Consider the following 72,089-nt stretch of genomic DNA (forward strand, 5'->3'; position numbering starts at 1 on the left):
TGCAGAAACTCTTGTTTCTATATTGATAAAATAATGCTAGTTATATTCAATTTTCATCTTAATATTGGTTTACAGCTGAGAAGTGTCTATGGATATTAAGATGCAAACAGAATATCTCTCTGGGAAGATATAGGTTGATAGATAACAAATACCATCTGCCTCATTCATTAAATGAGGTAATTTCTATGAATTGAAAGTAATGAAAGAGATCATGGAGATTTAATACATGAAAATAAAGAAAAATTAATAAAACACTAGTCTTGTAACAATTTTGACAAATTTTCTCATCAGAAATTTAGGGTTATATATATTATTTCTCAGTCCAAATAATATTCATATATTCCAAAAAATCATAGTTGAAATTTCAATAAGAATGTTAAAAGAATCTCAATATTACCACATTCAATAGAGCCTAGATACTCAGTATCAATAGGTTAAACCTTTTGTTCATTAGTACTTGCCAGGTGTACCATCAGTTCATATATTACTATTGCCATTCCTCAGAAAATGCATCTCAGACTTTGCAAGGGAAAATGTGGTATATCTGCTCACTTTAACTGCAAAGAAAGATGGAACAGTGAACTTTGAAGTGGAAGTTTCTGGATATGTCAAGTGATGCAGACTCACCTGGTGTTTTGCCAAGATGAGACCCATAGGAAGACAGGTGAAATTTGGAGAAAGTATAAATAGGACTCAAGGGACAATGAAGATGCTTCCATAGGTAAGTTTGAAACTCTTCTTTGGTCCCATGTCTTTGTCTTCTCTGATCTTTACTTTGTTGAGAGAAGCATGGCAGAGAACTTCTGGTATCCTGGTTGGTTCTGGCTGCTCCTATTGACTTGTGCTGATTCGTCAGGGGCCTGCTGTTTCCTTGGATTGTTCCATTACAGCTGATTTATGTTTTGTATCCTCACACTACTGAACTAGACTGATAGTATCCTGACAAATGAAGATTGGAGTCACCCCAGTCAATTACTTACAGATTTGTCATGCTATTTACCATTATTTCTTCTCTGCCTTTAGATGGTGGGCTAGAAGGGGGTCAAAGTATTTGAGAGCCCCTATTAAAAGTAGATTTTGAAAAATCTAAGCCTACAGAACTTTTCACATAAATATGTGCAATTAGAAGAGATGATACTGAGTGAGGTAAGCCAGACCCAGAAAAACAAGTTTCCCATGTGATTCCTTTCATCCAGGGCATCTAGATCTATATTTTCAGATGCAAATACATATCTTGGAATAACTGCAGAGACCAGGAAAGTAATAAGGGACTGTTCTATGGTGGCGATAAGAGCAATGGAGCAGTAGAGAGGAAAATAGCAAGGTATAGGCGATCTGGTGAAGAAATGGGAAAACTTGGTATGAATTTAATGAAGAAACATGACAGAAAATAAAGCCAGAAAAAGATGAAAGAAGGAAAGAATGATGGTTAAGGATGTTTGTGGTTGTCATAAGTTATTATACTACTATCTACCCCACGACAATCTACATGTTTGTTTCAATATGTAAATATAATTAATCTAAATTAAATTATTTCCTTTGTGCTGACAACTTTACCTAAAAACCCAAAATGCAAAACATATATATATGTATATATACATATATATACATACATACATATACATACATAGGTACGTATGTGCATATATATATATATATATATAAAACAACCGCAACAAAAACAACAGCAACTACAACAACAAAACCAGGCATAAGAACTCCTTTTTTGAGTTTTCTGCAAGGGCTGTCCAAGAGACTGCCAAAACATAAGAAGTTTTTGTTATAGTTCTTTGTATCCCAAAGGCTGAAGGCAAATCTCTATCCTGTGCACATACTAGCCAGGGTTCAAAGGCAACTGAGCTAGAGCAGAATTCCTGACAGCAGAAGGTGCCAGGTAAGCTTCCAAAGGAGAGAAGCAACAAATAATCTTACCTAGCTAAAAAGATTATGAACAATGGCAATGCCTAACATGGTACAATAGCCCCGAGAGTACAGAAGTGGCACATATGCCCTGGTACTAAAAGTGCTCTCTTATCAACAAGGTCTTCAAGGAGAACAAACTGAGTAAGCCACCTAACGAAACAAGCATAATCACTAACTACACTCTAAATAGCTAAGTGTAGTCCTGATCTTCCTCAAGGAAACTTCTCTTTCTGCTAAATGGAAATTATCACAGATAATCATAACCAACCAAATTTCAGAATTACAGGTATCCATCCAAATGAATACATGTATGAAATAATTGTATCACTCAGTGCTCAGGGATCATTCAAAAAGACGAGTTAGAAAGAGTGTAAGAGCCAGAGAATCAAAGTTTATTATGAAATTGTTCCCCCAGGGATGTCAGAAGAAATACCAATAAAATCATACCCCCATGAATCTAAACAAGGACAACAATGATAGGCATGCTAATGTGAACAAGGGAAGACCCAAGCATTCATACCTTATACAAAGATCCACAGGCAGCTAAGGAAATTATTGTTATTAATATTATTATTTTATATCGAACACTCCCCTGAGTTCCCTCCTCACAGAGACACCCTCCCCCCCTTTGCCTTATCTACTGAGGTGTCCCCCAAACCTTGTACATTAAGTCTCTAACAGGCTAAGAGCATCCTTTCTCACTAAAGCCAAACTAAGTAGGCCTTAGGGGAATGCATACCACAGTCAGACTACAGAATTAGCAAGAGCCTCCACTCCAAATTTCTTAGAGTGGGAGAGTTTTACCCAGTGAAAAGAGCATCAACTGGATATACAATCCCAAATAATTATTTTTGAAGATATACATACCAGGATCATTAGGCAGAAGGATAAGGTTGTTGTCTTAGGATTTCTATTCTGGCATAAACAGCATGACCAAGAAGCAAGATGGGGAGGAAATGATTTATTCAACTTAAGCTTCTACATTGTTGTTCATTACCAAAGAAGTCAAGACTGGAAGTCAAGCAGGTCAGGAAACATGAGCTGATACAGAGGCCATTGAGGGATGTTACTTACTAACTTGCTTTCTCTGGCTTTATCAGCTTGGTTTCTTACAGAACTCAAGATTACCAGCCCAGGGATGGCCCCACCCATAATGGGCCCTCCCACTCTTGATCACTAATTGAGAAAATGACTTACAGCTGGATCTCATGGAGGCATTTCCTCAAGGGAGGCTCCTTTCTCTGTAATAACTTCAGCTTGGATCAATTTGACACACAAAACCAGCCAGTCCAATTGACCCCTTGTCAACTTCACATATAAACACATCACTATTAAGCCTCAACCCTTACTTTCTTATTCATCCCCAAGATCTAAATAACTTTAAAAGTCCCACAGTCTTTACAAATACTTACATATTAAAATTTCAATCTGTTTAAAGTATCCAATATCTTTTAAAATTTAAAGTCTTTTGACAATTCATAGTCATTTAATTGTGGGCTCCACTAAAATATTTTCTTACTTCAAGAGGGGAAAATTTCAAGGCATAGTCACAATCAAAAGCAAAATCAAACTTTATCCATCCAATGTCTAGGATTTACTCATGAGTTTCCAGGCTCCTCCAAGAGCTTGGGACACTTCTCTAACTCTGACCTTTGTAGCACACATCTTGTCTTCCAAGTTCCAGCTGCCTGTACTCTACAGCTACTGCTTTTCTTGGTGATCATTTCACGGTACTGGCATCTCCAAAACACTGTTGTTTTCCACTTCAAGCAGGCTTCACCAATAGCATCTCATAATCTCCCTTCATGGTATCAAGCCTCAATTCCTTTGCCTGACCCTTTCAGTCCTGGGCCATCAATTGCAACTGAGGCTGCACCTTCACCAATGGCCTTCCATGGCCTCTCATAGTGCTGAGCCTCAGCTGATCTTCATTACCCATTCATGCCTTCAAAATCAAAACCACCTGAGTGAATCTTACACATTACCATGTCCAGCTGCAGCACAAGGTACAACATCGGCTATCTCTGGAACACAGTCTCTTTGTGCACTCAGATAACACTTCCCAGATGATATCACTTTAGTGATGTTGATCTCTTCTTAATCACTACTAATTTCTTGGTTTCAACTAACCAGCATCAATAGGCCCTGTAATGCAATGATTTAGCTTTAGTAGTTCTGGTATCTTGCTAATCACAGTTGATTCTTCAGCCCCAGTTAACTAAAACCACAGAATCTTTACAATCAAAACAGCAATAGCTTTGTAAGAGCCTTTTTTTGGTTTGTTTTTAAGGCTCAAACAGCTTTATTTTTTTCTCCCATAGTTTGTATCTCCTAGCAAAATCTAATAAGGAGTACAAAAATCACAAATTTAGCTATATTCTATTTTTCATTAAATGTTGTATCACAATGAGAATATGTAGAAAACCATGTTTCTGAATACCCTTCTGTGAATAAACATGTATTACAGTTAAAGAAAACAAATGCAAAAGCAACAACAAAATATTCCTAAGCACCCACATACATTCACAACTAACAAACTTGTTATAGAGTAACAAAAAGTAAAGCAAAGTAATTTTCTTAACCAGTTCTTCCTTACTGGCAGGTGACAACTTGTGGTTATGAAGAAAGCATAAATTATTTTAGCATTTATCTTAAAAAGTATTCTTATAAAAATCTTAAAAAATCAGAAATGTAAACATTTATATAAAAACCAATCAGTCATTTCTACTTTAAATCCTCAGAAGGCACACTACTCATCAGTAATTTTTTTTCACAATGAAATTTACTAGAATATTTTTCTAATGAGATTGTGGGCATTATTAATAGAAAGATTTTTTTCTGGTAATTTGCTATAAATCGTTTTTCTTAGACATTGTATTTAGTTAAATTTCAAATGTTATTCCCTTTGCCAGTTTCCCCTCTAGAGACCCTCTATCCCATCCTCCCTTTCTCTGTTTCTATGATTGTGCTCCTCCTACCCACCTAATATGAGCCTTTAATTTTCTCAGATATTTCACAACTCAAGTTTCCATCATTTTCACTGTTCTCAATGTTATCTTCCAAGCTCCTGTAGAACACCCCACAGATCTATTAACACCAATGGCTCTTGCAGCCCAAATTTCCAAGGTCTTTCCACAGTCCTCTTCAAAACATGGTCAGGTTATCACAGGAATACCCCACTATGTTGGTACCAATTTGTCTTAGTCAGTGTTTCTATTCTTGTACGAAACATCATAACCAAGAAACAAGTTGGGAAGAAAAGAGTTTATTCAGCTTACACTTCCATATTGCTGATCATCACCAAAGGAAGTCAAAACTGGAACTCAAGCAGGTCAGGAAGCAGGAGCTGAAGCAGAGGCCATGGAGGGATGTTACTTACTAAGGTGCCTCTTCTGGCTTTCTCAGCCTGGTTTCTTATAGAACTGAAGACTACCAGCCCAGGGATGGAACCACCCACAACAGGCCCTCCCACTCTTGATCACTAATTGAGAAAATGCCTTATAGCTGGATCTCATGGAGGCATTTCAAAAGAGGCTCTTTTCTCTGTGATAACTCCTTGTGTCAAGTTGACACTCAAGACCATCGAGTACAGTTATATTTATTTATGTAGGAATATTTATGTACATGTTATTTATTTTGGTGTGTGTTTAAGTGTGGTGTGTGTATATGTGTGTGTGTGTATGTGTGTGCATACATGCTCACAGAATTGTGTATAAAAAAGTAGTGGAAAAATGGCCACTTATTTATATATAACTCAGTAAGCAGGGATAGACACATGTTGTTCCAAAATATAGATCCTATCACTTTGTCCCTCAATATATGTTTTATGTTCCACTTTGTTATAAGGCTAGTTATCCTTAATAAGCCATTATAAAATAGAGTTATCATTTACAATTATTTTACCTCATCAACCCCATAACTCAACCTTTAAGATTCTTGCTAATTTGAGACACTAGACAGAAAGAAAATTCCCAAGCCAGCTTGAGAATATTGCCATGTCCCAAGTTGTCTATTATCAACTTTTAATGATCAGGATACCCACTGACATTAGGTCATAGGAATACCTCAGGTCAAAGCTGCTACAGTTATTACTCAATTTCAGACATAATATAATGTTCATATTTTATAACTTTTTACAATTTGCATATCTAATCTTGCTATTCTTTTGTTCCTTGGATATACTATAACACAGTGGCCCTGCAGGAACTAAATTCTCTATGAAAAGGGGGTCTTAGTACTTCATTCTTTATCATTTTTGCACACTATTTTTGCCCAACAGTATAAGCCCCTATGTAGGACAGAGATAACTCTATCCATTCTAATATTATTGCTGTATCTTTTCCATGAAGGGCATCCTATGGGCTACCTCTCATCCAATCTTATATGCCAAATAATCACCTGAGTATGTTATAGAAAGAATTTATCTGCCAATTCCTCTACTACATTGAATCATGTTTAGCATTTTAAGTTAATTTTATTCTGATTATCTTGTTCCTAAGTTCATGTGTGGATGTTTCAAGAGTTTATTGGAGCCAGAGCCTATAAGGAGACCTCTAGCATCTTTGTGTGTCACAAAGGGGCCTCCAGGAGGCAAGGAAGACATTCCCTTAAATCTTTAATGTAAGATGATACCTATTCTCTTTCAAGTTCATGCCCTCTTTTCCTTTAATTACTGCCATATAATATATATGTATGATTATAAATACAAACACACACACATGTCATTCCATATAATATTACTTGCAGGTGTATGTTTCAGGTTAAATAACTTTTGATACAGTAAAATGGGCTTCCTCCTTGGAATATAGCATTTTAAAATGACATAAAGAAAAGAAATGTTAAGTTAAAATATTTCAATATTTTTAATGTTGGCTCAGGACCACGACACAACTGGGATACAAAATCCTTTAAGTATTAGATACAGTTACTCTCAGATGATAAAGCTTCATCACAATAACAGAATGCCTCTGTTATTAGGGCTTAAGAACATCCCCAATGCTATATATTTTCCAGTCAATTGTATTGTTCTGAATATTAATTTATTCTCTGGATTTGTCTCTTCCCTGTCTATTCTCACTAAAATAAATGTCAGTTAGGACAGGCATCTTTTTCTTGATTTCTTACTATTATTCACTATTTAGAAGGCATTCTATTTGTTAAATTAGTAGCTTAGAATGCCCCTATAATTAATATTTGTTCATGAGTATGGCTATTTCCTGAATCATTATTTTATCTACTGTACTAAACTCACCTGTTTCTATATGGCCATTTTCTTTAGGGAAATTAACAAAAATGTGCTTTCAGAAATCAAACCATTTATACGCAGCTTGATATCTCTACAGTTATTTTTAATACAGATCATTCTTTCGTCAGTTTTTTTAATCTAACAGGCAATCATATCTTGTCAATCCATCCTCAAACATCTCCAAATGTGTCATTTTATTTCTTCCACCACCTTAGAACTGTAGCTCATCATCTTACACCTGGATTACGGAAATAGCCTCTCCTCTGGCAACTGTACACAAGTCATTTTATGCATCATTCCTTTCTAAATGAGGTTTTAATTTGTCTAGATCACAGCTTTCGAAATGTGACTTAGAAATGAACAAATTATCAATGGTTCTATAGCCATTTACGACATATCCTTAGTTTAGTTTTGAAAGTTCTAAAGATTCTTTTAATAGACACAGACTTGTATGCACCCACAGGTATATGATCAAGCCTACATACATACATGCAAACACACACACACACACACACACACACACACACACACACACACACACACACACTTGTTAATTGAATGCCTCTAGGGTTTTCCTTATTTCTTTTATTTTGTTTTATAGTCCACATAGTTTTGAAGATACAAGGGAGACATTCAACCAATTTACCTTATATTGTCAAACACAAATAACTGTTATGAAAACTTGAAATTACTTTTTAAGTGTGGGAAATATCTAAACTCTTAAAGTTCTTTCAACACACATGAAATACTTTGGTTTTTTTATGGAAAGCTTGTGTGTTATTAAGAAATGTAATTCTTACATATGAGAGCATATGTCTAAGCATATGGGGGATAGAGAGAAGTGGGGAGAAACAGCATAATGAGAGATTGCTGCTGTGGAGTTCAGAGTCCATCCCCTACTACCACTTGAGAGTGTACCACTTGAAAGAATATATTATTTGTGTTCTTAAATCACTTGTCTAATGAGAAGGCATGGAAAATTTCCCAGACATTAATTTTCATATTCTTCAAACTTCCACTTGTGAATAAAGAAACATTTTGTACTTCATTATTGCATGGTTCTTTGAGTACAGTCTGTTGTACTACCCACAACTGTCTTTGACTTATACAGAGCTATAGATGCTTCCCTATGGGTAGGAAATACAAGGCAGTGACAGCAAATGTCAGAGTATTCCACAAGGCATATCAGAAATAATTCATATTTAGACTTCTCAGATGCACTTTTTCTAATTGAATCTAACTTATAGATGATCCATTCTCAACATTTAGCTATAAAGTAGAACAAAAGAATTAGCATGTTGCTGCTACAGCTTATGACTAATATGTAAGAGAGTATTTACTTGACTTTGTTCTTCCCAGTGTTTTATATATCTTTTACATTCCAGAGGTACTTTACCTATATTGTTTGCTGTTTTTCATAACCTAGAACATATTCAGTAATTATCTGAGGATATAGTTGTAGTTTTCTTTAAGGACAACATTGCTGTAATTTCATATACTTAATTATTTGTAAGCATGCATCTAAAAATGTCAAAATAATTCAGGAGCTTCAAATTACCTCTAGTCTCATAAATATTTCTAGATCCTATGGGGACCGCAGTTTTCCTCCATGAGAATATAGATAAGACTTCCCTTTTCTACCTCAGATGGTACATTAGGAATTAGAACCCCAAGTGGACAATGTTAACTATGTATTTCACTCTAGACATTATTCAAATTTTATAGAACCATAATTCTTAAAGACTTTCATGACTCAATTTCAAACAATTTAAATATTTTAACTTTTCACTAGGTATACTAGAGATACTTAGTTCCTGAAAGCTGTTTAGTAGCTATTGGAGTGCCAGGACTAATGATTCACAGGCAGGCAGGCAACAGGCTCAGGGACAGCTTCTGCTCCAGTTGTTGGTGAACCAGCATGAAGACCAATCGACTAATCTGCCAATAGGTACAGGGAGCCTAGATTCAACTTGTGCCCACTCTTTGGTTGAGGATTTAGTCTCTGGGAGCCCACAAGGGTTAAGGTTAGTTGACTCTCCTGGTGTTCTTATAGAGTGTCTGTCCTCTTCAGGTCCTTTGATCCTTCTCCCAATTCTTCCACAAATTCCATCTACTGTTTGGGTGTGAGTCTCTGCATCTCTTTCCATTGGCTGCTGAGTAGAGCCTCTAGGAGGATAATGATGCTAGGTTTCTGTCTGCAAGCATAAATGACATCCGTCAATATTGTCAGAGATTGGTTCTAACCCATGGAGTGGATTTCAATTTGTGGCGTCTTTATTTGTCCATGCTCTATCTTTGTCCCTGTACATTTTGTAAGCAGGACATATTTTGAGTCAAAGGTTTTATGAATGGGTTGCTGTCTTATCTCTCCACCAAAATTTCTGCCTGGATAAAGGAAGTAGCCACTTCAGGATACTTATCCCCCACTGCTAGGAGTCTCTCAGCTAGAGTCACCCTATAGAAACTCTTGCACCCTTCCCCCAATGCCAATCTCCCAACTCTCTCCCTTGCTCTCCTTATATATGATCTCTCACTCTGTCTCCTTCCCTCCTCATCACTTCTTACACCCAGTTGCCTCCTTCCATTGACCTATGATAACTATTTTGTTTCCCCTTGTAAGAAAGAATTCAACTATCCTCTTTTGGGCCCTCCTTGTTATTTGGGTTTTTGGGGTTTATTGATAATATCATGGTCATCATGTACTTAATACCTGATATCCTCTTATAAGTGAGTACATACCATGCATACACATATATTTTTATATTGCTGTTGTCTTAGCTAGCTATAACTCTATACACATGAATTATAATACCTAACTGCACAATCACTCAGAGGTTGTCATTTGTTTCACTAATTATTTAGTCAAAACTTCTCTATGGAATGATCAAGATGCCACAGGTCTTACGTTTTAATAGAATGTACTCATAAGACTTGATGCAGTCAAGTTAGATATTTGCCCAAATCTGGTGGAATGACCAGTAACATTTGCTTGTTTGCTGTCACACAAAGCTTACTCCATTGTAGAGGCATCTCATATTTTCACCATTTTCCTCTTGACATGCTATAGCAACTGTGATGTTTTGAATCATTCTTTATCTACTAGTATCTTCAATCCTCTGTACATACCTCTAACCAAGTCTCCAATCTTCTGCTTTACATTTTTAAGCAGTACCAAAATTACTTATGTTCATTTTCTCTCTCCTTGAAACAAACAAACAAACCTAGAAAGGCACAGATACAAAATCATATGAACTTTTTATTAATAATAAAATTACTGAATAGTAGTAATAAGCTTTCATAAATGAGCTTATATATGACCATTGTGTCTTCATATACAGTATAGAAATTGTCTTATTTTGTCTTGACAGTGTATCTTAGTGGAAAAGATTTTGTATGAATTTTTAGATTACCCCAGTTTTATGAATAGTACCTACATGTGGTGTAAAACCTATTCCTATGTAACAATTCCTATGTAGAACAACTCCTACGTTATCCTAGCTCTAACAGTATCTGACACTGTCTCCATTAGCACCTGCCTTACATAAGTATAACAATAAACAGATACACACACATACACATAGTTAAAACTAAACCTTAAAAACTTTCATATGAAAATAATTCCTGCATATTGTTAAAAAAAGCATTCCTTTGAAAATGAATTAAAGGATTCAAATTGTAATCACTACATATGCATTACCAGAGGTATTGAATAAAAATACAATTTATCTATCCAGATGTTTTGTATAGTTTCAACATTTCACATGTGTTACCTTTGACTTTGTACACACTGTATATGGGCTTTTATGTATGCATTCACAGCATAGTTAAATTTATGTGTCAACTTAACTGGACCAGGTGGTGGACAAATATTTGGTTAAATATTTTTCTGGACAAAGTCTTTAGCTGAAATCACCTTGATACTGGAAGATTCATTAGAATAGTTTGCTCTTCCCAGTGATACCATTCTTTATCAAGTCATTTTGAAATAGCAGTGCTGCTTTTCCATGAGAAAAGTAAATTTATCTTCCTTATTGCCACCAAGCTGAGACATTATTTATTTCAAAAAAGCTAGAAGGAAGAATTTTAAATGTACTTCTGGCCATCTTCATCCATAGCTTTCCCTTTAAAGGAAATAAGAAATAGTTTATTTATTCATAGTTTATTTATGAACCAATGAGATTGACTATGGCCCAGGAACAAGGACTTTGGTTTTCTTAACTAAAAAGTTTAAACATGGTAACAGTTCCACCAGACTTTGTAAACTATAGGGCACAGAAATTTATGCCTCAATGCATTCAGAAAAAAAAAAAAACTAAAGGTGGTGAGAACCACAGGGAATAGGGCTACACTAAAGTAGAGACATCTGTTAGAAGACTCATAAACTGATGACACTCTTTGCTTTTAGATTAGAGCATTCTAATTGTCAGAATATACACATAAGCCATGGCTTAGATTTTAGTTTCATTCAATTATACACATGAGAAATACTTCCATTTTCTTTTTTCTCATTTTTTAATATTTTATTTTTTTATTAATCATTCCATTTGTTTACATCTCAAATGATATCCCACTTACCAGTTACACCTTCACAAGCCCCCCATCCCACAACCTCCTTCACATCCCTCCCCTTTGTCTTTATGAGAGAGCCCAACCTCCCTCTTCTGTCTCACTCCTCCAGCATTCCCCTATGCTGGAGCATCAAACCTCCACAGGACCAAGGACGTTCCCTACCATTGATGTCAGGCACTGCCATCCTCTGTTCCCTATGTATTTGGAGCCATAGATCCTTCCCCGTTCACTCTTTGGTTGGTTGTCTAGAGTCCCTGGGAGCACTGGGTGGTCTGGCCAGCTGATGTTGTTTTTCCTATTGGGTTGCAAACCTACTCAGCTTTCCCAGCCCTTCAGCCAGCTACCCCACCAGAGTCTCAGAGCCCAGACTGATGGTTGACTCCCAGCATCCACATCTGCAGCTGTCAGTTGCTGGCTGAGCCTCTTCAAGGAGGAGTCACACCAGGTTCCTATCAGCAAGTGCTTCTTGGCAACCACTCCCTATCAAGCATAATAGTTGAATTGAATATCTGGGACTCTTGCATAACTTACCCTAATTACACTCAATTTTCAGTAATCCCAGGCCCGCTCCCGAGACTTGTGACCTTCTCTCCCTGACAATAAGAGAAGTAGCATGGGGAACAAAAGGCATAACTATATTTTAGGTTGGAAAGCTCTCAAATACATCAGAAAAATTTAGAGATTTACAGAGAAAATAGAGAATATTTTTATTCTTCTCTTATATATTATATTCAGGCTGCAGTTTTATTTCCCTCTGAAATTTTCCCCCCCATCTCCTTTCTACATTTTCCACCCATATCTGCCATTCTTTAGAAAAGCCCAATCATTCTAGGGATATCAAAGTAACATGGCATAACAAGCTACATTACAACTATTTATACCCTATCACATCAAGGCTGCAAGAGGCAACCCAGTAGGGAGAAGAGGGTCATAAAAGTAGAAGGAAAAGTTAGGGACATCCCATGATATCACTGTTAGTCTTAAAAGAAAACCGAGCTACTCAGCTATAACTCACTCAAGAGCTCACTATGAGCTCCATGATGTCTTTGAGAAAACATGTGTAGAAATAAAGGGCAGCAGTGGGAGTGAAGGGGCAGTGGTGCAGGTCCTGCATAGAAGAACTCTGACAGGCAGAGCCCAGGGGGAAAGGGGAACACTGGTAGGACCTCATACTGCCCAGAGTAGGGAGGGCCTGAGCAGGAGACTGCCTGGCAAGCAAGTAGGGAGGTTCTGGCATGGACCTCCCAGGTACTTGTGGAAGAAACTGCTTGGCCAAAAAGAGGTTCATATCCTTCCCTGGCAGCTGGAAACACTGAGGCCTGCTCTATGCTCTTACACAGTAGGTTTTGTTAAGAAGAGATAGCTCATAGTTTTAATGGTTTATTATTAAAAGAATAGAAAGAGAAAATCCATGACCACGTGGAAAGAGGCAAAAGAATATATAGAGAAAAGGAACAGAGAAAGGGGCAGAGAGAGATGAGGCCATAGAGAGAGTGAGGAGGAGTGAAGAAGCCTTCTTTTATAGTAAGCAGCATCCAGGTAACCAAGGGGCAGGGAAAGCCTGACTGTAGCCAGGTGACTATAGGGGTGGAATCTAGCCAGAAAGCTTGGGGCCTGTGGCCTGGTCATACATGACTGATGTGACTGATGGCCACAGGATTATGGAGGAGTCAGCAGTCTGGAACATAGCTCATGGATTGTGTCCCTTGTAGAATGTTCTGTTGGATCTCTAGAGTGGCCTTCCTTCAAACAGGATACAGGCTGTCTCACACCATGGTCCCACACCCATGAGTCCCTTTTAGTTGATTCTGTGCCTCTGTTCTGTTCTTGTGGTATCACTAACCCTTCTGATTCCTCTGAATAATCTTTCTTCTTCTTCTTCTTCTTCTTCTTCTTCTTCTTCTTCTTCTTCTTCTTCTTCTTCTTCTTCTTCTTCTTCTTCTTCTTCTTCCTTCTTCTTCTTCTTCTTCTTCTTCTTCTTCTTCTTCTTCTTCTTCTTCTTCTTCTTCTTCTTCTTCTTCTTCTTCCTCCTCCTCCTCCTCTTCCTCCTCTTCTCCCTCCTCTTTGTCCTCATTCTCTCTTCCTCCCTCCTTCCTCCACAGCACACAATAAAGCTCCAACTAATATTTTAAGTGGAGGGATTGGGATACCAATCCAGCCATAACACATTTGACATTCAGTTTGTCCTCAATGCAGTGTGTCCCATAATCAACATCGACCAGAATTGCTGTCAAAGAGACCAGAGTGACTTAATCCAGCAATGGATGAGAGCAGATGCAGTCTCCCAGCCAAGCATTAGGAAAGACAAGAAGTTTAATGCCACTTTCCTGCTCAGTGAAAGGATAACATAGTTGAAGAATAGCACAGCAACTACACCTGACATAGAAGGAAACGTCCGAGAGAATTCAGCATTGTTCTATAGGGGTCCTCTTGGAGCTTTGTTTTTAGTTCTTTTCATAATGTTGCTTACGACTGCATAAAGGGTGATGGCATTAAGGGAGCTTTTGTTAATTGAAATAAATATTCATTTCTCTTATGGGACAACCAAAGTGTTGGACTTTTCAGGCTATTATAATAAAATCATCATAAAATATATTAGTAAAAAATGTCAAACTGAATAACAGATACTTTGAGGAACTATGTTTCTTTGGGGATATCACTGCATCTTAATGGCAACATTTAGAGAAGTGAAGAAGCAAGTTTTTAACATAAGAAGAGACACATTTTCATTTGATTCTTGAGTGTAGATTTTACTTATCTCATGAACCTACATATGAGGTGAAAACTATTTGTTGCTAGAGGTGTCTGTAGTGTACAAATGTTTTCTGATAATTTGTACTATTCAATAATATCAGAGATAGGCATTTCTAGAGAAATCCATGGACACTTTGGAAACTATAATATATAGATGCAATTAGAAGATGAAAGGATTTGTTATGCTGAATTAAAAAGTTCTCCAGAAAGTGTTTATGCAAGCTAGCACAGAATGGGTTTTATCTTTCTGTAAATTAGACTTTAATTTAATCTTTGACAAAGAAACAAAACAGAAAATAACATAACATGTCAAATAGAAACTTCCACCCAAATTAAAAATGATTGAAGATCCAGAAATGAACCCACAAACCTATGGCCACTTGATCTTCGACAAAGGAGCTGAAAATATCCAGTGGAAAAAAAGATTGCCCTTTCAGCAAATGGTGATGCTTCAACAGGAGGTCAGCATGCAGAAGAATGTAAATTGATCCATTTTTATCTCCTTGTATTAAGCTCAACTCAAAGTGGATCAAGGACCTCCACATAAAACCAGACACACTGAAACTAATAGAAAAGAAACTGGGAAAGACCCTTGAGGACATGGGCACAGGGGAAAATTTCCTGAGCAGAACACCAATAGCTTATGCTCTAAGATCAAGAATTGACAAATGGGACCTCATAAAATTACAAAGTTTCTGTAAGGCAAAGGGAACCATCAAAATGATAAATCAGCAACCAACAAATTGGGAAAAGATCTTCACCAACCCTACATCTGACAGAGGGCTAACATCCAATATATACAAAGAACTTAAGAAGCTAGATGCCAGAAAGCCAAATAACCCTATTAAAAATGGGGTACAGAGCTAAACAAAGAATTTCCACCTGAAGAACTTTGGATAAGAAGCTAAGAAGCTTCTTAAAAAATGCTCAATACCATTAGTCATTAGGGAAATACAAATCAAAACAATCCTGAGATTTCCCATCACACCAGTCAGAATGGCTAAGATTAAAATCTCAGAATACAGCAGGTGTTGGCGAGGATGTGGAGAAAGAAGAACACTCTTCCACTGCTGGTGGGGTTGCAAATTGGTATAATTACTCTGGAAATCAGTCTGGCGGTTCCTCAGAAAACTGGGCACGTCACTTCTGGAGGACCCTGCTATATGTGGAGGACTCCTGGGCATATACCCAGAGGATTCCCCAGCATGTAATAAGGATACATGCTCTATTATGTTCATAGCAGCGCTATTTATAATAGCCAGAAGCTGGAAAGAACCTAGATGTCCCTCAATGGAGGAATGAATACAAAAAATGTGTGTGTGTGTGTGTGTGTGTACAAAACACACACACACACACATGCATACACAATGGAGTACTATTCAGCCATTAGAAACAATTAATTCATGAAATTCTTAGACAAATGGATGGAGCTGGAGAACATCTAGCTAACTGAGGTAACCGAGTCTCCAAAGAGCAATCATAGTATGCACTGACTGATAAACAGATATTATCCAAGAAACTTGGAATACCCAAGACATAATCCACATATCAAATGATGTCCAAGAAGAATGGAGGAGTGGCACCTGGTTCTGGAAAGGCTCAGTGCAGCAGTGTAGGGCAATAACAACAGGGAAGTGGGAAGGGGTGGATGGGGGAACAGGGGGAGTGAAGTGGGCTTATGGGACTTTTGGGGACTGGGGAGCCAGGAAAGTGGCAATCTTTTGAATTGTAAATAATTTTAAATTGTAAAATATATCAAATAAAAAAAAGAATTCTGCACTAAAAATGCATTTCTGACATTTTCAGGATAAAGAAGTTGAAATAATTGTTCTGAGAGATTTAGTGGCTTCTGAGGAACTACTTTCTGAGTTACAGAACGCAATAGCTCCCATGCCATTTTGAAGAAGAATACATAGAGTTGTTCATGCAACCTAGTTTGATAAGAATGATATGGCTCTTATGTCATGATGAACCTCCTCCCTGAATCCTATATATAATGTGAATTTTGGATTTCATGATGGGAATTCTGATAGTACAACATTTAAGTCATATTAGGCAATATTAGCAAGAAGATAATGTGTAATATGAAGATTAGTACAAATCTTAATTTCTTTTACTTTCATTCTGTGGATGATAGTTCTGTCTAACTTTTATCTATCTATCACTTATGAATATATTTGTCTGTCTGTCTTAATATCTATCCATCCAACTATCTCTCTGTCATGCATCTATTGCAATGATTTTGGTAAATGAAATTGAATAAAATAGGATAAATATAGCAGAGGCTATTAAGATACATTGAGTGAAGGAAAGATGGTGTCAATGTAGAAAAGGGTATGCTTTGTATGTGAAAAGAAAGTATTAGCAAGAAGGAGAAATGAGCAGAGGGAAAGATGAGACTTAGAATCTCTAAAAAAGAAGGAAAGGAATTATATTTATATTCTAATCATATGTCTAAAGAATAGTTTTCTTTGCAGTTATGAACTTTGCTCAGCACTTTCATGACAGCAAAGGCATAAGTAAGCTCTCATACAAGCATCCTGGTGTTAGAGAAAATCTCTGAGTAATAGGGAGAAATAAAAAGTTTAGAAATTTTCCTTTATAGGACTTATTTTGTTAGCAAAGTATAGACTCCATTTACCGTGAAGGAGTAGACATTGGAGACAAGGAAATTGGTAAGGAAGAAACTCCAACAATCAGGGGAAAAATAATGAGTTCCAAATCAAGGTATTGGTATTGCAAAAAGAAAAATGAAAATAAAAATCTTGTCAAGTTTTGTCACTTCAATTTGCAAGTAATTGGGTGTGAAAGTCTGAAGAAAATACAGCAAAAATTTCATGTGTAGAAGAAAATGGTGTTTAGATAAAGAATTCTCTAGAAAGAAAATGAATGTGAAAGACAGAAACAGTTAATTAGGGTTATATTTTCAGGCCTTTGCTTAATATACAGGTATTCTGTACTTAAAGAACAAAATGAATGTTCCAGAAAGTATAGCAATGTTCAAGAGGATAAAAAGGAAAAAATGTTGAACTTTGGAAAAAAACATCATTAAAAAGTTTAATAAGAAAAGAGCATAGTAAACGGCTTGAGAATTCATAAGGAAGCAAATACAGGAACAAGTCAGCTGAGTCTCAATGTTCTGCTAACTTGTGCTTTTCTCTCATAAGAAAATGAAGACAGATAAAAATAAGATGATAATTAGGGAAATTTTCAATGCTCTCTTGATTGCATTCCTTATAAAATGACTTTAGGTATTTAAAGAAATAGGGCAAAGGCAGAGGTTGAAGAGAAGCCTCTGGGATTCAAAGTCGATCTGCAGGAGATGGGAGATGCTCTACAATGGGAACAGGTGACAAATGAGGAGTGCCCATTCAATCTACTATGCAACATGCTTTCTCTGCAACAGCCTTTCTAATAACCTTTTCAAGAGTCTTTTTAAAATTCTAAGTTTCCATGTCTTTGCAATCATATATGCTTGCCATTACTGTATTCATAGAAGGAGATAGAAAACCTATTTCCCTGTGTTCTTGAGAGAATGTAGTTTCCTCTTTACTAAAAACAATGGAAAAACTCCATAAAAGGGGAAACTGGAATGAATATTCAAGGAATAACACTATACAAGCCTAGAGAACATCTCTATGCATTTATAACATGTTACTTCTTCATATGTTATTAAAATGTATGTGATAATTATTGTAATTCATGTGGCTTTATTATTTTTCAGGTACACAATAACAAACAAGCTTAGAAATTCAAACACTTAAATATCACAAGATTTACAAATGGAGTGAAATTCAGAGCTCAACATGTTATATTGACAAGGTTTGTTGAAGTCATAAATCAGTTGTTTTTCTGTCATTAACATGCCTGAAATAGTTATACATCAGTTGCTAAATAGTAAGCGAAAAACTGACAATTGAGTGTGTTATAAAATAATATATGTTCTTTCAATAGTGAAATTGAAAACCATGGTTAGTGTTCAGATTAAAATAATAAAATTTAAACTATAATGGTTCAAAAGATTGAACCATTATAATCAGAAAAAATAAGAATACTCCCCTTAGATTCGTATATTTGAATGCCTAGTTGACATTCTTAGAGAATTAAGAGGCGAGGCCTTATTGGAGAAGGTGTGTCACTGAAAGTATGATTTGAGCTTTCAAAAGCACATGCCAGATTCAGGGTCTCTTCCTCTCCCACAGCCTGTCTCTGCCTACTACCTTCAGAAAGCTCTAGCTCAAAAAAAATTTTTTTTTAGGCAAATGGTTGGAACTGGAAAATATCATCCTAAGTGAGGTAATCCAGTCACCAAAGAATCCACATGGAATGCAGTCACTGATAAGTGGATATTAATTAGCCCAGAAGCTCTGAATACTCAAGATACAATTAACATATCAAATGATTCCCAAGAAGGAAGGAAGGAGAGGGCCCTGGTCCTAGAAAGGCTTGATCCAGCATTGTAGGGGATTACTAGGGCAGAGAAGGGGAGGGGTGATTGGGGAAGGGCCAGAGGGAAGAGGGCTTATGGCACTTAAGGGGAGAGGGGAACTGGGAAAGGGGAAAGCATTTGGAATGTAAAAAAAAATAATATAGGGGAAAAATGGCTCTAGCTCTTACTCTAGAATGATTCCATCGCCTTCCTTCCATGAAGACCAAGGACTACTTCCATAAAATGCAAACAAGGCTCAAAAATGATACTTAGACATGGTGTCTCTATGCACCAACAGGACAGTAACAAAGACTTTCTTTGGTCAATACCTACACAGAAAAGGGGAAATCATTTGAAATGTAAATAAAAAGTATATCGAATGAAATAAAAAAAAAACCATAAAAAAAGGAAAAGAAAATGAAAATGCAATGTAAATATTTTTATAAAATTATATAACACCCCCCCAAAAAGATTAAGAGACAGTAAGTCAATCAATCTAATTTGAAAGTATATAAAATAATGTAAGATTACTTTTGTAAAGTAAGTTTAAATAATAGTAATTTATTTGGAAAGTATGGGCTGCTCAGCTTCTGTGACTACAAATAAGTGTGATGATTCTGATTTTGACATGTAAAGAATTATTTTGTCTTGTCACTCATGCCGTGATCAGTTACAAATCTTACTGATTTTGTCCTCTGACTAGATAGTATGGTGAGAGTGTTTGGTAGGTGAATCTTCTCATATCATGGGCAGAAATGAAAGGGAATAGGAAGATATCAGAATACATTTGTGTCCTTAAGTGTACCTTAATTCTCCTATGAGTCTTCCTCTTAGTATTTTTATTACCTTGTAAGAGTGTTCACTGAGACCTAAATTCCTAAATGAAGGCCTGGTCTCAAGAGAAGGTTAGGTCCTTAAAAAGCCTCTTGCTTATGCAGTAGACCAGGATTCAATTCATGGCAATTGGAGGCAGCTCACAGCATTCTGTATCTCCAGTCCTAGGGCATCCAACCTCTGGTGATCTCCTATACTTTTCTGACTTCCTCCAGTACCAGGAATACATAGTGTATATACATACATGCAGGCAAAATATACACATAAATAATAAGATAAATATAAAAGAAATTAAGATGAAGGCTTTTAGATCCAAATATAATAGGTGTTTTTGACAAGCACATAGAGTCATAGACTAGTGTGTCCCTCCTATCTATCTCTGAACAAGTGCTGAGGTCAGGACTGTAGAGAAATACCTGGGAAAACATGGTTTGTATTCGATAGAGATTCAGCTCTACAGATATTAAAGAAATATCAGTGAAACATCCTGTGCATAAAGGGCTTGCCGTGATAGCAAACTGCAGCAATAGCAAAATGTTCCTCCATTCTTGACAGATTTTTCTCAGGACTGAAGAGGACCCAGGGGACATGGTATAGTATGAATTACCAAGGAAACTGTAGTAAATGAACTAACTGCCATCTTAAATCATCAAGACTAAAAGACATTAGAGTGTGGAGAAATGTAATCAAACAAAACCAGAAACACTTGTATCACATAGAAAAGCAGTGGAAGCTTCTTTGGAGGCCTTTAGTAGTTTGCAGAATACTGCTAGGAGACAGAACACAATGACATCTCCAGTGTCAGGTTTTATTGACAGTCATTTCTTCCTTTTTCTTTCCCTCCCTCTCTCCCTCCCTCCCTTCCTCCTTCCCTCCCTCCCTCTCCCCTTCCCCCCCTTCTACATTTTAGTCTTTTGGAAATCTCCATTTCTACTTTTGTCTGTTATGAACCCTTGAGACTAAAGATAACCAGAAACAAGAGGAAAAGACAAAACAAAGGAAAACCTTAATCTCTCCGTTCGTCTCCATGCTCACAGGTCATGTTTCTCTTAGACTAGGGCGAGTTGAAAGTTTATACCAGAATTTGTTTGCTTCCTTATTATCTGAAAATCATCTGATTTATTAGTAAATGAGTAACAGATTCAAGAATATTCCTAGAATTTGAGCCACAGACATTTTACTTAAAGGAAAATGTGTCTAAAAAGCATGAGAACAATAGAACTAAGATTGACTCTTGGCATTGTGTTACACAAGTTTTTCAAAGTTATGGTCTGACTTTAGGGAAATTGTATTCATACAAATATGTGAAGAAACTATATGGCACAACTGAGAATGGACAACGGATATAGAAATGTGGGGGAAAAAGAAGCAGGGGCAGCGGGGCCCACATAGGAAAACTCTGGCAGGCAGAGCCCTCAGAGCGGCAGAGGGAAACAGTGGCTAGGCTGGAGCACCGCACCGGGATAGTGATGGTGGGCACTTGAGAACCTGTGGAGCAAGAGGCAGGTCTGTTTGCATGGCCCCCAGTATCTGTAGAAGAAGCTTGGCTGAGAAGAGGCGGGGTCCTTACTCAGTGGCTGGAAACGCTGAGGCCTGCTCCATGTTCTTAAGTGGTGGGTTTTGATAAGAAGAGACAATTCATAGTTTCAATGCTTTCTTATAGGAAAGTAGGAAGGGAAAAAGAGACAGAAGAGTAAAGAGAGAAAGAGAAGATAGAGAGATGATAGCTGGCCTTGACCACGTGGAAAGAGGGGAAAGAATGGAGGGGGGGGAAGAGAGAGAGAGGGGGGAAAGAGAGAGCAGAGATGACAGAGAGAGCGAGGAGGGGCAAGAAGCCTTCTTTTAGCCAGGTAATCATGAGGCAAGGGGAAAAGCCTGGCTGTACTCAGGTGATTGTAGGGGTGGAGTCCAGCCAGAATGCAAGAGGCCTGAGGCGTGGCCATATGTGATTGATGTCTACAGGATTATGGGGTTGAGGAGTCAGCCATCTTGGAGCTCACAGGTTCAATCCCTTGTAGAATATTCTACTGGTTCTCTGGAGTAAGCCTTACTCAACCAGGTTACAGACTCCTCAATTAGGCTACAGAGTGCCTTACACGGCCCCACATAGAAACAGGCACGTTAGTACATACCTGTAATACACGTGAGTGGTAGAGAGGAGGGCTTCAGGAGTCCATTGCCAGAATGGAATACACTGAACATTTAACTGTCCTATATGAAACCCTATCTCTAAGAAGCAAGAAAGTAAGACAATGACCAAAGAAAGCATTGGCACATGACAGTGTAATGTAAATAATAATGGAGCTATAGTGTTGAAACATCAAATTAATATCTAAGTACTAAGTGTGCAAAGGACTTTTAAAAAAAGTTGTCGCAAGCCTAGTCAATGCAATTATTTTTGCTTTGTTTAAAACAAGAGACTTAATCACAAAGAGGCAAAATAACTCTACTAAGCGTGAAGTAAATGTCAGAGTGAGGAATAAAAGACTATAAAAATAACCTGAATTTTAAAATATTTCTATTCATCTTGGAGGAAGGACCCTGACTAGTAATATGTTCGCAGGCAAGTCTGTGAAGCACGTGCTTGATTAATGATTGATATGGGAGGGACCCTGCTCATTGTGGTTGGTTGAACCCTGGGAAGGTATTCACAGGTTATATAGAAAAGCAAATTAAGCAAGACTTGAGGAGGAAATCAAGCAGCAGCTTTCTTCCATGTTTGCTGCCTTTCCCACAGCCCAGCTCCTGTCCCGACTTCTCTCAATCATTGACTGGTTGGGAAGTGGGAGAAAGAAAAACCCTTTCCTCTCCAAGTTGAGGTTGACTGGGGTGTTTATCATTTTCATAGAAAACCATCTAGAAGAAGTGATTGATTTGTGGAGACAGTCTGTAAAGTGCCCCGTGTTTAATGATGACAGGATATAGGCTGAGAATTCTAAGAAAGGAATGATACTAGCCTCTTCCTCACTTGTGTTAAGCCAAGCTAGCCTAATTTTTCATTTCACTGCATCTGTTAGAAATTAAATTTAATCTCATTAACATTGTGTAAGCTGGATGCTTTGAGGGGTAAATCCCTATTAAGCCATAAAGAAACAATTAGTAAAAATGTATTAGATGTGATTATAATGTGACAAATTATTTTATAAGCCTAGCAAGCAATAGACTTAAATGAATACTGAACTTTACACTACTAATTCTGGAAAAATATCCATATTTACAGTGAGCCTTTTCTTGTTGAAAAAAAATTTTTCCCTCTCTCTGTTCCTTTCCAGTTAAGTCTGAGTCTTCAAAAGCATATCATAGTATCTGTATTATAAACCAGGGCCATTTGCATAAAACAAATAAATATCAACCCTGAATGTTATCTCTGAGTAGTCCCTCCATAAGACTTGGAGATTTTTTCTGAGGATACATCTTTTTCTCATTGCAAACCTACGCATTCATGGATATTGCTAAGACAAATCTGCCTTTTCTGATGTTTTGTTTTTCTTTACTGGATTTTTGCTTGTTTGTTTGTTTTTCCTTTTCTTTTTATTTTGTTTTTTTCCCCACATGTTGGTGCATCAGGGTAAACCCAAGGCCCCATGTTTTTAGGACAAGTATTTTTTCACTAAACTATACCACCAGTCTTCTATATGTATTAAAGTACATAAATCATAAATTATATGTAAGCCCCTAGTATGAATTATAAAACTTGATATTGATCATTTATGCACTAGTGATAAGTACTTAAATAATATTAAATATATAGTTATGTATATGGGCATAAGGAAATGGATAGACATAAAACCTCCAAAATATTGAATCAAATATTATTTCATCACATAGTTCCATTTGGTATCACATTTCATATTTATAAACATAAAAACAGCTACAGAAGTAAAACATGTAGTATTATGTTGTCCATGAAATTAGTTGTAGTTCTAAAAATATAGCAATGAATTTGTGGAAATTTAAAATAATTATAGCTCTGATAATAAAAATTATATATGAATATCATATGAGCATTTTAAAAATGTTATAGCTGAAATCTGTAATGTAAGGTACTTTTAAAATGTCATTCCTAATGTGGCATACTTATTAACAATGTCTTTTTGTCTTCCTTACTCTAATTTTTATTTTCCACATATTTTGTAGTCTTTCTATGTATATTTGTATTGAACCGACTCAAATGGCAAAATATTAATCTTGAATGCCTAAATGAAAAATCTATAATTCTCTGAAGCCCAGACTGCCAGAAGCTGAGAATATTAAAGACACTTTATTGGTTTTCATCTTCCTTTCTGGCCTCCATCATCCATACCATTTGTAGGGTAAAGCTGACTTATAAATTTCCATCTTGCCAGAAACTTCTTATTTTAATCTCTGCATAAAAGTCCAAGTCAGGTTAATGATATTCATTATGTCTAGCCCTGCATGGTCTTTAAATGCACTAGAGTACAAGTACATTTGCTAAACTTTGGGACTTACAGAGACAGATCAGAAGCAGCAGCATTTGTGTGTGTGTGTGTGTTTGTGTGTGTGTGTGGGGGGGGTGTGTGTTTATAGAAAATTATCAATAGACCAATGTAAGTCTGCTGCTATTTTACATTGTTGGTCAAATACTGGCCAACACCTGTTCTGGTAAAGACTTACACTAATGTTCTGAGTCCACAGCAGATTGCAAGAGCTTAGAGAAACTTGCCAGTGATTGAGGTCACCATGTGGACTCCTGGCTCTGCCTTCCCAAGCACCATTCTTTTCTCTCTCTATTTTTTTCAGATGTGCTTGCTGCTCCACAGATGTTACAGAATGCTTCCTGGCTGTGTAATTCAAGCCTGGAGAACTCTCTCACATGCTGCTCTGCACTGCTTCTGTCTCCCTAAATGAATTGTGTTGATGCTTTCTTGCAGCTCTCTTGGAAAGCTGTTTATTTTTCTCTGAAAATCTTTTTGAGTAGTGACATCATAAGACATACACTTATTCTCATTCAGAAGCTAGAAACATTAACAACATCAGGACACACTGATTTGGAAGCCTGGAGAGAATCAGTCTTTGGCATCATTGTTAGATCACATTTTTCTGGCAAAGATCTGAATTTATCTGGGTTTAGATGCATTTTTTAAGTAGAATGTTTTATGTAATTTGGTGAAGTTGAGGATTTTGAAAATGTCATGCTTGCCTCTCTGTGAATCCCAGACCTTCCTTCCACTAATGTTCTTCCTCTCATATTCTAGTATATGAAGTAAGAATCTGAGAAAGATTTTATTTTCCTTATAAGTGCAGACATCACTGAGTTTCTACAGCTTACTGCTTGCAGTAGAGTTACAGCCTAGATTTCCTGCAAACACCCAGAGGAGTTTTCGCCACCATCATTCCCCAACCCATGTAGGTACTCCAACTCCAGTAAAGACAGATACTTAAATATATACCCAAACCAATTTGAAGATGACTCAGAATAATGCAGTTAGAGAATATTTAAATAGAGATCATATGCACGCAGGAGAAACAGCAAAAGCAGGCAGCTGAGGTTGTTTCATCTTTAGACCTCTGTTGAACCTGGGCCACTCTTTGTATCCTTCTATTCTGAGGAAGGTCCTTCCCTACAGATACTCCTCTCTAGAAATAACTTTATATGCTTGGTCTCATCAGGTTAATTGGATTTGCTGCCATCCATCAGGCACAAATTTTAGTATATCTCTAAAGCAACCATCTTGATACTGCCATAATAAACTGTTATCGAACTTCTGTTTCTGTGGCCTCTAACATACTCAACATAAGGAAATATTCAGAGAATGCCAGACTTTAAGCACCAGAATATGATGCTGCAGCAGCCAGGTTATAAGCTGAGCATGTTTAGCAGGCAAATTATTATTATGGACTATTGAGCCTCTCTCACACCCACACAGACCCACACTCTCACACCACATATACACACACCACCACCACTACCACCACCACCACTACCATCACCACAAGTACCACTACTACCATACTATACCAAATTCTATCCCACTAGGGAATCCTGTCTAACAAAATACTCCAAGTTTAAGCTTTTTCTTTTTGCATTTACTCCTAGTTCATTTTTCCACATAAAATTTTGATGTCCAAGTTACAGAATTCTGTTTTTCTGTTGTCTTCACAGAATATCTGATCGGTTCGCTGAAGCCTCCCTAGCACATGTTCTGTGTAGAAACACATAGTGTGTTCCATGAACTTTGCCATTTTGCAAAACTTCCTGAGATACCCTTTCGCTAACCAAAAAACATTTTTTCACTTTCTGTGTTTGTACCTGGCTTTCACTGGATCAATTCCATGTAAATGATGACTATGTAACTAATTAGTGCAGAGATTTGTAGTCAATATCTCATAACTTCTATAAGTTAACATATGTAAGTGCTACTTATAAAACTGTAAACCCCTGCACTGAGACATGACCAGACTCTAGGATGACTTTATACAGCCGCATACTGTGACCTTTAAATAATGCATGCTCTGGTTCCAACCTAGTAAAATTCTGCATTCAGAAGGTGCAAATATGCCTGCACTTAATAATCTGGCCTTGTTCTCCTTTTTTAGAACACTTAATAAAAGAATTTAAAACCATGAATTGTCCCTATGTCCCTTGGAGACAGACTTGTATCTTCTATAATTCAGAGTATTTTTGTAAAGGACATAAACAGTTCATGTTTGAAGTATGATCATAGGCAAGGTAGTGCTCCTGATGTGTACCCTTTGTGGAAAAGCAGAATCCTGTCTTCTTCTGTTGCCAGATTTCCAGCAGCTGCAGCTGGTCCCATCACGTTTACATGGCCCAATACTTTGTGATTTTCCACCTTCCTGTCTCTATTTGATCCCAGCTTGCTTTATACTCCCTCCCCCATTCTCCCTTTAAAATCATCGCTGCACAAATGGAGTAGAGTACAGAATTTTCTCTGCTGTCAATCATCCCTGCTCTTCCTGCTTAAGGCAATGTCTGGCTGGTTTACCTTTGATGCTCTGCTGGGTGCCTCTCACATAGCTCTCAGGAAATTACAAGAAAGTTGTTGCCTGAAGTCATGGTTTTATTTGGAGCTTCTACTATAAAGAGTGGGTGTGACCAACTCATGTAATGTGACAGGGCACGTTCTTCTTCCCTTGCCACACTGGCTGTTAGGCATGACTGCCTTATGAAAGGTCATAATGAGAAGAACAGGAAAGAGAAGGCCAAGCATTTATGATGTCCATAAAAGTGTTGCTTTCTGTTCCGAGTGGGTTAGCGATGTTCCACTGAAGGAGGGAATACGATGACTGCAGAATCAATGAAGCCCTTCACACCTCTGTGTACCATGCTAAATTTCTAGCCAGCAAATCTACATTGTGCCCTTCCTGTGTGCAAACATCCAGAATCTCTTTAATGAAGATCAGAATCATGGCAGGTGATATATCAAAACAACAACCGGAGCACTCGCAAACACTTGCTCCACAGATAACTTACCAATGCTCCAAAGAGAATGGTAGAAAGAAATGGAAAAATCAATGCCAGCATCTGAAAACTCAAGTATTCAAAAATATTAACTCAAATATAACTTATACATTAAAAGAATTGTAAAGCTAAGTATCTTGGTGTCTTTGAAATTGAATATATAAATGCACAGAAAGAATATCATATATTTTTATTGCTAATTGGGTAGTAATATTGCTACCATCAGGCAAAATAAAAAAATGATTCACTATATAAATAAGATAAACAAAATTTCCTCAAAATTGTAGTTAAATTATCATATTTGATGTTTTAAATATAATATTTTACTCTACAACTCAAGGGTGCAAATATATGTTCAATAACTTGTATTTTGCCAGGCAGTGGTGGGACATAACTTTAATCCCAGCACTTGAGAAGCAGCTGCAGGCAGATCTCTGAGTTCAAGGCCACCCTGGTCTACAGAGTGAATTACCGGACAGCCAGGGGTATACAGAGAAACCCTCTCTTGAAAAAACAAACCAATAAACAAATATAAATAAAAAAAAACAAAACCAAAAACAAACCACCTTTTCTTTAAGGGTCCAGGCAATAGCTCTGTTAAAAAGAAAGTGTTTGTGTCAATCATTAAAGCCCATGTAATTACAGCACAGCAGCACACATTTGTAATTCTTAGTACAGAGGAGATGGATGTAAGCAGAATGGTGGATATCATTAGCCTGCTTGCATAGATTACTTGTATAGTTTCAGTCCAGTCCTCAGTGATATCTTGACTGAAAATGAGTGATAGAAATCATGTGAGGAATGGCTTATGGGGTTGCTCTTACCAGCATGGACACATGTATAAAATGTACATTTGCCTGAGCACACATAGGAATGGGCATACTAAGAATGTAGAAAATCACATACTAAATATATTGCTAGAATTTACAGACCTATGATGCAAGCAGCACATGGTTTGGGAGACATACAACTAATTCAGTAATCTCCTAAGCTTCTCTTTGTTCTGCCTACCTTTAGTGAATAAGCACAGTCATGGTTCTTTGAAGCACAGGCTTTATCTTGCCCATCACCAACTTTATATACATCCTACATATTTTGATATTTCAGCCCTCAGTCTATTGTATTCAAGACCAACCCAAAGACAGTCATCCATATCACTGTCTGTTAAACTATATCTGTATCACATCCTATATATGATTTGTAGTTTATACTAATTTTGGAGCATGTGGTTATTATGGAGTTATCAATTTGTAGAATTATTAATGCTTATTCCTATATTCCCAAGTATCTATGTACAATGGTAGATCGTGGATAGCAGCGTTTTAGAGTTTGCTCCAGCAATACAGCTGTTTAGAACTGAGAAACTTATCCGTTTGATGCTGTTCTCCACACTAGAACCACACACTTCTCAGATTTAAAGAATATAAATCAGAGTACACTGATCATTTGCTATTGGATTCTCATGACTTCAGATATGCTCAGACATCGTATTCACTACAGGAAAAATATTTGTGTATGATCAAAAACTGATATAAACCTAATTTTCAAGGCTAGTAGATAGTATCCATTTGATGTTAAACTATCATTATTTTTTGAACCACACACACATACTCAATTATGTCTATAGTAGTATATTCTAAAAGAAAAATATAATTTTCTTGATCTCTGTCATTATGAAATGTCTACTTTTGATCATGAATCCTCAAATAAAAAGATACCACTTGCTTATATACCTTAAATCTATGAAAAATTCTAAAGTAATAACAGTATAAATTTGTAGATGATGATTTACCTCCTTATACATAAACAATCAAACATCATAACATCTCATTGCTATCTATCATTTGGTGCAGGGTGTTTTTATGTTTTTAAGAGTTTGTATTAGAATTTATACCCACACATGCTGAGCAATATGTGGAAGGGCGAGGAGCTAATGTGGGATGAACCTACAGTTTTGTTTTGTTTTTTTAACATTTTATTCAAGTTCCTAGGTTCATGAGTCTCTCTCCCTAACTTCAGAACTTTCACCTCATGATCAGTCAACTGAAGCACCATGGGGGTCACCTTCAATCCTTCCAGCCTGTTCAATTTTATTCTTCTCACAGCTTTATGAACTCATAGGAGGTGTGGCTGGACCTCTTTGGGCATTCCATTTTGACTTATATTGCTGCATGAGAAAATGGCAGGTCATATACATCCTACCAAGTGCTCAGGTTGCTTTGGAGAGTCACCAAATCAAATCAAATGCAGGGTTTATCTTCACATCTACTGGAGTTTCTTCATACTTGTGATGATTGTGAAAGAAATAAAATACATAATGTGTTAATTGATGTCGAGGTTTTTGTTAACATTCCTTAATGAAGACTAACTGATATTTCTTATTAAAACAATATTAGATATCGATTATTATTTTTCAGTTATACTAAGTAGATTAAATGTAAGCCAATTTGAATGACACCTTAAAGATCATAAAATACATTTGAAAGGTTTTCATATCCACTCTGGCTGGGTGTCTGTGAACCAAATTCTGAGCCTAACATTTTCTAGTCAAGTATCCTTCCATTCTAATGCTTATTCACTTACTCTGTTTTGCCTTTCTCTCATTTATTCCTTGATGATTTTTATAAATGTATTTAGTGCATTTTGATTATTCTCTTCCTCAACTTACTTGTCTCTCCCCAATTCTTGTCACCTTCCTCATTTCCTACCAGAATGCATTATACCACAGTTAGTTTAAAGAGGGCCATCTGTGGAATTAGAATTATTCATTAGAACCTGACTAGGTTACCAGTAGGTAACAACATCAGAAGACAATGGCTCTCCCCCTTTCTAAATCTTTCAATAAAACACACCCTGTTAAAGGGACTTACAGAGCACTGACCCTCTTTGCCACCCAGGCCTAAGTGCCAATTACTCCATTCTTCTGGAGACATTTGCAACAACTGAGAGTTTATGATAGCAAGGGCTGTGTCTTTACTAGAATATGATATTCAGTTGCCATTCTCACAATATTCTAGCCATCACTTTGTATTCTACCATGTTTCCTGTGTCTAATTAGTGATGTCACAACAATCTCGCTTAGATCTGATCTGATTCTTGCCTTTTCTGTACATCTAGCTCCATATTGGTGCTTTTGAAACATCTTCTAATAGACATTCTTGGTCCCCACGTGAACCAGCAGCATATATTTCCATAAATATTTTGCAACTTCAGCTTAATGGTCTCATACACACACACACACACACACACACACACACACACAATAAATTTTACAGAATTCTTCTGAAAACTAGTTTTTGAAGTGTTTTGAAATCTTTCTAGTTTAAAGCTTTGTCAAACAACTTAGAATAGATTAAGGTCAGATATAATCAGGAAGGATCCTAATGAGGAAATGATCTAGCTGTGGAGTTTAGCTAAAAGGTCATTTACTTGACCTAAACGAAGGGGTCTAATTATGAAATAAAAGCCACCATAAAGACTATGGATTGAGAATCAGCATTTAAAATTTTTCCAGTAATCCAGGCTCATAAATATTCACAGGTTGAAAATAAGATATGAATATTACACTTTAAGAGAACATTAATTTCTATTTATATTCCGTTGCTCTTATGTATAAATAATGTATGTGTGTCACAAAGTTAATATGAAGGAACTAATCATAAATTGTGGATGAATGGTTATATAAATCTTTAAAGAAAGGTATCACAAAATATAGAAAGTAAGTCCCATAGATTTTGGGATTGAATGCTGGTAAATACAGATTAGGGACAGAGGAGGATAGTAAGAAAAAAAGAGATGTTGATGAATGACAGATACTGAGTCTTAGAATTGCATAGTAGGTAACATGGATACATATAATATGTTAAACCTTTCAAAATGCCAAAAAGATGATTTTGAATGCTATGTTAATCAACAAGTGAAAAATCTTTCAAGAGAATAGATACTTTCAAACTGATTAAATTTTAAATAAAGTATAGAAGAATCAAATGTCATATAATTCAATACCTTCAAAAAGCCCATAGGATTTTTAGTTATTATTTTAAGTAGCATATAACCGCCCACCCAAACTTCCCAGCATACAGAAAATAAAATATTTAGTTCAGAACTACAGAACATTTATAACACATTTCTTTCATTCAACGGCTCAGGATCTTTGTAGAAAGGAGGTAGAAAAGTGTTTAAGATACAGGTAAGGAATCAAAGAAACTTGATTCCTTCAGACATAGTAGGGCAATTGTGGATAGGAACTCACAGTTATCTCAGGATAGAATGAACAGGAAGATATAAAGTCAAACCTCAAGCTGTGGAGATAATGGCAATTAATAAAGGTTATGAGAAGGAATGATTGTTTGTTTGTTTATTTGTTTATATTGTGTGTGTCTAAGTATGCTTGCTTTTAATCTTGCTTTTTAAGTTGATTACTCTGAAGAAGACTACACATCCAAGAATATATGAGTAGCACAAACTGGACTTGATGGGTATAAATTAAAATGATCATAGTAACAGCAACAAGAAAAATAACAAGAACAACAACAACAGCAACAACAACAATAATAGATACAACTTGCTAGAGCCTGACCAAACAGATGTAGATACTTACAGCCAACCATTAGACTGAGCACAGGGACCACAATGTAGGAGTTAGGGAAGGACAGAAGAAGCTGAAGGAGTTTGTAACCCCGTAGACAGAACAATAATATCAACCAAGCAGACACCCTTAGAGCTCCTAGTGACTAAATGATGAACCAAAGAGTACACATGAAAGCACCCATGGCTCCAGCCACATATGTAGTAGAGATGGCCTTATTTTGCCATCAGTGGAATGATAGGCACTTGGTCCTCTGGCTGCTTGATGCCCCAGCATGGAGGAATGCTAGGCCAGTGAGGTGGGAGTTGGGTGGGATGGGAGGGTGGGTGGGTGAATACTCTCATAGAAGCAGGCGGAGGGGAATGAGATAGGTCATTTGCAGAGGGGAAACTGGGAAGGGGGATAACCTTTGAAATGTAAATAAATAAAATAACTAATAAAAAAAAAGGATAAAACCTTTGGTGGGTAGGCCTCAGAGGAATAGACTTAGGAAAACCAGGAATGGCTGAATGAATATGATCATTACACACTGCAAGAAACTGGCAAAGAACTAAAAGAGAAACAAAGAAATTCCAAACAAACAACCTGCCATAATACTAATAAATTCTTCATAAGTTTTGCTCTTCTATAAACTGTTGATCAGGATAATACTCCGCTTCAGATAGAAGAACATCCTTGTAAGTGTTCTAGATAGTTGGAAAATGTAAAAGAAATGGAATATAACACAACAATGCCAAATTGATATTTAAAACTAATATCCAGAAGTTGGAGATATGATAGTAATTGAGGGTGCATGTTGCTTCCCAGAGGACCTAACATTCTATACTCATGCCTGGCCACTCACATCTTCCTATAATTCCAGCTTCACAGGGGCTATAGTGATTGTCCAGGCATTGCCTCCATCTTTACACACCCTTACAGAGACATTTACATATAATTCAAAATAACATAAAGTCTTTGAATATTATTAATATATTTTTAAAAATTCTTAAATTTATATAACTCTTATTAATCTTGGATCATTTGTCCCAACCCTTGCTTCCTTAAAACAGAAGCTAAACACAAGGTAAAGCATATTTCCTTACAGGTTTTCTTTTTTATATTAATTATTCTATTAATTTACATTTAAAATATTGTTATCTGTTCCTGTCCCCCCTCCACAACACCCCCACTCCATCACCACTTCCCTTCTGCTCTGAGAGGCTGCTGCCTCACCAACCTATCAACTCCCAACTTACCCCTCTAGCATGTCTCTTCTCTAAAGCATCAAGACTCCACAGGAACAAAGGCCTATATTCTCACTGAGACCAGACAAGGCAGTCCTCTGCTACATACATAGCTGGGACTGCAGAATAGCCCAAGTATACTCTTTGATTGGTGGTTTAGTCCCTGATAGTTCTGAGGGTTCCTGTTAGCTGATAATATTGCTCTTCCTATGGGGTTACAATCCCCTTCAGCTCCTTCAGTCCTTCCCCAAACACTTCCATAAGGGTCCCTGAGCTCAGTAATATACTGGTAGCACCTCTCAGAGGACAGACATGCCAGGCTCCTGTTTGCAAGCACATTTTGGCATTAGCAATAGTGTCTGGGTTTGGTGTCTGCCTGTGGTATAGATCCCAGGTTGGGGCAGTCTCTGGCTAGCCTTTCCTTTAGTCTCTGATCCATTTACACAGCCTTTTCTTCACAGGAAGCTGGGAACAACTTGTGTGTATTCCTAGTACAACAAACATCAAATAACTGTTTTTGCTTAAGGACAGAAAGGCGACAGACTACTAAACTTTCTTACTAAGATTTAAAATGTATGTAAACAAAGCAGATAGTTATCTCTGTTATCTCTTGAGGCACTGTCTTTTCCAGTCCTTCAAGTAATTAGGAGAATGAAGTACTCACTTTTTATATGCTTATACATTGTCTTTTATTTCTCTAATATTTGTTTCCTCATCCTAGAAATCCCATGGCCACATGAATTTTCCTTCTAATACTTGTTTCTAGATCATATAAAAGCCTTCCTCCTATAAGATAAACCCTTCTATCCTTTGTTTGTTTTCTATAAATTCATCCTTCTTTACCTATCCACGCCTTTTCTTCTTGAGACTGCTTTAACTCTCTGTCCTTTAGTTCACACTGGCTAATTGATGCAGTAGTCATTGGGCTAGAGGGTACATACATCTCCTCATAATTATAAGTTTGATCAAGTCTTGAAATAAGCAATTTCTACAAAGGACCATGTCGGCTTTTATACTCTATGTGGATATATTTGTCTATATCCTTTCCCATGGCTCTTAGGGCCAAGCAGGTCTGTTCCTCATTCTCCACAGTATCATGACCACCTCCATTCCTCATCCCTGAAAAATGTTTCATTTATTATGGTGTGATTAGCTCTGAGTAATGGGGAAACTGTATTCCCCAGAAAAAGAGATTGACAGTAAAATAGAAGAGACAGCAGATCATCTTCAGGGCAATGGCAACCATCAGTAAACACAGGGATCAACTGCTTGGCAATGTTCCAGGGACAGGAACAGTGTCACATGTCCCCTTAATGAGCCATGCCAGATCCAACATATATTGAAGGCCCAATGAATGGAAGATGTGGTATGATGATGCCAAGAAGCCTTAGTTTCTGTTGCTTATGCTCTTGTCCTTGCCTCTCACCATCTGGTTATCTGTGGTGTTAGCTGGTCTTGCTGTCTCTAACTATGGCTTGTCCCTCCTGCTAGCCTGTGTGTCAGTACTTCTAGGAGACCATTTCTCTCCTGGAGGAATTTGGGTATGGAGAGTTGTGGCACAGGGTCAGCTCCAGGATGCAGATGGAAACAGGAAGGATCTTGTCCCTGGCTGTTCCTTGGTTCTTGTGTCCTAATGGCTCTATGTAGATCCTTCTTGGTTCAGGAAGTTGACCAGAAGTAGTTGTCTTATCTGAGCTCATAGGCACATCAGCAATCCTGGGAGACTTGCTCTCTCCCAGGGGTATTTGGGTATGAAGTTCTATAGTACAGGATCAGCTTTGGGTGCTGTGGCACAGTATTAGGTCTGGTTACAGACACACAAATACATATCAAAGGAATAAAACCCTAATGTGTTATAATTATATGATATCATTGTATTTAATTTATTCGCTTTCAAAATTTTCAATTTAACTAGTTTATACTTGAAAAAGGTATACAAGAAAACAAGTAAATATGATTTTATGCACCTTACATTTTTCCTTTCAAATTTCCCTTGGATTCCACCTCCTACATCCATTACCAATTTCATGTCTTATTTTAAAAGTCTTTAGTAACTATAAAAGTACATTTTTTTATTATCCCTATGTGCACTCATTTAAAACAATGCAGTAGAGCATGAGGAACCCATCAATTAGCTGCAGGTCAAAGAAGAATTGATCTCCTCCCAGAAACTTTCAAGTGCCAGTAGCATCTTGGTTAAAGGTAAGGATTTATCAGCTCCTTTCCAAAGCATGCTGAGATTTTGGCTAGCCTGATGATGTGCAATCCTTCTACAGCTAACAACAGATGCTATGGATATGTGTGAGTATATAAATCATGTCCTATCCAAAAGATAGCATTTCAAAGTACTCTTGCCCTTCCATTGGGTCTTAATTCTTTCTCTTTACTTTTCTAGAATGTTCTTTGAGCACTCAGTCATGGCAGGATTAATAGTTTGATAAAGTTGTTTCTTTTAGGTCTGAGCACTCAAATAACTTATTTTCAACACTTTGATCAGTTAAAAGTTTTTGGAATAACTGCTTCTCACTGCAAAAGGAAGCTTCTGTGACTAAAGATCAAAGAAGCCCAGGTCCATAAACACACATAAATATTTATAAGGGCATTTGACAACATGGCAACTTGGCACAAAAAAAAGGAGCAAGCTCTATCTTACAGTCTATGAGATAAGCAGCCACAATATTTTGATTAGGGTTACAGTACCAACCGTGAATTTCCTCCTATGGTGTATGCTTTGAATTCAATCAGCAAGTAGGAGTTTACACCATAACTGTGGAGTTAGTATTTCTTTAGTAGACACATCTTGCCTGACAGGTTGGTGTTGTAGCATTCAATGTCAGCACTAGCTAAGAATATTAATACCTTCATCCCCTGCTATACAGGAGCCTACATAGGACCACTGGCATTATGAACACCAGCAAGCAAGGAAGATATTTTCTGATCCGTTTGACATTGATTACTCTAGTTCACTTGTAGCATACTTTTTTGTAAGGTTTGTTGGACAGGAGAACACTAATAGAAGTAAACACAATAGCTAAGTTCACGGATTATGTGGGTATAAACTGAAACAAGACTGAAAGGACATATATATGCTTAACAAAATTCTAAGGTTTTCCTTTACAACATACTCATAGCAATTAGAAATCTTTAAATGGCAGGAGGAAGACAGGAAATGAGGTTTAATGGAAAATTAATTTTAAGAACATTTTAATACTTTAATGTTATCTGTTATGTAATTATTATATATTTTAAGGTTTATGTTCATATATCACTCTAGTATAGAAATGTTTTCTTAGATCACATCTATTTTCACTTTCAAGTCATGCAAAATTTACATCTAAAATATTATTTTCTTTCTTTCAAAAAAGAAATAAATACATATATTTCTGAGCCACATAGTAGCAGACAGAGTTTGAGCTAAGATATAATGAACTTTATTTTATTATTTTGAAATTTCTCTGTCATGAATTATTTCAGTATTAACATTAAGCATACATAGATTGATGTAAGTGCCCCATCCACAATGTCTAATCTTTAAACCATGGTATAATTATTAGTGTGAGTAGATTATGAGGGAAAGTTCACAGTAAAAAACAATGTAGTGTACGTTGATAACAAGGGTGAGTCCACAGCATGGATGCTGTCTTTGTAAGAATGGGAAGATATGAGAATATAGAGGACCAAAGGAAGATGGCAAAGTGTCAGAACTGCAAAGTTTTAACAAGAAGCCTTAGAATAAACAAGGTTGTAGACCACTTTGGTTATGAACTTCCAGTATACACAATGCAGAGAAAATAAATTCATGTGCTTTGAGGAATCCAATGGCATTTTATTAGAATAGCTTCTATTTGTCAGTTTTTAGTAAACTTAGATGTCTAAGTGATGAGCTAAATGTTTCTTTAGCTTACACATCGGTGGCTTATACAACTTCCAATGAGAAAAGTCAATAGAAATAATAGAAATATTTGGTGGTGAGTTATCTTAAGACAAAGGAGGAAACCAAACGAGAATGGACTTCTAATGCTCTAATATCTTTTTTGAGTTCATATCCCTAAGGAGCTCCCATTAGTCTACAACACCAAAATGTTCAGAGAAACTCACAATGCTAATATATTTTTTGCTTTTTTTTCTTTATTGATATATTTTTTTATTTACATTTCAAATGATTTCTCCTTTTCTGGGTCCCCACTCCCCGCAAGTCCCATAACCCTCTTCCCTCCCCCTGTTCCTCCATCTACCCCTTCCCACTTCACTGTTCTGGAATTCCCCTATACTGTTGCACTGAGTCTTTCCAGAACCAGGGGCCACTCTTCCATTCTTTTTGGACCTCATTTGATATGTGGAGTATGTCTTGGGTATTCAAAGTTTCTAGGCTAATATCCACTTATCAGTGAGTGCATACCATGATTGATCTTTTGAGACTGGGTTACCTCACTTGCTCTCCAGCTCCATCCAGTTGTCTAACAATTTCATGAATTCATTGTTTCTAATGGCTGAATAGTACTCCATTGTGTAAATATACAAATGGGTTGTTTCTACATTTCCATTATGCAGTGGAATACTGTGACAATAAGGGGCACTTTTTCACAATGTGAATATGAAATGAATATGTAAACATTTGCAGTAGTTTCCTTTGGATTGGAGTGGCCCCTGGTTCTGGAAACATGAAATATTTATAATGGGACATGTTGGTGACACTATTCCAATCAGTATTGCTGCATAATGGAAATGTAGAAACAACCCATTTGTTAATTGATGGAGACTATTTCAATGGTTTGTTCTGAAATTGACTATTGATTCTCCCATTTTCTTTATTATCAAATCTCTTTCTGGCTAATTTATTGCCAACAAAGAATGAAAATAAATTACGAAAGTAACATAAATCTAGTGAGTGTTTTCCATCTCCCATAATGATGTTCTATATATGCATTGTCCAATTGATTGTATCTGGCCTTGTGCTTGAAACTTGAAGTATAGTGGTGACTTAATATGACTTCTAATTCAAACTACTTGGCTGAAAGATGGCTCAGTGCCTAAGCAAGATGTTTTTCTGAAGGTCCTAAATTCAATTCCCAGCAACCACATGGTGGCTCACAACCATCTGTAATGGGATCCAATGGCTTCTTCTGGTATGTCTGTATACTCACATAAAAAAACTAAACAAATCTTAAAAAAATAATTCCATCTATCATATATAATCTTCACAGTTACTTTACTGGGAAATGAAGGGCTAATATACACATTACCAGCATGCATTAAAATGTGCTTTTAATTTTTGGTTAATATATAATAGTAGAAGAGGTAAAATTCTTCTTTGCCAAGATACAGAAAGAAGTCTAATATTTTCTAATTTAATGACATTTTATTAGCATTTACAATGAACACCTCTTCCTAATTATGTATTGCATAGCAGGTACTATATAAAAATTTAAAATGAAATGTTATTTACATTTTTCATCACTTGGTTTCTAAAGATTAATCTTATCTGAAATATGTTGTTCATAAATACCAAGGAAATACTTCATCATCAGTAATGCAACATTGTACAGAAATAGAAAAATATAAATTGGTAATATTTCAAAAATGCAGCCACTATGAAAATGAGTTTTCCAGCCCTCAACCACATCATATATTAGAGCTTTCCTATCCTAGATGTTCTTAAGAACTGATCATATTTTAATGAACTTTTCTCCCATGTAATCATCAAAAAAATCAAATTTCCAGTCCCTAATCTGAATTTCATATGCTGTTCATATCAGTAGATATAATGTAGTAGATAAGAAGTTATTGGGGGGATCTGGAAAGAGTTTGGAGTGGGAAAACTATGATCAGAATATATTGTATGAAAAAATGTTTTCAATTCAAAATAAAAACTATTGAGTTTTGTCAAGAGAGTCTCTTAAAAACAGTTTACAAAAGAACAGGACAATGTAGTTAATAGCAAGAAAATTATTTCAATATTTTCAAAAATTATTTTCTAAATGAAATCATTAGGCATATCATAATTATAGTGAATGATTAACAGGTAAGTTCTATGAACTTTAGTAGAATCAAGGGGGTTATAATTCAATAGTTAACTTTTGTATGTGTCTCTTTAGACTTAGCTCCTAAATTTGGAAGTATTTTGATTAGGGACAGGTGTCTCGCTTTAGAGGATGAAGTCCTTGCTCTGCCAGCCTAAGGAACTGTACAGAGGTTTTCAATCAGAGCTCTGTGGAAGAACATGCTGGTGGATCTCTGCAGCTCAGTAGATTTCAAACCCAGTTGATTTGATGAGCTCCAAGTTTGGAGAGAAGTTTTATCTCAAAAAAGTAATGTACACAGTGATTGAGGAAGACTTGATTGTCAACCAGCATCCCACATATGCACACGATCATGTATATACACACATAGCATACACAGACATTTTTGTTACAATTAAAATCATTAAGGCTCCAAATTAAAAGTTCATTTCAACAAAATAATGAGTGTTTCTAGGAATACAAGCAGTGGAGAGGGTAAAAACTGGTGTCATCCTAATGTTTTCAAGCAGTTTTATGAATATCCAAATACTTGGGATGTAATTAATTACATTAATTTATGAAACAATTATAAAGCATATGTACCTTGAAAGGAAAATGTATCCAAATATATGGACAGGTATTTACAATATGTTTCTTGGAAAAACTAATAAACTAAATATTTTGGCATTTCATATGAGTTATAAGAACTCACATATAAAACTTATGGTCCAATTTAGTTACTGCATAAATATGGTTCAATATTGTGCCTGACAACAAATACAGTATCGGAAAAATTATATGTGCTCTCTCTTGTTTTCTCTCTCTCTCTCTCTCTCTCTCTCTCTCTCTCTCTCATAGGACATAAGTGAGTTTCCAAAGAAAGCAGAAATTTCCACTTCAAAGAATTCTTCCTAAAATGACATATTTTGTTTATTTAAAAAAAATTGAAGAGGGGTGCTTTAAATTGGAAGACTCTATAGTTCCCTTTGCTTGTGTGACATTCCTCCTAGTGAGAATTTTCTTGAGTTTTACTGCATATTGGTGTCTCAGTGTATTAAGAGATTGTAACCCATCCTTCCTTCATGTAATAAAAGCATATTTATCCTGCATCATCATTATTGACATCTTTTCCTATGTCAGTCATAATAATGTTCATTTTTTTCGTTCCTATGCTGAGTCTTTTTGTATACTGCCTTTTTCAGGTTTCTACACATTCTAGGCAGCCATGCAACCATGTTAAATCCTGGTTTTGACACTTTTCCTTCAGAATAAAGTCTCCAACTTCCAATTGATGTTTTTCCTTTAGCCATGAGCTAGACCATGACGACAGATCATGGAGTTTACCCTCCCTCAGTCACTAAGGACACATGCTTTTCTGCCACCTTTGCTTTCCCCCCATGTCTTCATGTGCTGGCCTTGGCGTACTGCCCTCATGGAATGTTTTCATGTGTTTTAATTTTCAGATTATGTATGTGCCTCAGTTTAAAGGTATTCTTCTATAATAGTCAAATTGTTACAATTTGTTTATTTTTAATCCTTATAGAATATATTTTATTTGTGGTTTTAATCTCTTTACATGCTATAGACTAACTCTTTCATTTTATTACATCTTGTACCTTTAGTTTGACATTGTATCCTCTCTCACTATTTCTCTTACATTTTAAAAGATATTTTATAGTTGATAGAGAAAACCTATCATCTTTGAACTCACAAGGCCATGGTACAAAAACCTATGAATACATGGCAACCATTGTCTACACACCGGGTTTTAGGCCAACCTGAGTTTATCAGGAGACTCTGATTAAAAAAAAGCAAAAAGATTTCTTGTAACAATTGTGTCACTTGTCTTTTACACCTCTCCAAAGTTTCATGTGGTTATTAAAGTATATCAGCAATTGGATTAAAATTGTTATTCATTATTTTAATGCTACTTCATGATGATGCTTTACTCTAATTAAATGTAATTAATTTGAATTCAGTCCTTGCACTGCTTTTTCTTATCAAAGTGCTGCCAGTTTCTTATAGAACAACACAACATTAGCTGCTTATTTCTGAGATATGGAGGCACTAAGAATAGATTCGAGATTTTCTTTAAAATATTAACACTCAAAACTAATACTATGTATTATATGCTATCCTAGGTATTTGTCTCTAGACACACAAAACACTTTCCTTGTAAATGGTAAAAAAAAAAAAAAAAAAAAAAAAAAAAAAAAACAAAGTCTATAATCCACCAACAACTCATGGTTTTCAAACTAGGTATTCTTTGGTTTTACTAAATCATGCTAATTTACAGCCCCACTGTTGAGTATGTGAGAGTCTGGAAACATTGATTCACTTACCCATTTTCTCTTTGATTTATCCTCTCTAATTTCTCTCTCTTAATTCACAAATGGAATCTACCCATATAGCTATAAAAGTTTATTCAAAGGAGAAATAATGTCATGATTAATATATATTTAGATGTTCATGTGCATTTAACAATAAGATATTACACACACACACACACATACTTATTTGTGCATGTATTCATTTTATGATCCTAGGTATTGAATAGATTTTTTTTTATTTTATGCAAATGATTTACGACTAAATTATGATTCTAAGCCATGATATTTTTTAACTCAGTTTAGTTTTCTTGTGATTTTTCAAAATTAAATTTTTGACTTCTTATGAGAGATTATTCAATGAAAGAATTTTTAGCATTTTTTATTGTTGGGAATGAAGCGGCAGTGGTGGCAGCAGTGCAGCAGTGGCTGGTCCAGCTGAATGGCCATCAGCAGTGGAACCAAGGTGACACAGGGTCCAGTTAGGCCCTGCGCCCACAACCACTGACCTTTGCTGGCCAGCCGGGTTGCAAGCAGCTGCGGATTTGCGGTGCCTTTTGCTGCACGGAAGCCACTTCAGAACTTGGCCTCCCGCCAGTCAGGAGAGGCTCACCTCCATCTTGGTTTCGGACTCCAGAGAGATCAGACAGACTGAGGTACACAAACATAACCCGAGGCCAACATCGCTGGAGTCTGAGCCCGACGGGCGTTGGCCTGTACCCAGGCCCTGGGCTGTTCAGGGGCCATCAGGGTGCCAACCCAGTCAGGAGGTTTTTTGCCTGGGCCTGCGCACGTGCCGCCATTTTGCCTACAGGACGCCAGAGAGCTCTGGCGGGCAGAGCCGGCTAACAAGCATAGCCAGAGTCTAACAAATTGGGGGTCCAGCCCCCAACAGGCCCTGGACTGACCCCAAGAACTGGGCGGCTTAGTGGGCCATCTGTGTGTCAACCCGCCCAGGAGGTTGTTAGCCCAGCAGTCTCTCCTGGCACTTTCAGGGAGCATGAGTGCGCACGCCCACCATCCTGGTCACCTGGCGGACCCCATTGACAGTCCTAGCCTGAGGGGAACTTTGCTTGGACCTTGGCCTCCCAGGCTTTTGCCTGGACCCAGGGCCTGGGTGGCCAGGCTAACCTTGTGTGTGCCAGCCCGGTTGGGGGATCAGCTGCCCAGCGGAGTGATCAGAACACAGGGGAGGTCCCGGCAGCATACACAGTCTGCGCTCCCTGGGGGTGCACACGGGCTCCATCTGGTCCACAGACACAATCTGGGGCAAAGCACACTAGAGCTGCAATGGTACCCAAGAGGAGGACCGCACATCAGCAATCTGCTACAGGGGAAACCCAGCCATATAGTGTTGCAGTAATAGCCCCAGAGCCCCTCAGGAGGCCCAAACACCAGCCAGGGACAAGACCAACTAACTCCAGAGAACAAGATGGCAAAGGGCAAACGCAGGAACGCTACTAACAGAAATCTAGGCAATATGGCAGCATCTGAAAAGTATGTAGTAAGAAACTTTTAGACTTTATTTATTAAGAAATAAGATTGTTTCAATCGTTTTAAAATAACCATATGAGATGGAATGCATATCAAGTTATTTAAAATTTAGGTTGGAAAATGAGAAAATAAATTTTAATTTTGAAGTTTTTAAATAATAGATTTTATTTTATTAACCAATTTTATTATCTTGCTTTTATTCTTTATGAAAACATAAAATATTTTCATTTAACCAGTATGTGTTTAAGACTTCTTAGAAGCTTCACACAAAACACAATCTATCATTAAAGAAATTAGAAATCTAAGAAAACTTTATCAAAAGTTCAGGGCTAGTCTGTGATTCAAATGATATATAGGATACTCTGGACAATACCATCTCAGAATTAAGTACAACAACAGCATTTAGGTTATTACATATTACTACAGTAAGAGGTTTTTGTACAAATACAAAAACTCATAAGTGCTACTACCATATTTATTCTTTTTTCTAAATTTACAGCTAAAATCCTAACATTTTTGTTCCTAGACAGAGTGAAATAGGTGATTTTATTCCTTATTATGCCCTCCACTAAATCCTCAATGAACAAAGGGCAAGGTTCTTGTCAAAAGCTCACAGCCTTCTGCATTCCTGGAGATGTCCTTACCCTTACAATGTAATTAGGAAGGCACTAACACTTGTTTTTATAAGTTACGTTAATTTGATCATTGGTATAAGTGTATCTGTGTGTCTGGACATGTGTGAGTACAGATACCCGAGGAGATTATGAACAGACTTTGAGGAATTGGAGATATAAGCAATTGTGAGCTACCATTTTTAGTGGCTTGGAAATAAACTCAGGTCCTCAGTAAGAACAGTGTATTTATCTCCACATCTCTCCAATTCTACACTATAATTTTAAAATAACTTACAATTTATTTCCTTTTTTGGTTAGGTTCTTCCAGTCATTAAGAACTGATTGATTTTTACAACACACCTACTTTTTAAAATTATTCAGTGTGTTTAAATTAGGGTAAAATTTTAATAGCCTTGGCAGAATATCTAAAGATGCTGAAGGCTTTTTCTCTCTGACAGTGAAACTCCTTGAGGATCTAAATCACTTTGAACCTCTTCACAGTATTGGAAGTTGTCAAGCTGCATAATTTTTTCATGTATTCAGGGGCTATATTGGCAAGACGCATCATTATCCTCCACTGTAGAGTAATTTATGTTTTAATATTAGAGCAAAGGGCACTGAAGAATAAATGGATAACTTTCCAACGAAGTAGATGGGACATCTTTTATGGCAATTTTAAAATCTATATTTATCAGTCTGAGTGGAATTTGACAAGTTACTAAAGATTAAAATAACTGATTTCATGAGCCTATATAGTAATGAGCTGTTCTACATGTCAAAGTCAATTACTGGTAGAATTTCCATTGGTTTGGAATTTGAAAAAAATCTTATTGTTTTATTCTTTTAATTTTTACAAATAGAATATTATTTTTCAACTATGAAATATGGTTCCATAATGCATTGTTTAGACAAAATCATGTACCAATACTTACTGGTAATGCTCTGTGTATTACTATACATGTTTTTGCACACTTTTGCCATGTGTGTTGGACACCATTGCTCTCTTGAAGAAGCACATGTAACATTTATACTGTCAAGGATAGGAAGTTCTATGAGACCTGACTCATAAATTAACTTAATATTTATGTAAATATATTAATTTATTATGTCCTTAACATAATATTTTTTACTATAATAGAGTTTACACAGAATGTTTTGCTAAAACTAACACAGTTATCATTACATTGCTTTTAGTTAAATATTACTTCTTTTTAAAAGAGATTTATTATAATTTTATTTCATAAAAGTCTGATAACAGAGCCATAGAAGTTACATTTTATAAAAAAAAATCATTCTAAATATTTTCTCATGATGTTCATATATAGCAAAGCAAATAGTACCACAGTATGAAATTTATGGAGTTATTACCTAATTTCATTTGCCTAGTCTTAAATCCTTTAAATTTTTAAGCACATAACTTGATACTTTCCAATATCAAATATTTGCAAAGCATAATGTCCAAAGTATCTGTATTTTCCTCATAGATTAATAAAATAATAAAACAATTTGATATTTTCTATGTTAAATACCATATTCTTTCTCATAACTCCCTTGTCACCTTTCAATGTCCCAAGGTAAAGAGATATACTCTGGTATTTGCAAATTGGCATAGACCTATAGATTACACATCATTAAAATTTGACTACAGATGTATATAAGTATCCCTGAAATATAGCACCATTTGTGCAAACTTTTTTTTATAAAAAAGTGCTGTTTTTTTTTTGTTTTTTTTTTTTTTTTTACTTTTAGAGACAAGGTCTTACATGAGAAATTGCACTCCAATTTGGTTAGAGAGACCTGTTACCAGGGAACCAGGTTCATTGTGTCTCTGTTTTCCTAGCTCTGGAATTGTAAATGTGAAACACAACATTCAGTATCTTTAAATAGGTGCCAGGTTCAGAATGCAGGTCCTCATTCTTCTGCAGCAAGAATTATGCTATCACTGCACTCCTTAAATATTTATTTATTTCTAACATAATTATTGTCTTTGCATTCTGATATTATTTTGCACTATTTCTTCCTTAAAGACAGTAGCTTCTTTTGAACATTCATTGGCATATAGACATTTAAGCTATTGCTATTGTCTTTGCTGACAAAAAAAAAAATACTTATATGAACTTTACTGTGATCCAGTTCATTGGCATAATTATCAGAGTGACTCTAAAGGAAAAGACACATGTTTTATTATAAAACAGTGTTCAATATTTTGCCAAATCCCTCATGAAATTCTGAAATAATGGTGCTGTTCCCATATTCAGTGGTTCTCAACTATTGGAGAACTTTCATCAAGGACATTTCGAATGTCAGAAAATTTTTGTTTCTTAACTCATATCCCCAAGCACATCAAGAAAACCATGAATTTTTGTGATGGAAAAATAGAAAATTTAACATTTTAACTATTTATTTGTAGAAACTAATGACCCAAAGGATATCCATTTTTTGGTAAACCTCATTAGTGTCTATTTCCAGGTACTTTTCTTACATAACTAGTCATAAACAAAGGAAAACTCTTGTGTGTATAACCACTGTACCTGTTTATACAACCTTGATATTGGACAGTCTATGTTTTATCTCTATAAACATAATTATGGTACAGTTTACACAAATGTAATCCCTCCCACAAGTTTTGTCTTTTTTACACCTAATATGTTTCATTGGTCAAGATATGTTATTTTTGCCAGGCAGTGGTGGTGCATGCCTTTCATCCCAGCATTTGGGAGGCAGAGGGAGGCAGAGTTTGGAGTTCGAGGCCACCCTGGTCTACAGAGTGCGTTCCAGGACAGCCAGGGCTACACAGAGAAACCCTGCCCTGAAAAACAAAACAAAACAAAACAAAAAATATATGTTATTTTTTTCATTGCTGCAATAAAAGTAGCTTCAGATCAATTAGATTAATTTGGCTCACGATCCTGTCAACTTCTAAATGTTCCTCTTCTGAACAGAAGTAAGGTCATTAGGATTTAAGTCTTTAGGGAAGTCATTTCAGTATTAAAACCACAACACAAAAGATTCACAATATAGTACAAGTCAGTATTTTGAAAGAAAAATACAGTGTCCTTTGCTATAGTCATTACGACATTCCTCATTAGTTAACACAAGTTTGAATTGTATCTATATTTAGCTATCGTGAATAATGTCCCAGCAAACAGGAGCATACAAATATCCCTTCAGTTCAGCCTGCTGTCTGCCTAGCCCAATGTAGCCCTGGTGAGGGAAGAAAGAATGACATGGTGACATGGTTCCTGGTTCTGGCACTGGGCCCCAGTGTGAGCCAACAGGAATGTCAATGGCTGCTGTGGGTGAAAAGCTCATTTAGGTAATAGTGTAGATATTTTCACTTTCCTCTGAGGAATGTCCTCTCTGTTAATGTTAATGATTCCATGATAACCAGACAGCAGGAGTCCAGGAGGTAAAGTTGTGGCTAATGTCTCACAAAATCTCATAAATGCTGGTATCTTCAAGACAGCCTGTAAGGCTATAGAAAAGAGCTCTAAATACGGGAATTCAATATATATATTGAATTCAGCTGCATTTATGATCCAGGTTGTCATAAAGATACAAATTCAAGCTGATAAAAAGGCAGATAGATTCCTGAACTCAAACTCAACCTGGGATACAGCTAGATTACACTCAGATGTGGTAGATATGGTAATTTCAGAGGAGAGTCCCACTCAACTAGCTTATCATCTGTGCTTAACAAAGGCAGACAGAGCACTTAATTCCTTTGCAATGTTTCTAAAATAACCGAAAAGAAACCTGGGAAAAAAATGACTAATTGAAATGTAAATAAAAACCTGGGCTTTCGTACTGCATGAGATGAGCTAGCCAAAAGAGACAGTAGTTGCTCTTTAATTTTTCTCTAGTGAGAGCTGAGCTATCTGGAGATCTCTGGAGACCAGCACAGCTCTTCAAGAATGTTTCCTTAACAGGATTTCTGGCTTGGTCAGAAAATTCAATAATTTTTTTATAGCAGCGTTTCTGACTTTGGTCAGAAAAGCCATGAGCTATCCAGATAGCTTTTAGAATTTTTTACTAGCAGAGAGAGCTGTCTTGACTAGAGATTTTAGAATAGCAAGAAAAAGCTGTCTAGAACAGAGCAAACACACACACACACACACACACACACAAACATGAGAGAGAGAGAGAGACAGAGACAGAGAGAGAGAGAGAGAGAGAGAGAGAGAGAGAGAGAGAGAGATCTGGAAAGCCATTTCAGCAGAACCTCGTATATCAACTTGAATCCACAATTTGACTTCTAGTCATTCTTTTTGCCTTTCCCTGTCATCCCTTTTCTCAGAACTCTTTTCCATGCCAAGGCTAGTCCTAGGCAACTTTCTAATGAATGGAAATCTTTTGAAATCATTAACTTGTAGTTGTATCGCAATTCTGTAGGTTCTGGAACACAGATTACTGGATATAATGTCTATAGGATATAATGTCTTGGGTTTTATGTTTCCTTTCTATCACTTGTTTTCACAGTAGCACTGAATGGCAATTTTAGTTGTTAGAGTCTAGAAGGAGTTCCTAGCATCTAGCATAAAGCACTGGGGAACCATGCTGAGCATCTTCCAATGCACAGGATGGAGTCCCACATCTAAGAGTGAACAAGTTCAAGAAGTTCATGGGATCACTTCATGTTCCAAATGTCAAAATGACTTTTTTTATACCCTGTGACTTCAAACTGCCCATCACAACTACCATTTATCATTTATTTTGATGATGTGAATATATAATTTTAGCTTATTGTATATCCTGCTCCTGATGACTATATTTTAGCAGAGAAGTGTAATCTATCCTTCTACCTATTTCAGCTGTAATGTTTATAGCTACCTAAACAATCCTGCATTTTTCAAAACATTTTTCTTGATTGACAACAGACTGCAGTCCTCGTGGAGAGCTATATCCCTAAGGTCTTTCTGCTCATTGGTTTCTTAACATTTTATTGTGTTAGTTTCATCATGAAAGCCATTTTAAAATGTCAAAAGAAGGGTGATCTACAACACTGATTAATGTGTAGTAAAGTCATAGAAACATATTGTTTGTTTTGTTCTCACACTTAGATTATGGTGAAATGAATAGATTTTTCCATCAAGAGAAATTTTGAATCAGCCTGTTGAAAGGGCAACATGTACCCCATTTGTCTCCATTAGATACCAACTTAAGGGACACACTATAAAATCCAGAAGAAGATCACAAAACACCTTCCCAAAGAATAGCCTGGGGATACCCACAGGAATGGAGAAATATCTCATTTCAGAATGGATCATCTGTGTTGGGCAGCCCTATTTCATCACATGGTTCAACGTTCATGACATAAGAATGCAGAACACTGACCACCTATGACCCTTTAGATTGACTAATCCTTATAGAGTATTCCCACAGTTCCCTAAAAGTAGGCAGGAATGCCTTTGTCTGGGGTCACCACTTTAGAGAATGGTTGACCCAGCATTATGGTTGTTTCTGCAGAATAAATGCTCTCTGTTTTTGCATACTATCTGAATCTGGGGCCTTTCTTCAGCTATTTTCAGGCCCTTGCAACATACAATTTTCAGTATTTACCAAGGTAAACACAGACAATTTTATCATTTTGAAGTAGAAGACCTGTTTTCAGTATTTACCAAGGTAAACACAGACAATTTTATCATTTTGAAGTAGAAGACCTGCAAATATTTTACATTGGCTAAAGGGAAATATAACATATATATATATATATATATATATATATATATATATATATATATATATATATATATATATTATGTTCATGATATATCTTCTCTCCATTCTCAAATAATCCTTCATGATATACTATTATTAAATGCTATCTTAGTCAGGGTTTCTATTCCTGAACAAGCATCATGACCAAGAAGCAAGTTGGGGAGGAAAGGATTAATTCAGCTTACACTTCCACATTGCTATTGATCACCAAAGAAGTCAGGACTAGAAATCAAGCGGGTCAGGAAGCAAGAGCTGATGCAGTGGTCATTGAGGGTCATTGAGGGCTATCTACTGGCTTGCTTCCCCTGGCTTGATTAGCTTGCTTTATTAGAGAACCAAGACTACCAGCCAATGGATGTCACTGCCCACAATGGGCCCTCCCCGCTTGATCACCAACTGAGAAAATGTCCCACAGGTGGATCTCATGGGGGCACTTCCCCAAATGAAGCTCCTTTCTCTGAAATAATGCCAGCCTGTGTCAAGTTGACATACAAAATCAGCTAGTACACATGTTAAATGTAATATCATGTTTAATGAGATTTCCAATAATATGTTGAAAATATATAGAGTATCCTTATGTGTACAGAGTCCAAAATATATAGTAATGAAACTATAAACATACTATATTTGAACCTGGGCTTTGGTATTCATTTCATTTTATTTTATTTTTGGTATTTTTTTAAATTTAATTTTCTTTCTTTTTTCTTTTTTTTTCTTAAATCTGAACACATTTGCAAGCAAATATTTAGTCTGTTTTAGTAGATACAACCAATATTCAATAAGCATAGCCAAGGGAAAAAAAAAACCTGATACAGACAAACATCAAGCAATATCTGTTCTCAAACAAGCTGTTTTCTGAAGATGTAAAACTTCCCCAGCCCCTGAGAGACAGGTTTTGGAAAATGAAACTCATCAAATGTTTTCAGGGTGCACTCAGTCTTACATTTCTCCTTAGTGAAAAGATGAAGACAAGATTTTTACAGCATGTAGAATTTCAAACTCTACCTAGAAAGGACAATGAATGTCTACTAAATGTGATAGCTTTTCCAATACATTGTATATATATATATATATATATATATATATATATATATATATATATACATATATACATTGGTTTTTTTGATTTTTGGTTTTTTCGAGACAGGGTTTCTCTGTATAGCCCTGGCTGTCCTGGAACTTACTCTGTAGACCAGGTTGGCCTCGAACTCAGAAATCCGCCTGCCTCTGCCTCCCAGAGTGCTGGGGTTACAGGCGTGCACCACCACCACCCGGCTATGGGATAATATTTTCAAAGATGCTCTCTCTTTTTTTTTAATCAATTCTTTATATCCAACTTCCTGTCCTGATCCTGTTCACCCTCTCCCACATCCTTTCACTATTCCACCCTCCCCTTCTCCTTAGATCCCCAGGGTATCAGCCCACTCTGGCACATCATGTCTCTTTGGGTCTCCGTGTCCAGATAAGGCAACACAGCTAGAACATATCTCATGTATAGGGAACAACTATACCAATACATGTTCTCACCAATAATACATAAAGTGTGTTTTTGTGGCATCTGTGGGACTTCTCTCTCCCCTAAGGATGGTGGCCTCTAGCATGTGAGAGCAGAGAGACCAGAAGTGTTGTGAAGGGTTCAGATTGCCATGAATATAATGGAAGGTCCTCCAGAGACAGCTTCAGTGAGACAGCACTATGTAGGACCTCTTGAAGGTTACAGGTGACTAGGGTTGATTAGGTATAACACAGAACTTAATTTTCATATGTTGGAAGCTACAAGAGGGCTTGTGGCTGAGCTCCACATGAGGCTCATTTTTCAGATAAAGTCAGGCATTTCTGCTCAGACATTCTCCCAGTAAAGTTAGGGAGAGAATTGGAAAAACTGCTGAAAAGGGGAATCTTCCAATTTGGATCAAGCTCAGAGTTATCTGGAAATAGTTGACGGCACCCTTAGTTACAGGGTTCTCTAACTGGCATCCTCTTGAAAATTCTCTCGAAGAATTGAAAAGAATATATTCATTTTGTCTGGTATGATTTGAACTCTCTGTGTATTTGTTTATTCTAATGGTTCATATATGAATTAATATTTTACAGAGTGACAGATGATTTTGGCTATCTATAGTTCACTACTCATTGTTCAAGCTGCATAATATTTAAAATATGTAAATAAAAGTAGTTGAATGAACATTGTATACAAAGATTTTTAAGAAATACATATTTTAAACTACAAATATTGCTAAGATATAGTAATAAGAAAAATTGGCCCAGGAATCATGTAGGTAAGTTACCTTAATGCTGCTGTCTTAAAATTTTAATTCTTCATAACAACTACTTGTTGGAATCTCTCCTTAAAAAAAAAAAAAAAGGATAGAATCACGTCGGGGAAAAAGATTAGGAAAAGCTATTCTAAGCAAATAAACCCAAGAAACTGGTTGGTGTAGCCATGTTAATGTCTGGCAACATAGAGTTCAAACCAAAGCTAATTAGAAGAAATAGAAACTCATCAAAGGAGAATTCCATTTAAGAACATTACAATTCTCAACATCTACACACAAAGCACAAGTTCATTAAAAAAATAGAACTGAAGCTAAATAAAACACTGACCCTCATACAGTGAAATTAGAGACTTCAAAATTCCAACATCTCAAATAGACTGGAATTCCAGCCAAAATCTAAACCGAGAAATATTGGAGATAAATTATGTAATAAACTAAATGGATGAAATAGATATTTACAGAACATTTGAAGCAAAAGAATACTCAACATATACTCAACAGTTCATAGAACATTTCCAAAACTGTCTATATACTTGGAAAATAAGCAAGTTGCAACAGATATAAAAAAATTGAATGTTATTTAACCATGAAGGATTATAGTGGTGTATTAATGAAAATAGTAACAATATTAGAAACTGAGCAATGTACTAATAAATTATAACTGGTTTGAGACAGAAATTTAAATCATTTTTAGATTTGAATGACAATGTACCCACAACATACCCAAATTTATGAGACACAGAAAAAGTCATTTTCAGAGGACTATAAGATAAGAATTTCAAATCTTTTTAAAAATAAATTACAAAAGGCATCAGAAGATGGAAAGACACCTATGCTCATGGATCAGTAGGATTAACATAGCAAAATGTACATCTTATCATAAGAAAATATATAGATTTAATACAATTCCAATCACAATTCCATGACAATTCTTTCTAGAACTTGAAAGAAAAATACTCAGCTTCATATTGAAAAACGAAAATTCCTGGGATTGCTAAAGCAGTGCTACTCAATAAAAGAACTTTTGTAGTTATCACTGTGGGGCAGTGAACCATACCACGAGGCAGAAGAACTAGTAAGGTTGTAAGTTCAGAACCCTAATAAATCTCATAATAGTGAATGGAAGGAATTTCAACCAGCTCCTGACCAGATTCCATCCTAGAGCATGAAACCACAACACTGCATAACCATAGAGGACCAACAAGTACTCCATAGCACAGAACTAATATTTGTCCATGCTAATGAGGTATCTAGATGTACCTCAAGTGTTTAGCCAATGAACTTCCCTTCCTGGGAGTTGCTTGTGAACCCAATCAACTCTTATGGCTAGGGTTGGGCAGAGTCAAAGACATAAACTCTGGGAGTTGGGCAGGTGGGAAAAGCAGACTTGTTTATCTTAGGAACTGGACAAACTTCTGTACCCACTACCCAGTATCTCATTGGTTCTCAAGTAGACCGATGTGACACTGTTTCATTCTCAATTGCTAGCTCCATTGCCTGATCTCAGTGGTCTCTACCCTTGCTGACAGATTCTAGATTGGCTCAGAGAGGAAATATCAGCAGCACATATGCCAGCAATGTGGCTGGGCTTACTTGGCTATGTCTCTTGTACACCTAGACATCCTCTTTCACAGCTCCACAGTTTCTTACTCAGAGAGACAAGCACTGGGACTCCTATCTTAGACTGCATTTTGCCTCTCTGGAGTAGTGCATTGGCAGAAATGCAGAAAAGCATATTGCCATCCCTGATCTCAAACTGTATTACATATAGAGCAGTTGTAATGACGAACTATTTGTATTGAAATAAAAACAAAGGAGTTGATCAATGTTATTGAATTGAAGACCTAGGGGCAAACAAACACTCAATCACTCTCTCTCTCTCCCTCTCTCTCTCTCTCTCTCTCTCTCTCTCTCTCTCTCTCACACACACACACACACACACACACACACACACACACACACCTATGGACAGTTGATTTTTGAGAAAGAAGCAAAAACTATACAGTGACAAAAAAAGAAAGTGTTATCAACAAATGGGCTGGTCTAACCAGAAGAGTTCATGTAGAAGAAGGCAAATAGATCAATATTCATCATCCTGATCAAAATCCAAATCAAGAACCATACTCCACTATGTTCATAGCACCCCTATTTAAAATAGCCTGAAGCTGGAAAGAACCCAGATGTCCCTCCGTAGAGGAATGGATACAAAAAAAAATGTGGTATATATACACAATGGAGTACAATTAAGCCATTAGAAACAATGAATTCATGAAATTCTTAGACAAATGGATGGAGCTGGAGAACATCATACTAAGTGAGGTAACCTAGTCTCAAAAGATCAATCATGGTATGCACTCATTGATAAGCGGATATTAGCCTAGAGACTTGGAATACCCAAGACGTAATCCACACATCAAATGATGTCCAAGAAGAACGGAGGAGTGGCCCCTGGTTCTGGAAAGACTCAGTGCAGCAGTGTAGGGGAATTCCAGAACAGGGAAGTGGGAAGGGGTGGATGGGGGAACAGGGAGGGAAGAGGGATTATGGGACTTTCAGAGAGGGGGGAGCCAGGAAAGGAGAAATCATTTGAAATGTAAATAAAAATATATCAAATAAATAAAAAAAATTAAGAGAAGCTTAATAAATAAATAACAAAAAAAGAAGCTCAACATAAACCTGAAAACATTAAATCTGATAGCAGAGAAAGTTGAGACTGGCCTTGCATATGTAGGCACAAGAAGCAACTTCCTGAGCATAGCATCAGCTACTCAGGCACTAAGATTAACAATTGATAAATTCCATATGGATGAAGCCCTGAATACCCAAGGCACAATTAGCATAAGAAATGACTCCCATGAAGAAATAAGGAGAGGGTCCTGATCCTGGAAAGGCTTGATCTAGCATTGGAGGGGAGTATCAGGACAGAGAAAAAGGAGGGAGGTGATTGGAGAATGGGTGGAGAGAAGAAGGGTTATGGGACATATGGAGAGGGGGGAACTGGGTAAGGGGAAATCTTTTGGAATATAAACAAAGAATATAGAAATAAAAATATATAATAAAAATCAATTAATAAATAGAACCTCATGAAACTGCAAAGTTCCTGTATGGTAAAGAATACTACCAGTAGGAAAAGACGAAGGCCTACAGAATAAGAAAACATCTTCAGAACCCAAATATTCAGAACACAAAGAATTCAAAAATTAGAAATCAGGAAACAAAATAACCCAATTATAATTAGCCCTGATATCTTGTCTTACACCCCTCAGAATGGCTAAGATGGACACTCAAGATGTTAAACAAAGGGAACACTCCTCCATTCTGGTGTGAATGCAAACATTGACAACTGCTTTGAAATCGATTTAACTGTTTGTCAGAAAATTGGGAAAAGTTCTTCCTCAAGATCCAACTATACAATTCCTGGGCATACACCCAAAAGATACTCTACCACACCACAAGGACAGTTGCTCAACTATGATCACAGCAACTATATTTGTAATAGTCATAAACTGGAAACAATCTAGGTGTACCAGAACTGAAAAGTAAAGAAAGAAACTGGAGTGCATTTAAACAGTAGAATACTACTCAGCTATTAAAAAAAAAAAAGGACATCACAAAATTTTCTGTCAAATGGAAGGCAACTGACTCAGAAAGATGTATGCTATATATTCACTTCTCAGTGGATATTAGCCATAGAGTATAGGCTTCCCATGCTACAGTACACAGAACTAAATAACAAAGAGGATTTCATGGAGGATTCTTGAATCTCACTGAGAAGGACACATAAACTAGACATGGGGCTGAATGAATGGAAGGAACTGGGTTGAAGAGAGAAACAGGAGTGAAAGAGGAGTCATCAAGTGTGGTGTGGACAGAAGGAGAGATAACCGCGTGAAAGAGGTAGAATTGGGTGATGGGGGGATATCTCTGGGACATATTAGAAACCTAGGACAAGGAAACCTCCCAGAATCCAATGAAGGTGAATCTAGGAAAGAATTGTAGCAATGAAGGTATAGAATTTAAAACAGCCACCTCCTGTAACCAAACACAACTTCCAATGGAGGTAGGGGAACACCAACCAACCCACAAAACCTTTGACCCCAAATTTGATCTACCTACAAGTTATACAGTGATAAAAATGGAGGAGAAAATCAGAGACTGGCCTACAGATGACTAGCTGAACATGAGACACACTCTATAAGAGATACACTCCATGAGAATCTACCCCTGACACTATCAATAATGCTCTCCTACACTTGCAGACAGGAACCTAGCACAATTGTCCTCTAAGCCGCAATACTCAGCAGCTGATGGAAACAGATGCAGCACTGCTAAACTTTAGGCAGAAATGTAGTTTTGTGCAAGAGGGGAAGTAATGAAGGAGACAGAGGGCTCAACAACACAAGAAAACCTACAGAATCAATTAAACCTAGCATGCATAACATATGTGCAGCTTGGACTTCATGTGAGACCCCTAACACCCGGAGAGGGGTTGTCTTTTACTGTTTCTTGCCTTTGGACCCTTTCTCCTAACAGTGTTGCCTTCTTTAGGATTAATTTGTGATGTGACTACTGCAATTTGATATGCCAAGATGAGTTGATATCCATGGGAGGCCTTACCTTCTCTGAGGAGAAAGGAAAAGTGAAATGGGGGAGGGAAGGGGAAAGGAAGGGACTGGGCAGAGGGGAGAGGGGATGCTGAGATTAGGATGGAAATAAGTAAATAAGTTGTTTTTCTTTTTTTAAAAAGTGTTCAAGTTTGTATCTCTAGTTACCCAAATTCAAGATAAAATTGGAAAGATCTTATAAGAGTAACTTCATAACAAATTTGAAAGCTTTAGAATAAAAGCACACATACATACACACACACACTCACACACAAAAGAAGTAGGAGGCAAGAAATATGACAAAAATCAGTAAAAAACAAAACAAAACACCAACTTCAAAAAAAAAACTTGTCTTTGTAAAAATCCAGAAGATTGTCAAACTTTATCCAAATTAATCACAAAACATAGGAAAAGATCCAAATTAACAAAATTAGACAAAAAAAGAGAGAGAAACATAACAACAGATATCTACGAAAAACCCTGTACTCCCCAAAATTGGAAAATCTAGAAGAATGGATAATTTTTGAATATACACAACATAGCTAAGGGGAATGAAGGTCAGATAAACATAAAATCCGTAGTAAAATAAATATTCCCAAACAACAATAACAACAACAACAACAACAACAACAACATGGACAGGGTCACATAGTTTAGTATAGAATTCTACCACAGTTTCAAAGAAGAATTAACACCAATATTTTCAAATAAGTTTACAAAAATAGAAACAGAACAAACATTGGCCAATCACTTCTATTAGGTCACATTTATCCTAATACTTAAAGAACAAAAGGACCTAATAAAAAAGATAATTACAAAACAATTATTCTTCTGAACACAGATGCAGAAATTCCCAATAAAAGACTTTCAATCTCCATACAGCAGTATCTTCCTGAGCAGTCAGATATGCTTTATCAAAAACATATGAAAAGATTTAACATATGTAAATCCATAAATGGGCTCTTTTCTGTAGACGGTGTCTTTACATTCTTTGCATTCTATTACAAACAGTTAAGATTCTGTCTCCATGTTCTCTTTCTCCTTGCCCTGGTGTTCTCATTTTGAACCCTCCTCTCTGGATCCAATAAATATTCCTTCCCAGTCTATTTAAATTATTTTATCAAAGAGAACAAGAAAGTTCAAGGCATTGCTCAAGTTTAATGCTGAGCAATCTCTGCATCACTAGGTATTTTGGAAGTTTTTGATATGTTTTTCTATTTTCTAAATTATTTTCCTCACATATGGAAAATGCTTTTTTATTAATTATTTTTTAAACTCCATATTTTATTCCCCCCAACCCAGTCCATCCTCCAACTGTTCCACATTCCATACCTCCTTTTCCTCTCCCTGCCCCTTCTCCATGTGTATGTCTCCACCCCCCACATGACCTGACCTCTAAACACCCTGGGACCTCTAGTCTCTTGAGGTTTAGGTGCATCATCTCTGAATGAATGTAGACCCAGCAGTTCTCTGCTGTATGTGTGTTGTGTGCTTGATATCAGCTAGTGTATGCTGCCTGTTTGTTGATCCAGTGTTTGAGAAATCTCAGGTGTCCAGATTAATTGAGACTGTCAGCCCTCCTACATGATTGCCCTTCTTAATAAGGATTTTAGATTCATTTTGTAATTTGATTTCTTCAAAAAAGTGCATACCTCACATCTGATTGGCTATATCCCAGAGTAGGAACATAATGTATTTATTTTAGACACATATCGCCCATGGCTAGTTTATGTTAAGGTCTAACTCATATGCCTAGAATATAATTTCCATGCCGATGCTCCTCAATCAGTAAGTCTCTGACCTCCTTTCCAGGGCCTCCCCTAACAAAATAATTAAAAGCACATTGTATATTTTTACCAGTCATGGAGAGAAGGGACCTGGTCTATTTCTTTCTCATTATCTGAGTTAATGTGATCATACAGCACTTTACTGAGATGTTTATGCTCAAGGCTTATAGAATTCGCATATACTGGGTTAGTGTGTGCTAGCTTATCAGCGGGATGATTAAATATTTAAAGGTGCTTGAGAAATAATTTGAAACCTAAGTAATATCCACAGGACCACATGAAAGAAGAAACCAAGTCCTAAACCTTCTATAGCATACTCTCAGAGACACACAGACAGAAACACACACACACACACAAACACACACACACACACACACACACACACAGAGAGAGAGAGAGAGAGAGAGAGAGAGAGACAGAGACAGAGACAGAGACAGAGAGACAGAGAAAAAGCATTTAAGAGCCCAGAAACCCATGTATTCAAACAAATAAATAGCTGCAATTAAAAATAATTTTAAAAAATTGTCTCCTTCTGATAAGTAATATTATAAGTGGCTATTTAATACTTTCTAAACTATTCCAAGAACATTTTTCTAAAAAGGTTGGCTGTTGTTTCCTGAGTTATAGTTCCTTAAATTTAGCATGCAATAGCCACCACATTCAAATATTGATTTCTCAAATTAAGTGTCCCATAGTTATCATCTCCAAAGCAAAATACTTTATTATTGTCACTAAATTATTTACTATATGTATTTAATTATACTCAATTAATGTATTTATAATATACTTAATTATATTGATTATATATTTTATTATAACTAAAATAGCTTTCTAACAAGTAATATGAATATTATATTTCAAGTATCATTATGTTCAGCATATGAATTTTAAAGATTTTATCAAAATATATTACCTCAATGCTTTAATTTTGGTATTATAATCTAAACATAGCCATAAAGACCTAAAATCACATTTGATGATTTAATGTAATGTTGAACTTTTTTTTTTTTTATCCATGCAACAATATGCTAGTTGACTGGCTTTGGTATATTGAAATACTCACTGTTTCATCTTATCATTCAAGAATGTAATGCCCTACTAGACTGTGGTTATCACTTTCTGTAGAAGGTTCTGTGATCTACTGTTTATTTGTGGATACAGATAGGGGAAATAGGAGATGAAAAGGGCACAACTACTCTTGGGTAGAATTAGACAGACTCAGATATAGGTTTCCAAAATTAAACTCATAGTCAGGGATTCTATTCCTGCACAAAACATTATGACCAAGAAGCAAGGTAGGGAGGAAAGGGTTTATTCTGCTTACACTTTCACAATGCTGCTCATCACCACAGGCAGTCAGGACAGGAACTCACACAGGGCAGAAACTTGTAGTCAAGAGCTGACACAGAGGTCATGGAAAGATACTGCTTACTGGCTTGCTACCACTGCCTTCATCAGTTTACTTTCTTCTAGAACTCAGGAATACTAGTCCAGGGATGATACCAAACACAATGGCTCTCCCACCCTTAATCACTAATTGAGAAAATGCCTTACAGCTAGGTCTCACTGAGCCATTACCTAAAGGGGAGCTCCTTTCTCTGTGATAATTCCAGCTTGTGTCAAGATGACACACAAACCCAGCCAGTGCAGGGGGGAATTGTAAGTAGAACCCAATGAAGAAATTAAGTATCAAGCAGAGAAGCTGAGCATGGCAGGTGCATAGTTATACATATGAGAATGTAAAATTAAATTAGTTTTGTACTCGTACCAAAAATAAACTTTATGGTTATTAAGGACATAAACATAAAATTAAACACTTTACATTTAAAAAAGAATTATAGCAATGCAATATCTCAAGGTTTTAAGGATTCCTTAAACAAAATCCAATAAACTGTAACTGCAGTGAAACACATTAATACTCATATGCATAAGAGGATTTTAGAAGATTTGCCCATGAAAAGAAATCATAAAGGTTTTCTTTAAAAAAAAAAACAAAGAAAAGTTATTCAGCATGCACACACAAGCAGCAGTGTACTTGGCTTGTGCTGATCTCATAAGTGTATGTGATGACTCTAGTATCCTTCTAGGAGAAAGGTAGTTGGGAATGGTATTCTGTCCTTCCTCAACAACCTTCTAACACTTTTAGTTCTCAAAAAATATTGGCTCTATTTTTTGAGAAACTTACATAAGAAATTTTTCAAAAGCATGTTCTCCTTTTCTTATGAAGTGACCTATTGCCAAATATCAACTTTTATTTTACTTTACTGAATTCATTTACTGTGTTGGCTGCCTTGTAGGGGAAAAATATTTGTATGGGGAAATTCAGCTGAGGGTCTAATATATGAGATACAGCTTATGTCAACACAAAACTACAATTTTTCCTTAAACTCAACATGGGAAATTTTTGACCAGTAATTTCATTCCTATGGATCCTTTTTAATTTATGCTAAACATGTAGACGATTTAAAGGAGGAAATGAAATGTGCTTGTGTAAGTATGGCACAGTGAAAAACAGGCAGAATTTTGATGGGTTATCAATTCATGTCTATAAATCTTGAAAACCATGTTTGACCTACTGAAAACATGGTTATAGGCTTTGAGTTTACTAAATTCAAAATGAATTGTTGGAGCCAAAATTAGGGGTTTGGAAAAGACCTAAACATAAAAGTTATTACAAATAAAAACACCTATTTATTAAATCACATTTTGATAAACTTAACATTTCATTGGAGCTCTTTCCCTTATTAAATATGAAACTAGGAATATAAAGAATAAGCCTGCTATCAATTCTCCCAGACCCAATCCTACAATCTCTTCAATAGAACTGCATGGGAACAGGAACAGCTTTCTCTCTCTCTCTCTCTCTGCCCACATCTCTGTGGGTTCCAGAGACATTCCCCTCCTAAGTACTCTGGCCCTCCTTATTGCATAATCACAGCCCCAACTCCATCAGACACTCCTGCTAAACCATCTCTCACCACTAAATGACAGAAAAAAGATGCAGGATATCAGAGAATCTTCTTCTCTCTCTGCTTCTACAGACTAATCCTGTAGTGTCCCTGGTGCCTCAACAATACCCAGCTACATCCTTCTCTACCCTATGCCCACATACCCTCTAGACCCCACAGATTATCCCTACTGAACCTCTCCTCCCCATATTATTGCTGTATCCCAGAACAAACTCCAGCAAGCACTCTATGTTATCCCAGGGCAAAAGGTCAGCTTTGGGCAGACCCACATCTTTCATACTGCTCCTGAGGTACAATCCCCCTTCCCAGCACCCCAGATCTACTATCCATATATGTAACTGGAAACCATTATGGTCTCCCATTCCTCTCTAATCCAATCCCCAAAGGATCACAAAGACCTCCTCCAAACATCCTTCCCACAACTCATACAAAACCAATATTCACTGTGCATACACGAATTGAGCAGGTCATGAAGAAAGACAAAACATAGCTCACACTCTCTGATAAGCCTAAGAGGAAATAGGAACCACAGAATAAAACAGACACCCAACAAAGAAATCAGCACCTAGAACTTTAATCATCCCAACTCAGATGTTGAGATGTTAGTGTAAAACACAACCAACCACAGCCAGGAAAATATGTCTTTAATAGGTATCAGATAATCTATAATAGACTCTAAATATTCTAGATATCCATGAAATCTGGTATACTACTTAAGAATGAAACCTAATAATAGGGATATAGGAAGGAGAAGAATCACAAATCAAATTCCCAGAGAGTATTTTAAAAAATTATAGATGAAAAATTTTCAAACTTAAAGAAAAACCTGCCTATATAAATATAAAAATCATATAGAACATCAAATATACTGGACCAGAAAATTAAATCCTCCTGTCACACAGTAATCAAAACAATAAATATCTAGAACAAGGAATGAATGTTAAAAGTTGCCACATAATAATCAAATAACTAAATATACAGAACAAGGAACAAATGTTAAAAGTTGTAAGGGTAAAATACCCATTAATTACAGCTGACTTCGTAATAGAGACTCTAAAAGCCAGACAGGGTGTGAAAATATGCTGCAGACACTAATGGATATAAGATTACAGACCAGGTTACTATATACAGTAAAGCTTAATCACCATACATGAAGAAAATACAATATACCATTATTTAAACATTATCTATATACAAACCCAGCCATGCAAAAGGTTCTAAAAGGTAAACTAACCCAAAGAAGTTCTCTACACACGTAAACCTATAAAATAGATAAAAACCCAAGATCAGAATTTAATAAAAGAACACACACAAAAAAACACACGTATAAACAAGAGATACACACACATAAACACATACATAACCCCACCAACACAAATAAGAATAATCAACAATCCTTGGTCATTGGGATAGCTCAATATCAATGGTGTCAATTTTATAACAAAAATATTCAAATTAGTATAAAAGAAAAAAACAAAACAAACAGACAAACAAAAACCTACAAAAACAAAAATAACAACCCAAACCCCTTAACATCAAAAATAGACACTATATCAGGATACAGGTCTGGAAAAAGGCAGTCCAAATCAATAGACCTAAAAAAATGGTGTAGCCATTTTACTATCTAGCATGGTGGAATTCAAACCAAAACTATCAGAAAGAATAAAGAAGGACACAACATACTCATAAAAGTAAAAATCCAGCAAGATGGCATTTCAATTAAACATGAAGGTTAACCAGAAAAAAAGGAGACAAATAAATATTAGAACTAAGAGATGTTATAAACCAAATGGCCCTTGCAGCTCCATAGGAGGAACAATATGAACTAACAAGTACCCACTGAGCTCCCAGGGACTAAACCACCAACCAAAAAGTACACATGGAGGGACCCATGGCTCCAGCTGCATATGTAGCAGAGGGTGACCTTGTCGGAGATCAATGAGAGGAGAGGCCCTTCATTCTGTGAAGGTTCAATGCCCCAGTGTAGGGGAATGCTAGGACAGGGAAGAGGGAGTAGGTATTTAGTGAGCAGGGGAATGGGGGATGGGATCGAGAGTTTTCAGAGGAGAACCAACAAGGAAAGTGATAACATTTGAAATGTAAATAAAGAAAATATCTAATGGAACAAGAAAATAAAAAAGACAGTTTTGAATGCGTTGGCAAAACAAGATAAATAGTACATACTCTAAGAACAAAAATTAATAAATAGGACTTCATAAAACTGAAAAGCTTCCTTAAAACAAAGGATTTTTGTTTTAACCAAATTCACATACAATAGTGGACTAATATTCAGATTATAAAGAACTCAAGAAATTAGATTAAAAAACAAACGGAAAAACTTCAAAAAATCCATCTTTAAAATGTGGAGCATTTTAAGGCTGTGGAATGCACACATTCTCAATAGAGGAATCTCAAGTGGCTGAGAAACAAAGAAATGTACAATATCCTTAGCCTTCAGAAAAATGCAAATCATATCTGCTTTCAGATTCCAATTACACCTGCCAGAATTGATAAAATCAATAACATAAATGACAGCTCATGCTGACGAGGATATGGAGAAAGGAAAACTCTTTTCTATTACTGCTGGTAGAAGTGCAAAGTTACATAGCCACTAAGGTAATTAATATGATGATTCCTTAGAAAATGGGGGATCAAACTACCTCTAGATCCAACTATGCTACATTGGTCATTACTCGGAAAGAACGTTGATCCTATACTTGCTTTTTTAAATTGTTAAATATTGTTTAATTTTGCTCATTTATTTTTACAGTCCAGATTTTTATCCCCCTCCTGGTGTACCATGTACCATGTGTCCTTCTTCCTTCTCCGTGAGGATATCCCTACCCTCTCCCCTACCAGACCTCCCAACTCCCTGGGCCTCCGCTCTCTTGAGGGCTAGGAGCATTTCTCTGAGTCCAGAACTGGCAGTCCTCTGATTTATATGTGTTGGGGAATTCTTATCAGCTGGTGTTTGCTGCCTGGTTTGTGGTCTAGTGTCTGAGAGATCCCAGGGGTCCAGGTTGAGATTGCTGGTTCTCCTACTGAGTCACCCTCTTTCTCAGCTTCTTCCAACTTTTCCCCAATTCACCCAGAGGTCAGCAGCATTGTCCATTGGTTAAGGCTAAATGTCTGTATCTCACTCAGCTGTTTGTTGGGCCCCTTGGAGGACAGTCTTGATAGACCCCCTTTTTGTGAGCACTCTATAACTTCAGTAATAGTGTCAGGCCTTGGGGCCTCCGCTTGAGCTGGCTGCCAATTAGGGGTTGTTGCTGGACCTCCTTTTCCTTAGCCTCTTCTCCAGTTTTGTCCCTGCAGTTCTTTCAGACCGGACAAATTCTGGGTTAGAGTGTTTGGCTGTGGGATGGCAACCCCATCCCTATACTTAATGCCCTATCTTTCTGATGAAGGTAGGTTCCATAATTTCCCTCTCTAAGGTCCCTCCCATGAGAGTATCCCACCTCCTAGGTCTCTGGAATATTCTGGACAGTCTCCCAACCTCTTACCTCCTAAGGTTGCCTGTTTCCATTCCTTCTTCTGGCCCTCAGGACTTTAGCCCTGTTCCTCCCACACAAAACCTGATTACATTCCCCTCTTTCCCTCCCTGCCTTGTCCCTCCTGTGATTGCTTTCTCCTCCCTCTCAAGTGTGATTAAGTCATCTACACTTGGGTTCTTTGGCTTGCTATCCTTTTTGAGCACTGTGGATTGCATCTTATGAATTTTGTAATTTGACTAATGTCCAATATTAGTGAGTATATACATACATTCATGAAGAACCCTGCTTTTAACTATGTTTATTGTGGCTTTATTCAATATAGCCAGAAACTGGAAACAGCCTAGATATCCCTCAACCAGAGAATGATGAAGAAAATGTGGTATATTTACACAATGGGGTATTATTTGCCTGATAACAAAATGACAATATGAAATTCACAAACAAATGAATACAAATGGGAAATATCCTGCTGTAAGGTAACTCAGACTCAGAAAGATAAATCTGGTGCACATTCAGTGATAAGGGGAATTAGCCAGTAAGTTAATTATAAACAAAACAAAATGAGTAGTCCAAGAGAGCTTCACCAAAGAAGAGAAGGCTAGGGGAAATCACATGAATCTCACTGGGAGGAGAATATAGAATAAATTTTATGATCAGACTGGGACTGTGGGAGAGGGAAATGGTGGTATCAGATGGCAGGGAGAAAGGGTAGAGGAGAGAGTACTGGGTTAGATAGATGGAATCCAGGGTACATGTAGATGTGGTATATATTTCTAGTACAGTAGAAAGTATCTGAAATCTATATAAGTGATTCTAATGAGAATTCTTCATAATAGTCTGTTCTGCCTAAAAGAAATGCTAGTTCAGTAATGGCTCAGAACTTGTGGAAGTAGCCAAACAATGTCTAATTTGATCTAAAGCCAAATCCATGGGAAGGGATAATACCAAATACTACTTGTACAACCAAGAACCAAGACATTAGCTAGTCTTTTAACATAAGGTAAAACCAAACATTACAAGTCAAAAAGCAAAAGTAAGAACATCAAATATATAACTCTTAATGATAATCTGCTATACTCTTAGATTTGGGCTTCTTTCTAGTCATCATAAGCAGGGCTTCTTCTAGATGTACTTGTGAGTGGATGCAGAAAACTATAATCAGACATTTTGATGAAAAACGAGTCTGATTTGGAGGTCACCATTAAATACATCCTAATTTCACGACATCCCAGAGGAGGAGGTGGGAAAATGGTAAGAATCAAAGGAGAAGATAGAGGATAGCAAGAAAACAAGGTCTTATGAATCAACTAAACAAGGTACATATGAGCTCTCAGAGACTGGTGAAGCAAGGACGGGGCCTACAGTGGTCTACAAGATTTTCTCTGCATGCATACTATAGCTATTAACTTATTATTGGATTCCTAAATTGAGAACCAGAGGGTCTCAGACTCCTGTGTCTTCTCTTGGGACTCTTCTTCCTGTTGAGTTTCTATGTCCAGCTTCAATAAAATTGTTTTTCATCACTTTACTATAAGTTATTTTGTTGTTTGATTGATAACTTCTATAAGCCTGATCTTTTCTTTTGAGAAGCAGAAAGGGAGTGTATCCATAGGGAGAAGTGAGGAGGCACTAGACGTAGTAAATGTAGAGGAAATTATAATCAGGATGTAATATATAAGAAAATATTTTAATAAAAAACAATAACAATAGCAAAGCATATACTAATTTGATAACCACATATTAGTTCAAGATTTTTAATTCTGCAGTATAACTCCATTTATTTGAGTAGTGTTTCTGTTTTAATAAAAAAGTTTAAAAATAAACAAAAGGAAATAAAGACTAGTTGTTCCTAAAATAGAATCTAATGGTTATTTAAGAATCTCTCTTGTGTGGGGGCAAAATCTGATGTTTCAATTTGGGTTTCAGAAAAAAACTGTAAGTTATGACTTTGCATTAATATTCACAGTCGTTTACTATAGTAGATTGGTGACTTTCTGTTACCTGAGTCCTTCATCCTGCCTGGCATTTCCCTTTGTGGCAATGGTGAGAGGACACAGAATCAACGAGAGACTCCAGGAGCAAGTGAAAATGTGGCAACAATTCTTGGGGAATGTTCTTTATACTGTCTACCAGTGTTCCATTGGTCCCAAACAAGCATGTCTTCTAAGTGGGAGCTCCTGACTTGCTGACATTTTCTGCATCACTCATGTGGAAGTCACCACAGAGGCCACACAGTACAGGCATTTATGTGGAGGTAACCACCTCTTCAACAAAGAGACCTGCCATTCCTCTTACCACTTTTAATTTTCATCTCCATACTAATAATTAATAAAGGTTTTATTGATTTTTCTAATAATTGCCGCACTCATTATATCATCTTTATCTCTGACGAGGAAACAAATTTCAATATTGAGAAACCCAGTCCCTGTCTGAACCTCATTCCCACTGGAAAAGTAACTTTCAAAGTTTTGTTATTAAGATTGCTGCTTTGCTAACTTTGACAGAGTAAGAAAACTACTTTTAAAATCTTAGTTTTCAAAGAGAACACCATTTGAGATTGTTTGACATGCTTCAGGTGATAGTTGTGTGATAAAATTAGTTATTTTTAGTTATGTGTGTCATAAAAATAGTTATTTCTGTTCATATACTCAAAGATGCATTTTTTTACTGATAGTTATATCTTAAAGGCAAACTAACATTCCTAGAACAAATTGTATTTGTTACATGTGTAATAGGATTATTTGATAAGGAATGACTGATTTTGTCATACATCCTAAATATTTCAATCTACTCCAGTGCTTGTAAACACACACAAATAATTTTGTTTCAAAAGGCCTGTACCAGGAATATCATAAAATCAGTTTCACAAAGCTGAAGTAGGAAATCATTAATACTATAAATGTCTTTGAATCACTAGTAAACTAAAAATAGATTCATTCAATAACTACTCTAAAATAAAATAAAAATTCTGGTGAAAGATACACATATAAAAGAATCAATTTTACATACTTTTGTTATAAACTTTTATATGTGGTTCTAGTTTCAGACAAAAGCACTAGGAACAGCATATAGGTTTGCTCATCAGTCTCATGAGCTTGGAGATAATAGAATTATTATCATTCTTGTCTTTCAGCCCACAGGCACATTTCATTCCTGACTTGTCCTAAAAGTGGAAGTTAAGATAATGCATTCCTGGGCAGATATTAGAGGTAGTGTATAGGTATGTTTTGTTTAGTTTTATTTTTACTTTTAAAGCATGCTGTTAAAAACTTTGTTCTCTAGGAGGGAAACAGCATGCTTTCTAGGTCTTGTGTCTTTCTACCTGTTTCTATCAAGGAAAGTTGAACTATGCCTAAGATATAATTCTAGACAAAATCCAGAGTCAGAGAAATTGAAGAAAAAATATAAGGGTTTCTATGGATCCCAACAGGTATGTGGCTCATTCAACTATGTTTCAGTTTTTATTTCCTCAGATATTTTTATGTTATCTTCTGTGTTGTTTCATTTGTTTGATTTATGAGTGTTTCAATGGTTGTTGAGGTTGAAAATTTTGAAACTGTAGACATTTCATCACTTTTCTTGCTTCTACTGTTGGGGTCTAGAAGGTATATAGCTGCTTTCTCAAGCACAAACCCTGACTTAGATGAGGCACTGTGACATCAGGTACACTGCAAGCAGGAGACAGAACCTAAAGAACAGTGTCCTGTGGGATTAAACAAAGTTATAGAATTAAAGGAGTACAGAAAAAGGACTTAAGTATGGAACTTAGATACGGACATCAAAGAATTGATTGCTCAAGATCTACTTGATCTGTCTTGAGTGGCTAATTAAACAAAATAGGAAGAGCAAAAGAAAACATTGTAATATTAAAATCAAACTCAAGTCTTGAGTTTCTGTCTCCCAAACCCTCCTTTACAGATAAATATCATATCTACAGTTGCAGTGGCTAAGCAATCTACCATAAGGAGTATCTACAAAATAAAAGTATTAATATTTCTTTCAGGTCCTCAAAGAAAGAACACAAATGTGAAAATTTCTGACCACATTAACTACTGATGGTTCACATCCATTTCTCCAACATCAAAGTGTTTTAATCTCACAGACAATATGCTGTAGTACAACAGGTTCATGAGAATGTAAATATACAGAACATCTTGATACATGTAACTGACTGTCTGGAAGGTGACATGACTGGAAATTACATTTGAATATGTGCATAACTTCAAACATTAAGCCTCAGTAGCAAAGAATTCATTGCAAGTGCTCCAGGAAATATGCATAGTAATGACCACATAAGTTAGCAATCAGAATGACAACTATTAGCCAAGCAGAAAGTCTCCCATGTGTAAGATAAGTTTGCCCAAGGTGATAGTACAAGGGAATGAAAAACTCAAGCAATACCAACCTTAACCCTAGAGTCATTGGAAATTGTTAGCTGCTAGAAGAGCGGGAAACTGTTTACTATAAAAATTCAGCTTGTAATAAGTAGATCACGCTTCAGTGGAAGACCATGTGTCTAAAAATATTTTGAGCAACACTGTGGAGGCAGATCTGTCTTTGACTCTTTGATTTTTCTTGAGACTCTATTCTCTCTGTTGGATTACCTTGTTTAGCCATAGTGTGAGGGCTTTTGCCTTGTCTTGTTGTATGTTGTTTTGCTTTGCTTTGGTTGTTGTTTCTTGAAGCTCTGCTCTGTTTCATAGGAAAAGAAAGAAAACGTAGATTTGGGGGCCAGGGGAGAAGGGAGAGCGTAAGAGAGTGTATGTAGGCTGTGGACATGTTTTCTTTATGGAAGAATCAATTATTTTAGTTTAAAATAGGGGTTGGGAAGACCAGGTTTCTTTTGTATGGAAGGGTATATAGATATTGGAACAACTGTAGGAATGGGAAGAAAAAGTATATTGGTATCTAGATATCTCCCAAAAGCCACGTTGTAAATGTTTGCTCATCAGGTGATGGTCTTAGAAAAAGCATGCATCATAGATCTTAAGGAAATTAGGTTAGTTCATTAATCAATAATAAATTCCTAATCTGCCAACACATTAACTAGGTGATAGATATTTGGTAGGTATTTTTAAGGTAGAGGGAAGAGAATACAGAGAATGAATCCTAGAAGGAAATAGCTTGTCCTCAGGTCTAGTCTAACATCTCCACCCCCTTTTTTCCATCCACCAAAGAGTAAATCAGATTTCTTCTTTCAACCGCCTCTGCTCCATGGTTGGCTTTGCATTATGGTAGTGTGTCCACCAGGGAAGACTGCTCAAAGCTGGTTGTAGACCAATAGAAAATCTCTATGACCCTGATGGCAAGTAGGAGGTTTATTAGTGCCCCAAGTGTATCCTCAAGCCTTTCTTAGGATGAGCATTTCAGACTGAATAAGTCAGTTTGGAGAAGAGATTTGAACTAGAGCAGCTGAGTTGAACCAGCTATCCAGAGTTCAGAAAGAACTAGTAAGGTGATCTTCCGTAGCACTAAGGTTCATTGGCTGAAAAAAATTCTACACTTAGATTAGATTACAAGCTACCAACTTCCAGGAATAGGCCTACATTAGCAGACAGAGGTAGTAAACCCCCAAGGCAACAATTACATTGGGTGAATAAAAGTTAGTTTTACACCTTATCATAATAATTAAAATTGGTTCGTTTTTGTTTTTGTCAATTCTTCTGGATAAGTAACTTATATTACTTAAAGCTGGTGTTAATGGTTTTTATCACAGTGACAAAATAACAAGAAGAAAAGTTTATTTGAACTTATTATTTCAGAAGTATCAATTTGTTGTTATTAATCAAATCTGGTTGGGATTGATGCTACAATAGGGCATAGGGGTTGGTAGGCCCCGATACATTAGGATAATTTATTCCATCATGAAAGTACCATAATGACCATGAAGCTCAAAACATAGACAGTACCATTTGTAAAAATGAAAACCAAAACCTAATCCACCAGGGTCCATAGTTCTGGAAAATTTTCTAAATATACTAACCTTGAATTTTGGCTTCAATAGTTTTGTTTCTAGCTAGCTGTTCTTTTTCACTGAAGTTAGTCTACCAAGGACATGTCTTTTAATCTGAAATGCTCATCTTAAGAAAGGCTTCTCTCAGCCTTTGATGAAATTGTTCTTCTTGACCTCAATCTAGCTCTAGCAATCTGTTCTGATTTTCTGTGTCCTCAATCTATGGCTTATTTTTCTTCACTTGTGTCTAACTTCTTCTTTCTTTGCAACATGTCTCTGTAAAACTGCTCCAGTAAAATGGCTTCCACCACTCTCCCCCACTTGCTCCCTGCAATGCTCTCTTATGTAGTCTTTTGTTTTTCTTTTCTCTCCTCATGAGAGTTGGGCATATGCTATTCTGTCAAATCTTTTAATGATTTGTCATTTTGTCTACCACTCAAATTAGACATCACTTCCAAATATAGGTGCTTGCTTCTACAAATTAACTTTACCTACATTGTTTGAGGGTAAAAGAGTGTACTGATAGCATGTCTGTATTCCAGCTAGAGTGATTAATGGTATGTACTAAGGTCTGAGCCTCACCACAACTAGAAACAGGCTGTTTCAGTAAATAACACAATCTCAGGGTTCACAGTGAAATTAATATCCTGCAACAATAAGGCACTATTTTGATATACCAGGTTTATTTTGTAAATTCTTTCATTTTATTAAAGATAGGATCCATGTTTAATATGAATTTAATAATACATACAATTTAGCTTTATGATTTATAAAGATATCTTCCTCTGACTGAGAATTCTCATGTTGTGGTACTGTGTTAATTTAGAGATGAAAAATTTTTCATTCATATGAATTATATTTTGATAACCTAGGAATAAGAAAATGCATGTCTCGTGTGAACCAGTAGATATCTGGAAGCAAAGCCTAGAAATATTAAGGAATGATAATATGACATATGACCAGATCATATAGACAGATATCTTTGGAAGTATATGTGCATTATCGTATTTGTTGCTATAATGTCAAATATTAAATAGCAGTGTTCAAATGATGAAAAATGAAACAGCATACTATCAGTTCACTCTAATTCTTTGGTATAAATAATTTATGAGGATAGCTCAGATGTAAAGTTTCTGGACTCCATGTAATACTTCTTTAGAAAGACCATTTCCACAGTCTCTATATTAGAAGTTTTGTTGTTTAAATGTTAGGTAGCATGCACAAATATGATTAATAAGCTTGTATGAATGTTTGAAACTTATAACTAAAGTAACAAACAGAGGCTCATATATGTGTCCAATAATCCATAAGAAGTATTTAAAGTCAGAAATAGTTATGTTGTTATATTTCACAGTTGATACAGCAGATCATAGCATATAGTAAGAATTATACTTATGTCAACTGAAAGGCTCACTGATGGTTCATTAGTGTGAAAGAGATACATATTTAGGAATACACATGAAACATAAGGAAATAAAATAAAGTGGATCTTTAGAGTAAATCATGGTATCAGTATACTCATTAAAATGAGAAAATGTTAGAAATCATTGCATTTAAAATATATTTCAATTAAGCAATTATTCATTGTAGCTCATAAATGTTGCCATTTTAATCACAATCTTACTCAGGAAATAAAGCAAAATTGATTACCACTTTTGTTTAATGCTGTGCTTTATCTTTCAACAGAAAGTAGAATAAAGGAATCACCTTAAAATAGAGGAATGGATTAATAAGTTTGTATCATTTATGTTTTGTGGATATTCTCATTGGCATTGCAGGCAAGTCAGCATCTCTCCTACCTTGAATAATGTGTGTATCCTCCCAAATTTAGTATGTGTGTGT

Source organism: Apodemus sylvaticus, chromosome 16 (assembly GCF_947179515.1).
Source record: "Apodemus sylvaticus chromosome 16, mApoSyl1.1, whole genome shotgun sequence".
Lineage (NCBI taxonomy): Eukaryota > Metazoa > Chordata > Mammalia > Rodentia > Muridae > Apodemus > Apodemus sylvaticus.